Source organism: Callionymus lyra, chromosome 15 (assembly GCF_982586985.1).
Source record: "Callionymus lyra chromosome 15, fCalLyr1.hap1.1, whole genome shotgun sequence".
Lineage (NCBI taxonomy): Eukaryota > Metazoa > Chordata > Actinopteri > Syngnathiformes > Callionymidae > Callionymus > Callionymus lyra.
The window spans coordinates 5,633,982-5,705,496 of NC_141832.1; the positions used below are offsets into that span (position 1 = coordinate 5,633,982).

The window sequence follows — 71,515 nt, forward strand, 5'->3', positions numbered from 1 at the left end:
TAGCATCTTTAGCAATTTGGCTTCACCCAAAGTTAGCCCAAAGTAAAAAAAAAAAAAAATGACCATGTTACAAATTTCAAATCTGCTTTAGTGACTTTATTCAAATGTATTTTGTAACGAAAATGATGTTAAAAAAGTACGACAACTAGTGCGGGTGACTCACCTGTCAGAGCTCTGAACGTCGTCGTAGATGTAGAGCTCGCAGTCCGGACTCAGGATGCACAAACGGCTCGCCTCGCCGCCGCAACCGCTCACCTGCGACACCTCATCGGAGTCCTCCTGATTGGACGACAGTGCCCGCCAATCACAGCGAGGCCAAGGTTACCACGACGGTTGTGTCGCAGCAATATTTGCGAGCGCAACACCACGGAGAACACAAGCAGCAGTTTTGATCTCGAGGCTCGCTGGTGTTTCCTCGCTAGCGTGTTTCGGAGGTCGACCAACCGGAGCCTCACGTCTGAAACTGAAGCCACCGGTGCTTTTGCTCATCAATCATTCAGTCGCACAGTTTCGGTCGCACAACTCCTCCACTTCTAGACAACCATGAGAGTTTGTGTCTTCAGTCTGCACCTCATGCTGTGCAGACGGTTCTAGGTTTGTGTTATTTTGGGGGTTCGTCATTGTGTTTCTTTTTGGGGATGTTTGATGGAAAGTTTCAGTCGATGTTTTGTGTCTCGTGTGAGGTGAGCGAACAGTCAAGAGCCATCTTTAAACAAGTGTTATATTGACGTTGAAAAGAAAATAAAAGATGAGGATGAATGAAAATATTCTGCCTCTTTTTCAGATTACAAACATTCAAACTGACGACAATTTGAAAATTCACTTTACATGGCACATCATTTATGGATTGATTTATTTTAACTTCACTATTTAATTAAGAAAAGTTGCTTTAATTTAAAAAAAAAAGTTGCTTCAATTAAAACAAAGATACTTTTGCTTTAAATAAAAAGTTGCTTAAATCCAGAAAAAGGTGTGGGTTAGAAAAAAGTTTCTTTAATAAAAAAAAAAGGTTTCTTTCATCAATTATAAAAAATCAAAGGTTGCTTTAAAAAAGAATTTAAAAAAAAATTGCTTTAATAAAAAAATGTTGCTTGAATAAAAAAGTTTCTTCAATATAGTCAATAAAAGTCAAACGCATTCAAACACTTTTTGTAATTGAACATTTTCTTTGGTTTAATTCTTCTTGATGGAATAATAAACAGACAGACCTAAAGTTAGGCAGTAATAAAATAAAAGTATAGTTAGTATAGTGTATTTGTATCTAACGTGACTGATTTTAATCTCTCGTTAAAAAAACAATAAATCCAGTTTCTCGCCGCTCACCTTGCTGCCGCCTGCTCCGTCCTCGGCCTGAGACGAGATGGGGGTCAGCAGGACTCCTTTCCCCTGCCGGTCCGAGGGTTCGGTGACAGACTTCTGTGACGCCTCCCCGCCAGAGTGGAGATGCCGCTGACGGAGGCAGTCGTGGCAGCGCGAGGGGTCGAAGATGTTGGGCTGGAACTTTGGGCAGACGAGTTCTTCTCCAGTAGGGGGCATGTTGTGAGCCGAGGGGGCTGCAGCGCATGACAGGAGCCTCGGGAAGATACACCTTAAGTTTATGTCTATTGAAATACTTTGTTATTTAAAATGTGCAGAAGTTCTGATCCGTCTCAGCGCAGACGTCGTTGAGAACCGTGAGCCACAGTGAAGGTGAATCCCAACAAAGTGGATCAGTCTCAGCAACGTTCTCAACTGACCCTGGGTCAGTGGTCGTCAGTGTCACCTGTGAGAGGTTCAAAAAGTTTCTCACCTGATATCTCTTGATTCCAGGTGCAGCCGTTCGCACCTTCTCGTCGACTCCCTCGCTCAGGTCTGGTGCTTCTGCTGGCTGTGGAGCGCCGTGGCAACGAGGCCCTGAGTCAGCGTGGATCCGCCTGTATTAAATATCAGCGGCTTTAGAAAGTGAAACGAAGCGTCACGGCAGCTGCAGCCGCTCAGGTGAGCATTAATAAGTCAACAGGTGAGGGAGGTCTGGTGTAGTGACACTGTAGACCATGAGTGTAGTAACACTGTAGACGATGAGTGTAGTAACACTGTAGACCATGAGTGTAGTAACACTGTAGACGATGAGTGTAGTAACACTGTAGATGATGAGTGTAGTAACACTGTAGATGATGAGTGTAGTAACACTGTAGACGATGAGTGTAGTAACACTGTAGACGATGAGTGTAGTAACACTGTAGACGATGAGTGTAGTAACACTGTAGACGATGAGTGTAGTAACACTGTAGACGATGAGTGTAGTAACACTGTAGACCATGAGTGTAGTGACACTGTAGACGATGAGTGTAGTAACACTGTAGACGATGAGTGTAGTAACACTGTAGATGATGAGTGTAGCAACACTGTAGACCATGAGTGTAGTAACACTGTAGTTGACAAGTGTAGTGACACTGTAGACGACGAGTGTAGTAACACTGTAGATGATGAGTGTAGCAACACTGTAGACCATGAGTGTAGTAACACTGTAGTTGACAAGTGTAGTGACACTGTAGACGACGAGTGTAGTAACACTGTAGATGATGAGTGTAGTAACACTGTAGATGACGAGTGTAGTAACACTGTAGACCATGAGTGTAGTAACACTGTAGACGATGAGTGTAGCAACACTGTAGACCATGAGTGTAGTGACACTGTAGACCATGAGTGTAGTAACACTGTAGACGATGAGTGTAGTAACACTGTAGATGATGAGTGTAGTAACACTGTAGACGATGAGTGTAGTAACACTGTAGACCATGAGTGTAGTGACACTGTAGACGATGAGTGTAGTAACACTGTAGACGATGAGTGTAGTAACACTGTAGATGATGAGTGTAGCAACACTGTAGACCATGAGTGTAGTAACACTGTAGTTGACAAGTGTAGTGACACTGTAGACGACGAGTGTAGTAACACTGTAGATGATGAGTGTAGCAACACTGTAGACCATGAGTGTAGTAACACTGTAGTTGACAAGTGTAGTGACACTGTAGACGACGAGTGTAGTAACACTGTAGATGATGAGTGTAGTAACACTGTAGATGACGAGTGTAGTAACACTGTAGACCATGAGTGTAGTAACACTGTAGACGATGAGTGTAGCAACACTGTAGACCATGAGTGTAGTAACACTGTAGTTGACAAGTGTAGTGACACTGTAGACGACGAGTGTAGTAACACTGTAGATGATGAGTGTAGTAACACTGTAGATGACGAGTGTAGTAACACTGTAGACCATGAGTGTAGTAACACTGTAGACGATGAGTGTAGCAACACTGTAGACCATGAGTGTAGTTACACTGTAGTTGACAAGTGTAGTGACACTGTAGACGACGAGTGTAGTAACACTGTAGATGATGAGTGTAGTAACACTGTAGATGACGAGTGTAGTAACACTGTAGACCATGAGTGTAGTAACACTGTAGATGATGAGTGTAGTGACACCGTAGATGATGAGTGTAGTGACACTGTAGATGATGAGTGTAGTGACACTGTAGACGACGAGTGTAGTGACACTGTAGATGATGAGTGTAGTGACACTGTAGACGATGAATGTAGTAACACTGTAGACGATGAGTGTAGTAACACTGTAGATGATGAGTGTAATGACACTGTGGATGAATAGTGTAGTGACACCGTAGACGATGAGTGTAGTAACACTGTAGACGATGAGTGTAGCAACACTGTAGACAATGAGTGTAGTAACACTGTAGTTGACAAGTGTAGTGACACTGTAGACGACGAGTGTAGTAACACTGTAGATGATGAGTGTAGTAACAATGTAGATGACGAGTGTAGTAACACTGTAGACCATGAGTGTAGTAACACTGTAGACGATGAGTGTAGCAACACTGTAGACCATGAGTGTAGTTACACTGTAGTTGACAAGTGTAGTGACACTGTAGACGTCGAGTGTAGTAACACTGTAGATGATGAGTGTAGTAACACTGTAGATGACGAGTGTAGTAACACTGTAGACCATGAGTGTAGTAACACTGTAGATGATGAGTGCGGTGACACCGTAGATGATGAGTGTAGTGACACTGTAGATGATGAGTGTAGTGACACTGTAGACGACGAGTGTAGTAACACTGTAGATGACGAGTGTAGTGACACCGTAGATGATGAGTGTAGTGACACTGTAGACAATGAGTGTAGTAACACCGTAGATGATGAGTGTAGTAACACTGTAGATGACGAGTCTAGTTACACCGTAGATGATGAGTGTAGTGACACTGTAGACGATGAGTGTAGTAACACTGTAGATGACGAGTGTAGTGACACTGTAGATGATGAGTGTAGTGACACTGTAGATGATGAGTGTAGTGACACTGTAGACGATGAATGTAGTAACACTGTAGACGATGAGTGTAGTAACACTGTAGATGATGAGTGTAATGACACTGTGGATGAATAGTGTAGTGACACCGTAGACGATGAGTGTAGTGACACTGTAGATGATGAGTGTAGTGACACCGTAGATGATGAGTGTAGTGACACCGTAGATGATGAGTGTAGTAACACTGTAGACGATGAGTGTAGTGACACTGTAGATGATGAGTGTAGTGACACTGTAGATGATGAGTGTAGTAACACTGTAGATGATGAGTGTAGTGACACTGTAGACGATGAGTGTAGTGACACTGTGGATGAATAGTGTAGTGACACCGTAGACGATGAGTGTAGTGACACTGTAGATGATGAGTGTAGTGACACTGTAGATGATGAGTGTAGTAACACTGTAGACGATGAGTGTAGTGACACTGTAGACGACGAGTGTAGTAACACTGTAGACGATGAGTGTAGTGACACTGTAGACGATGAGTGTAGTAACACTGTATATGATTAGTGTAGTGACACTGTAGATGATGATAGTAGGAACACTGTAGACGATGAGTGTAGTAACACTGTATATGATTAGTGTAGTGACACTGTAGATGATGAGTGTAGTAACACTGTATATGATTAGTGTAGTGACACTGTAGATGATGAGTGTAGTAACACTGTAGACGTTGAGTGTAGTAACACTGTATATGATTAGTGTAGGAACACTGTAGACGATGAGTGTAGTAACACTGTATATGATTAGTGTAGTGACACTGTAGATGATGAGTGTAGTAACACTGTAGACGATGAGTGTAATGACACTGTGGATGAATAGTGTAGTGACACCGTAGACGATGAGTGTAGTAACACTGTAGACGATGAGTGTAGCAACACTGTAGACCATGAGTGTAGTAACACTGTAGTTGACAAGTGTAGTGACACTGTAGACGACGAGTGTAGTAACACTGTAGATGATGAGTGTAGTAACAATGTAGATGACGAGTGTAGTAACACTGTAGACCATGAGTGTAGTAACACTGTAGACGATGAGTGTAGCAACACTGTAGACCATGAGTGTAGTTACACTGTAGTTGACAAGTGTAGTGACACCGTAGACGATGAGTGTAGTGACACTGTAGATGATGAGTGTAGTGACACCGTAGATGATGAGTGTAGTGACACCGTAGATGATGAGTGTAGTAACACTGTAGACGATGAGTGTAGTGACACTGTAGATGATGAGTGTAGTGACACTGTAGATGATGAGTGTAGTAACACTGTAGATGATGAGTGTAGTGACACTGTAGACGATGAGTGTAGTGACACTGTGGATGAATAGTGTAGTGACACCGTAGACGATGAGTGTAGTGACACTGTAGATGATGAGTGTAGTGACACTGTAGATGATGAGTGTAGTAACACTGTAGACGATGAGTGTAGTGACACTGTAGACGACGAGTGTAGTAACACTGTAGACGATGAGTGTAGTGACACTGTAGACGATGAGTGTAGTAACACTGTATATGATTAGTGTAGTGACACTGTAGATGATGATAGTAGGAACACTGTAGACGATGAGTGTAGTAACACTGTATATGATTAGTGTAGTGACACTGTAGATGATGAGTGTAGTAACACTGTATATGATTAGTGTAGTGACACTGTAGATGATGAGTGTAGTAACACTGTAGACGTTGAGTGTAGTAACACTGTATATGATTAGTGTAGGAACACTGTAGACGATGAGTGTAGTAACACTGTATATGATTAGTGTAGTGACACTGTAGATGATGAGTGTAGTAACACTGTAGACGATGAGTGTAATGACACTGTGGATGAATAGTGTAGTGACACCGTAGACGATGAGTGTAGTAACACTGTAGACGATGAGTGTAGCAACACTGTAGACCATGAGTGTAGTAACACTGTAGTTGACAAGTGTAGTGACACTGTAGACGACGAGTGTAGTAACACTGTAGATGATGAGTGTAGTAACAATGTAGATGACGAGTGTAGTAACACTGTAGACCATGAGTGTAGTAACACTGTAGACGATGAGTGTAGCAACACTGTAGACCATGAGTGTAGTTACACTGTAGTTGACAAGTGTAGTGACACTGTAGACGACGAGTGTAGTAACACTGTAGATGATGAGTGTAGTAACACTGTAGATGACGAATGTAGTAACACTGTAGACCATGAGTGTAGTAACACTGTAGATGATGAGTGCGGTGACACCGTAGATGATGAGTGTAGTGACACTGTAGATGATGAGTGTAGTGACACTGTAGACGACGAGTGTAGTAACACTGTAGATGACGAGTGTAGTGACACCGTAGATGATGAGTGTAGTGACACTGTAGACAATGAGTGTAGTAACACCGTAGATGATGAGTGTAGTAACACTGTAGATGACGAGTGTAGTTACACCGTAGATGATGAGTGTAGTGACACTGTAGACGATGAGTGTAGTAACACTGTAGATGACGAGTGTAGTGACACTGTAGATGATGAGTGTAGTGACACTGTAGATGATGAGTGTAGTGACACTGTAGACGATGAATGTAGTAACACTGTAGACGATGAGTGTAGTAACACTGTAGATGATGAGTGTAATGACACTGTGGATGAATAATGTAGTGACACCGTAGACGATGAGTGTAGTGACACTGTAGATGATGAGTGTAGTGACACCGTAGATGATGAGTGTAGTGACACTGTAGACGATGAGTGTAGTGACACTGTAGACGATGAGTGTAGTAACACTGTATATGATTAGTGTAGTGACACTGTAGATGATGATAGTAGGAACACTGTAGACGATGAGTGTAGTAACACTGTATATGATTAGTGTAGTGACACTGTAGATGATGAGTGTAGTAACACTGTATATGATTAGTGTAGTGACACTGTAGATGATGAGTGTAGTAACACTGTAGACGATGAGTGTAGTAACACTGTATATGATTAGTGTAGGAACACTGTAGACGATGAGTGTAGTAACACTGTATATGATAAGTGTAGTGACACTGTAGATGATGAGTGTAGTAACACTGTAGACGATGAGTGTAGTAACACTGTATATGATTAGTGCAGTGACACTGTAGATGATGAGTGTAGTGACACTGTAAATGATGAGTGTAGTAACACTGTAGACGATGAGTGTAGTAACACTGTATATGATTAGTGCAGTGACACTGTAGACGATGAGTGTAGTAACACTGTATATGATTAGTGTAGGAACACTGTAGACGATGAGTGTAGTAACACTGTATATGATTAGTGTAGTGACACCGTAGATGATGAGTGTAGTAACACTGTAGACGATGAGTGTAGTAACACTGTATATGATGAGTGTAGTAACACTGTTTATGATGAGTGTAGTGACACTGTAGATGATGAGTGTAGTAACACTGTAGACGATGAGTGTAGTAACACTGTATATGATTAGTGCAGTGACACTGTAGATGATGAGTGTAGTAACACTGTAGACGATGAGTGTAGTAACACTGTATATGATGAGTGTAGTAACACTGTTTATGATTAGTGTAGTGACACGGTAGATGATCAGTGTAGTAACACTGTAGACGATGAGTGTAGTAACACTGTATATGATTAGTGCAGTGACACTGTAGATGATGAGGGTAGGAACACTGTAGACGATGAGTGTAGTAACACTGTATATGATTAGTGCAGTGACACTGTAGACGATGAGTGTAGTAACACTGTAGACGATGAGTGTAGTGACACTGTAGACGACGAGTGTAGTAACACTGTAGACGATGAGTGTAGTGACACTGTAGACGATGAGTGTAGTAACACTGTATATGATTAGTGTAGTGACACTGTAGATGATGATAGTAGGAACACTGTAGACGATGAGTGTAGTAACACTGTATATGATTAGTGTAGTGACACTGTAGATGATGAGTGTAGTAACACTGTATATGATTAGTGTAGTGACACTGTAGATGATGAGTGTAGTAACACTGTAGACGATGAGTGTAGTAACACTGTATATGATTAGTGTAGGAACACTGTAGAAGATGAGTGTAGTAACACTGTATATGATTAGTGTAGTAACACTGTAGATGATGAGTGTAGTAACACTGTATATGATTAGTGTAGTGACACTGTAGATGATGAGTGTAGTAACACTGTAGACGATGAGTGTAGTAACACTGTATATGATTAGTGTAGGAACACTGTAGACGATGAGTGTAGTAACACTGTATATGATTAGTGTAGTGACACTGTAGATGATGAGTGTAGTAACACTGTAGACGATGAGTGTAGTAACACTGTATATGATTAGTGCAGTGACACTGTAGATGATGAGTGTAGTGACACTGTAAATGATGAGTGTAGTAACACTGTAGACGATGAGTGTAGTAACACTGTATATGATTAGTGCAGTGACACTGTAGACGATGAGTGTAGTAACACTGTATATGATTAGTGTAGGAACACTGTAGACGATGAGTGTAGTAACACTGTATATGATTAGTGTAGTGACACCGTAGATGATGAGTGTAGTAACACTGTAGACGATGAGTGTAGTAACACTGTATATGATTAGTGCAGTGACACTGTAGATGATGAGTGTAGTGACACTGTAGATGATGAGTGTAGTAACACTGTAGACGATGAGTGTAGTAACACTGTATATGATTAGTGCAGTGACACTGTAGATGATGAGTGTAGTAACACTGTAGACGATGAGTGTAGTAACACTGTATATGATGAGTGTAGTAACACTGTTTATGATTAGTGTAGTGACACGGTAGATGATCAGTGTAGTAACACTGTAGACGATGAGTGTAGTAACACTGTATATGATTAGTGCAGTGACACTGTAGATGATGAGGGTAGGAACACTGTAGACGATGAGTGTAGTAACACTGTATATGATTAGTGCAGTGACACTGTAGACGATGAGTGTAGTAACACTGTTTATGATGAGTGTAGTGACACGGTAGATGATCAGTGTAGTAACACTGTAGACGATGAGTGTAGTAACACTGTATATGATTAGTGCAGTGACACTGTAGATGATGAGGGTAGGAACACTGTAGACGATGAGTGTAGTAACACTGTATATGATTAGTGCAGTGACACTGTAGACGATGAGTGTAGTAACACTGTAGACCATGAGTGTAGTAACACTATAGACGATGAGTGTAGTAACACTGTATGTGATTAGTGTAGTGACACTGTAGATGATGAGGGTAGGAACACTGTAGACGATGAGTGTAGTAACACTGTATATGATTAGTGTAGTGACACTGTAGATGATGAGGGTAGGAACACTGTAGACGATGAGTGTAGTAACACTGTAGACGATGAGTGTAGTAACACTGTATATGATTAGTGTAGTGACACTGTAGATGATGATGGTAGGAACACTGTAGATGATGAGTGTAGTAACACTGTATATGATTAGTGTAGTGACACTGTAGATGATGAGTGTAGTAACACTGTATATGATGAGTGTAGTGACACTATAGATAATGAGTGTAGTAACACTGTAGACGATGAGTGTAGTAACACTGTATATGATTAGTGTAGGAACACTGTAGAAGATGAGTGTAGTAACACTGTATATGATTAGTGTAGTAACACTGTAGATGATGAGTGTAGTGACACTGTAAATGATGAGTGTAGTAACACTGTAGACGATGAGTGTAGTAACACTGTATATGATTAGTGCAGTGACACTGTAGACGATGAGTGTAGTAACACTGTATATGATTAGTGTAGGAACACTGTAGACGATGAGTGTAGTAACACTGTATATGATGAGTGTAGTGACACCGTAGATGATGAGTGTAGTAACACTGTAGACGATGAGTGTAGTAACACTGTATATGATTAGTGCAGTGACACTGTAGATGATGAGTGTAGTGACACTGTAGATGATGAGTGTAGTAACACTGTAGACGATGAGTGTAGTAACACTGTATATGATTAGTGCAGTGACACTGTAGATGATGAGTGTAGTAACACTGTAGACGATGAGTGTAGTAACACTGTATATGATGAGTGTAGTGACACTGTAGATGATGAGGGTAGGAACACTGTAGACGATGAGTGTAGTAACACTGTATATGATTAGTGCAGTGACACTGTAGACGATGAGTGTAGTAACACTGTAGACCATGAGTGTAGTAACACTGTAGACGATGAGTGTAGTAACACTGTATGTAATTAGTGTAGTGACACTGTAGATGATGAGGGTAGGAACACTGTAGACGATGAGTGTAGTAACACTGTATATGATTAGTGTAGTGACACTGTAGATGATGAGGGTAGGAACACTGTAGACGATGAGTGTAGTAACACTGTATATGATGAGTGTAGTAACACTGTATATGATGATGGTAGGAACACTGTAGACGATGAGTGTAGTAACACTGTATATGATTAGTGTAGTGACACTATAGATAATGAGTGTAGTAACACTGTAGACGATGAGTGTAGTAACACTGTATATGATTAGTGTAGTAACACTGTAGAAGATGAGTGTAGTAACACTGTATATGATTAGTGTAGTGACACTGTAGATGATGAGTGTAGTAACACTGTAGACGATGAGTGTAGTAACACTGTATATGATTAGTGTAGGAACACTGTAGACGATGAGTGTAGTAACACTGTATATGATTAGTGTAGTGACACTGTAGATGATGAGTGTAGTAACACTGTAGACGATGAGTGTAGGAACACTGTATATGATTAGTGCAGTGACACTGTAGATGATGAGTGTAGTGACACTGTAAATGATGAGTGTAGTCACACTGTAGACGATGAGTGTAGTAACACTGTATATGATTAGTGCAGTGACACTGTAGATGATAAGTGTAGTAACACTGTAGACGTTGAGTGTAGTAACACTGTATATGATGAGTGTAGTAACACTGTATATGATTAGTGTAGTGACACTGTAGATGATGAGGGTAGGAACACTGTAGACGATGAGTGTAGTAACACTGTATATGATTAGTGTAGTGACACTGTAGATGATGAGTGTAGTAACACTGTAGACGATTAGTGTAGTAACACTGTATATGATTAGTGCAGTGACACTGTAGATGATGAGTGTAGTAACACTGTAGACGATGAGTGTAGTAACACTGTAGACGATGAGTGTAGTAACACTGTATATGATTAGTGCAGTGACACTGTAGATGATGAGTGTAGTAACACTGTAGACGATGAGTGTAGTAACACTGTATATGATTAGTGTAGTGACACTGTAGATGATGAGGGTAGGAACACTGTAGACGATGAGTGTAGTAACACTGTAGACGATGAGTGTAGTAACACTGTATATGATTAGTGCAGTGACACTGTAGATGATAAGTGTAGTAACACTGTAGACGTTGAGTGTAGTAACACTGTATATGATGAGTGTAGTAACACTGTATATGATTAGTATAGTGACACTGTAGATGATGAGGGTAGGAACACTGTAGACAATGAGTGTAGTAACACTGTATATGATTAGTGTAGTGACACTGTAGATGATGAGTGTAGTAACACTGTAGACGATTAGTGTAGTAACACTGTATATGATTAGTGCAGTGACACTGTAGATGATGAGTGTAGTAACACTGTAGACGATGAGTGTAGTAACACTGTAGACGATGAGTGTAGTAACACTGTATATGATTAGTGCAGTGACACTGTAGATGATGAGTGTAGTAACACTGTAGAAGATGAGTGTAGTAACACTGTATATGATTAGTGTAGTGACACTGTAGATGATGAGGGTAGGAACACTGTAGACGATGAGTGTAGTAACACTGTATATGATTAGTGTATTGACACTGTAGATGATGAGTTTAGTAACACTGTAGACGATGAGTGTAGTAACACTGTATATGATTAGTGCAGTGACACTGTAGATGATGAGTGTAGTGACACTGTAAATGATGAGTGTAGTAACACTGTAGACGATAAGTGTAGTAACACTGTTTATGATTAGTGCAGTGACACTGTAGATGATAAGTGTAGTAACACTGTAGACGTTGAGTGTAGTAACACTGTATATGATTAGTGTAGTGACACTGTATATGATGAGTGTAGTAACACTGTAGACGATGAGTGTAGTAACACTGTATATGATGAGTGTAGTAACACTGTATATGATTAGTGTAGTGACACTGTAGATGATGAGTGTAGTAATACTGTAGACGATGAGTGTAGTAACACTGTATATGATTAGTATAGGAACACTTTAGAAGATGAGTGTAGTAACACTGTATATGATTAGTGTAGTAACACTGTAGATGATGAGTGTAGTAACACTGTATATGATTAGTGTAGTGACACTGTAGATGATGAGTGTAGTAACACTGTAGACGATGAGTGTAGTAACACTGTATATGATTAGTGTAGGAACACTGTAGACGATGAGTGTAGTAACACTGTATATGATTAGTATAGTGACACTGTAGATGATGAGTGTAGTAACACTGTAGACGATGAGTGTAGTAACACTGTATATGATGAGTGTAGTAACACTGTATATGATTAGTGTAGTGACACTGTAGATGATGAGGGTAGGAACACTGTAGACGATGAGTGTAGTAACACTGTATATGATTAGTGTAGTGACACTGTAGATGATGAGTGTAGTAACACTGTAGACGATTAGTGTAGTAACACTGTATATGATTAGTGCAGTGACACTGTAGATGATGAGTGTAGTAACACTGTAGACGATGAGTGTAGTAACACTGTAGACGATGAGTGTAGTAACACTGTATATGATTAGTGCAGTGACACTGTAGATGATGAGTGTAGTAACACTGTAGACGATGAGTGTAGTAACACTGTATATGATTAGTGTAGTGACACTGTAGATGATGAGGGTAGGAACACTGTAGACGATGAGTGTAGTAACACTGTAGACGATGAGTGTAGTAACACTGTATATGATTAGTGCAGTGACACTGTAGATGATAAGTGTAGTAACACTGTAGACGTTGAGTGTAGTAACACTGTATATGATGAGTGTAGTAACACTGTATATGATTAGTATAGTGACACTGTAGATGATGAGGGTAGGAACACTGTAGACAATGAGTGTAGTAACACTGTATATGATTAGTGTAGTGACACTGTAGATGATGAGTGTAGTAACACTGTAGACGATTAGTGTAGTAACACTGTATATGATTAGTGCAGTGACACTGTAGATGATGAGTGTAGTAACACTGTAGACGATGAGTGTAGTAACACTGTAGACGATGAGTGTAGTAACACTGTATATGATTAGTGCAGTGACACTGTAGATGATGAGTGTAGTAACACTGTAGAAGATGAGTGTAGTAACACTGTATATGATTAGTGTAGTGACACTGTAGATGATGAGGGTAGGAACACTGTAGACGATGAGTGTAGTAACACTGTATATGATTAGTGTATTGACACTGTAGATGATGAGTTTAGTAACACTGTAGACGATGAGTGTAGTAACACTGTATATGATTAGTGCAGTGACACTGTAGATGATGAGTGTAGTGACACTGTAAATGATGAGTGTAGTAACACTGTAGACGATAAGTGTAGTAACACTGTTTATGATTAGTGCAGTGACACTGTAGATGATAAGTGTAGTAACACTGTAGACGTTGAGTGTAGTAACACTGTATATGATTAGTGTAGTGACACTGTATATGATGAGTGTAGTAACACTGTAGACGATGAGTGTAGTAACACTGTATATGATGAGTGTAGTAACACTGTATATGATTAGTGTAGTGACACTGTAGATGATGAGTGTAGTAATACTGTAGACGATGAGTGTAGTAACACTGTATATGATTAGTATAGGAACACTTTAGAAGATGAGTGTAGTAACACTGTATATGATTAGTGTAGTAACACTGTAGATGATGAGTGTAGTAACACTGTATATGATTAGTGTAGTGACACTGTAGATGATGAGTGTAGTAACACTGTAGACGATGAGTGTAGTAACACTGTATATGATTAGTGTAGGAACACTGTAGACGATGAGTGTAGTAACACTGTATATGATTAGTATAGTGACACTGTAGATGATGAGTGTAGTAACACTGTAGACGATGAGTGTAGTAAAACTGTATATGATTAGTGCAGTGACACTGTAGATGATGAGTGTAGTGACACTGTAAATGATGAGTGTAGTAACACTGTAGACACTGAGTGTAGTAACACTGTATATGATTAGTGCAGTGACACTGTAGATGATAAGTGTAGTAACACTGTAGACGTTGAGTGTAGTAACACTGTATATGATGAGTGTAGTAACACTGTATATGATTAGTGTAGTGACACTGTAGATGATGAGGGTAGGAACACTGTAGACGATGAGTGTAGTAACACTGTATATGATTAGTGTAGTGACACTGTAGATGATGAGTGTAGTAACACTGTAGACGATTAGTGTAGTAACACTGTATATGATCAGTGCAGTGACACTGTAGATGATGAGGGTAGGAACACTGTAGACGATGAGTGTAGTAACACTGTATATGATTAGTGTAGTGACACTGTAGATGATGAGGGTAGGAACACTGTAGACGATGAGTGTAGTAACACTGTACATGATTAGTGTAGTGACACTGTATATGATGAGTGTAGTAACACTGTAGACGATGAGTGTAGTAACACTGTATAAGGTAAGGTAAGGTAAGGTAAAACTTTATTGATATTAGTGTAGGAACACTGTAGAAGATGAGTGTAGTAACACTGTATATGATTAGTGTAGTAACACTGTAGATGATGAGTGTAGAATCACTGTATATGATTAGTGTAGTGACACTGTAGATGATGAGTGTAGTAACACTGTAGACGATGAGTGAAGTAACACTGTATATGATTAGTGTAGTGACACTGTAGATGATGAGTTTAGTAACACTGTAGACGATGAGTGTAGTAACACTGTATATGATTAGTGCAGTGACACTGTAGATGATGAGTGTAGTGACACTGTAAATGATGAGTGTAGTAACACTGTAGACGCTGAGTGTAGTAACACTGTATATGATTAGTGCAGTGACACTGTAGATGATAAGTGTAGTAACACTGTAGACGTTGAGTGTAGTAACACTGTATATGATGAGTGTAGTAACACTGTATATGATTAGTGTAGTGACACTGTAGATGATGAGGGTAGGAACAATGTAGACGATGAGTGTAGTAACACTGTATATGATTAGTGTAGTGACACTGTAGATGATGAGTGTAGTAACACTGTAGACGATTAGTGTAGTAACACTGTATATGATCAGTGCAGTGACACTGTAGATGATGAGGGTAGGAACACTGTAGACGATGAGTGTAGTAACACTGTATATGATTAGTGTAGTGACACTGTAGATGATGAGGGTAGGAACACTGTAGACGATGAGTGTAGTAACACTGTACATGATTAGTGTAGTGACACTGTATATGATGAGTGTAGTAACACTGTAGACGATGAGTGTAGTAACACTGTATAAGGTAAGGTAAGGTAAGGTAAAACTTTATTGATATTAGTGTAGGAACACTGTAGAAGATGAGTGTAGTAACACTGTATATGATTAGTGTAGTAACACTGTAGATGATGAGTGTAGTAACACTGTATATGATTAGTGTAGTGACACTGTAGATGATGAGTGTAGTAACACTGTAGACGATGAGTGAAGTAACACTGTATATGATTAGTGTAGTGACACTGTAGATGATGAGTTTAGTAACACTGTAGACGATGAGTGTAGTAACACTGTATATGATTAGTGCAGTGACACTGTAGATGATGAGTGTAGTGACACTGTAGATGATGAGTGTAGTAACACTGTAGACGATGAGTGTAGTAACACTGTATATGATTAGTGCAGTGACACTGTAGATGATGAGTGTAGTGACACTGTAGATGATGAGTGTAGTAACACTGTAGACGATGAGTGTAGTAACACTGTATATGATTAGTGCAGTGACACTGTAGACGTTGAGTGTAGTAACACTGTATATGATTAGTGTAGTGACACTGTAGATGATGAGGGTAGGAACACTCTAGACGATGAGTGTAGTAACACTGTATATGATTAGTGTAGTGACACTGTAGATGATGAGTGTAGTAACACTGTAGACGATTAGTGTAGTAACACTGTATATGATTGGTGCAGTGACACTGTAGATGATGAGTGTAGTAACACTGTTTATGATTAGTGTAGTAACACTGTAGACGATGATTGTAGTAACACTGTATATGATTAGTGTAGTAACACTGTAGATGATGAGTGTAGTAACACTGTATATGATTAGTGTAGTGACACTGTAGATGATGAGTGTAGTAACACTGTAGACGATGATTGAAGTAACACTGTATATGATTAGTGTAGTGACACTGTAGATGATGAGTTTAGTAACACTGTAGACGATGAGTGTAGTAACACTGTATATGATTAGTGCAGTGACACTGTAGATGATGAGTGTAGTGACACTGTAAATGATGAGTGTAGTAACACTGTAGACGCTGAGTGTAGTAACACTGTATATGATTAGTGCAGTGACACTGTAGATGATAAGTGTAGTAACACTGTAGACGTTGAGTGTAGTAACACTGTATATGATGAGTGTAGTAACACTGTATATGATTAGTGTAGTGACACTGTAGATGATGAGGGTAGGAACACTGTAGACGATGAGTGTAGTAACACTGTATATGATTAGTGTAGTGACACTGTAGATGATGAGTGTAGTAACACTGTAGACGATTAGTGTAGTAACACTGTATATGATCAGTGCAGTGACACTGTAGATGATGAGGGTAGGAACACTGTAGACGATGAGTGTAGTAACACTGTATATGATTAGTGTAGTGACACTGTAGATGATGAGGGTAGGAACACTGTAGACGATGAGTGTAGTAACACTGTACATGATTAGTGTAGTGACACTGTATATGATGAGTGTAGTAACACTGTAGACGATGAGTGTAGTAACACTGTATAAGGTAAGGTAAGGTAAGGTAAAACTTTATTGATATTAGTGTAGGAACACTGTAGAAGATGAGTGTAGTAACACTGTATATGATTAGTGTAGTAACACTGTAGATGATGAGTGTAGTAACACTGTATATGATTAGTGTAGTGACACTGTAGATGATGAGTGTAGTAACACTGTAGACGATGAGTGAAGTAACACTGTATATGATTAGTGTAGTGACACTGTAGATGATGAGTTTAGTAACACTGTAGACGATGAGTGTAGTAACACTGTATATGATTAGTGCAGTGACACTGTAGATGATGAGTGTAGTGACACTGTAGATGATGAGTGTAGTAACACTGTAGACGATGAGTGTAGTAACACTGTATATGATTAGTGCAGTGACACTGTAGATGATGAGTGTAGTGACACTGTAGATGATGAGTGTAGTAACACTGTAGACGATGAGTGTAGTAACACTGTATATGATTAGTGCAGTGACACTGTAGACGTTGAGTGTAGTAACACTGTATATGATTAGTGTAGTGACACTGTAGATGATGAGGGTAGGAACACTCTAGACGATGAGTGTAGTAACACTGTATATGATTAGTGTAGTGACACTGTAGATGATGAGTGTAGTAACACTGTAGACGATTAGTGTAGTAACACTGTATATGATTAGTGCAGTGACACTGTAGATGATGAGTGTAGTGACACTGTAAATGATGAGTGTAGTAACACTGTAGACGATAAGTGTAGTAACACTGTTTATGATTAGTGCAGTGACACTGTAGATGATAAGTGTAGTAACACTGTAGACGTTGAGTGTAGTAACACTGTATATGATTAGTGTAGTGACACTGTATATGATGAGTGTAGTAACACTGTAGACGATGAGTGTAGTAACACTGTATATGATGAGTGTAGTAACACTGTATATGATTAGTGTAGTGACACTGTAGATGATGAGTGTAGTAATACTGTAGACGATGAGTGTAGTAACACTGTATATGATTAGTATAGGAACACTTTAGAAGATGAGTGTAGTAACACTGTATATGATTAGTGTAGTAACACTGTAGATGATGAGTGTAGTAACACTGTATATGATTAGTGTAGTGACACTGTAGATGATGAGTGTAGTAACACTGTAGACGATGAGTGTAGTAACACTGTAGACGATGAGTGTAGTAACACTGTATATGATTAGTATAGTGACACTGTAGATGATGAGTGTAGTAACACTGTAGACGATGAGTGTAGTAAAACTGTATATGATTAGTGCAGTGACACTGTAGATGATGAGTGTAGTGACACTGTAAATGATGAGTGTAGTAACACTGTAGACGCTGAGTGTAGTAACACTGTATATGATTAGTGCAGTGACACTGTAGATGATAAGTGTAGTAACACTGTAGACGTTGAGTGTAGTAACACTGTATATGATGAGTGTAGTAACACTGTATATGATTAGTGTAGTGACACTGTAGATGATGAGGGTAGGAACACTGTAGACGATGAGTGTAGTAACACTGTATATGATTAGTGTAGTGACACTGTAGATGATGAGTGTAGTAACACTGTAGACGATTAGTGTAGTAACACTGTATATGATCAGTGCAGTGACACTGTAGATGATGAGGGTAGGAACACTGTAGACGATGAGTGTAGTAACACTGTATATGATTAGTGTAGTGACACTGTAGATGATGAGGGTAGGAACACTGTAGACGATGAGTGTAGTAACACTGTACATGATTAGTGTAGTGACACTGTATATGATGAGTGTAGTAACACTGTAGACGATGAGTGTAGTAACACTGTATAAGGTAAGGTAAGGTAAGGTAAAACTTTATTGATATTAGTGTAGGAACACTGTAGAAGATGAGTGTAGTAACACTGTATATGATTAGTGTAGTAACACTGTAGATGATGAGTGTAGAATCACTGTATATGATTAGTGTAGTGACACTGTAGATGATGAGTGTAGTAACACTGTAGACGATGAGTGAAGAAACACTGTATATGATTAGTGTAGTGACACTGTAGATGATGAGTTTAGTAACACTGTAGACGATGAGTGTAGTAACACTGTATATGATTAGTGCAGTGACACTGTAGATGATGAGTGTAGTGACACTGTAAATGATGAGTGTAGTAACACTGTAGACGCTGAGTGTAGTAACACTGTATATGATTAGTGCAGTGACACTGTAGATGATAAGTGTAGTAACACTGTAGACGTTGAGTGTAGTAACACTGTATATGATGAGTGTAGTAACACTGTATATGATTAGTGTAGTGACACTGTAGATGATGAGGGTAGGAACAATGTAGACGATGAGTGTAGTAACACTGTATATGATTAGTGTAGTGACACTGTAGATGATGAGTGTAGTAACACTGTAGACGATGAGTGTAGTAACACTGTATAAGGTAAGGTAAGGTAAGGTAAAACTTTATTGATATTAGTGTAGGAACACTGTAGAAGATGAGTGTAGTAACACTGTATATGATTAGTGTAGTAACACTGTAGATGATGAGTGTAGTAACACTGTATATGATTAGTGTAGTGACACTGTAGATGATGAGTGTAGTAACACTGTAGACGATGAGTGAAGTAACACTGTATATGATTAGTGTAGTGACACTGTAGATGATGAGTTTAGTAACACTGTAGACGATGAGTGTAGTAACACTGTATATGATTAGTGCAGTGACACTGTAGATGATGAGTGTAGTGACACTGTAGATGATGAGTGTAGTAACACTGTAGACGATGAGTGTAGTAACACTGTATATGATTAGTGCAGTGACACTGTAGATGATGAGTGTAGTGACACTGTAGATGATGAGTGTAGTAACACTGTAGACGATGAGTGTAGTAACACTGTATATGATTAGTGCAGTGACACTGTAGACGTTGAGTGTAGTAACACTGTATATGATTAGTGTAGTGACACTGTAGATGATGAGGGTAGGAACACTCTAGACGATGAGTGTAGTAACACTGTATATGATTAGTGTAGTGACACTGTAGATGATGAGTGTAGTAACACTGTAGACGATTAGTGTAGTAACACTGTATATGATTAGTGCAGTGACACTGTAGATGATGAGTGTAGTGACACTGTAAATGATGAGTGTAGTAACACTGTAGACGATAAGTGTAGTAACACTGTTTATGATTAGTGCAGTGACACTGTAGATGATAAGTGTAGTAACACTGTAGACGTTGAGTGTAGTAACACTGTATATGATTAGTGTAGTGACACTGTATATGATGAGTGTAGTAACACTGTAGACGATGAGTGTAGTAACACTGTATATGATGAGTGTAGTAACACTGTATATGATTAGTGTAGTGACACTGTAGATGATGAGTGTAGTAATACTGTAGACGATGAGTGTAGTAACACTGTATATGATTAGTATAGGAACACTTTAGAAGATGAGTGTAGTAACACTGTATATGATTAGTGTAGTAACACTGTAGATGATGAGTGTAGTAACACTGTATATGATTAGTGTAGTGACACTGTAGATGATGAGTGTAGTAACACTGTAGACGATGAGTGTAGTAACACTGTAGACGATGAGTGTAGTAACACTGTATATGATTAGTATAGTGACACTGTAGATGATGAGTGTAGTAACACTGTAGACGATGAGTGTAGTAAAACTGTATATGATTAGTGCAGTGACACTGTAGATGATGAGTGTAGTGACACTGTAAATGATGAGTGTAGTAACACTGTAGACGCTGAGTGTAGTAACACTGTATATGATTAGTGCAGTGACACTGTAGATGATAAGTGTAGTAACACTGTAGACGTTGAGTGTAGTAACACTGTATATGATGAGTGTAGTAACACTGTATATGATTAGTGTAGTGACACTGTAGATGATGAGGGTAGGAACACTGTAGACGATGAGTGTAGTAACACTGTATATGATTAGTGTAGTGACACTGTAGATGATGAGTGTAGTAACACTGTAGACGATTAGTGTAGTAACACTGTATATGATCAGTGCAGTGACACTGTAGATGATGAGGGTAGGAACACTGTAGACGATGAGTGTAGTAACACTGTATATGATTAGTGTAGTGACACTGTAGATGATGAGGGTAGGAACACTGTAGACGATGAGTGTAGTAACACTGTACATGATTAGTGTAGTGACACTGTATATGATGAGTGTAGTAACACTGTAGACGATGAGTGTAGTAACACTGTATAAGGTAAGGTAAGGTAAGGTAAAACTTTATTGATATTAGTGTAGGAACACTGTAGAAGATGAGTGTAGTAACACTGTATATGATTAGTGTAGTAACACTGTAGATGATGAGTGTAGAATCACTGTATATGATTAGTGTAGTGACACTGTAGATGATGAGTGTAGTAACACTGTAGACGATGAGTGAAGTAACACTGTATATGATTAGTGTAGTGACACTGTAGATGATGAGTTTAGTAACACTGTAGACGATGAGTGTAGTAACACTGTATATGATTAGTGCAGTGACACTGTAGATGATGAGTGTAGTGACACTGTAAATGATGAGTGTAGTAACACTGTAGACGCTGAGTGTAGTAACACTGTATATGATTAGTGCAGTGACACTGTAGATGATAAGTGTAGTAACACTGTAGACGTTGAGTGTAGTAACACTGTATATGATGAGTGTAGTAACACTGTATATGATTAGTGTAGTGACACTGTAGATGATGAGGGTAGGAACAATGTAGACGATGAGTGTAGTAACACTGTATATGATTAGTGTAGTGACACTGTAGATGATGAGTGTAGTAACACTGTAGACGATTAGTGTAGTAACACTGTATATGATCAGTGCAGTGACACTGTAGATGATGAGGGTAGGAACACTGTAGACGATGAGTGTAGTAACACTGTATATGATTAGTGTAGTGACACTGTAGATGATGAGGGTAGGAACACTGTAGACGATGAGTGTAGTAACACTGTACATGATTAGTGTAGTGACACTGTATATGATGAGTGTAGTAACACTGTAGACGATGAGTGTAGTAACACTGTATAAGGTAAGGTAAGGTAAGGTAAAACTTTATTGATATTAGTGTAGGAACACTGTAGAAGATGAGTGTAGTAACACTGTATATGATTAGTGTAGTAACACTGTAGATGATGAGTGTAGTAACACTGTATATGATTAGTGTAGTGACACTGTAGATGATGAGTGTAGTAACACTGTAGACGATGAGTGAAGTAACACTGTATATGATTAGTGTAGTGACACTGTAGATGATGAGTTTAGTAACACTGTAGACGATGAGTGTAGTAACACTGTATATGATTAGTGCAGTGACACTGTAGATGATGAGTGTAGTGACACTGTAGATGATGAGTGTAGTAACACTGTAGACGATGAGTGTAGTAACACTGTATATGATTAGTGCAGTGACACTGTAGATGATGAGTGTAGTGACACTGTAGATGATGAGTGTAGTAACACTGTAGACGATGAGTGTAGTAACACTGTATATGATTAGTGCAGTGACACTGTAGACGTTGAGTGTAGTAACACTGTATATGATTAGTGTAGTGACACTGTAGATGATGAGGGTAGGAACACTCTAGACGATGAGTGTAGTAACACTGTATATGATTAGTGTAGTGACACTGTAGATGATGAGTGTAGTAACACTGTAGACGATTAGTGTAGTAACACTGTATATGATTGGTGCAGTGACACTGTAGATGATGAGTGTAGTAACACTGTTTATGATTAGTGTAGTAACACTGTAGACGATGATTGTAGTAACACTGTATATGATTAGTGTAGTAACACTGTAGATGATGAGTGTAGTAACACTGTATATGATTAGTGTAGTGACACTGTAGATGATGAGTGTAGTAACACTGTAGACGATGATTGAAGTAACACTGTATATGATTAGTGTAGTGACACTGTAGATGATGAGTTTAGTAACACTGTAGACGATGAGTGTAGTAACACTGTATATGATTAGTGCAGTGACACTGTAGATGATGAGTGTAGTGACACTGTAAATGATGAGTGTAGTAACACTGTAGACGCTGAGTGTAGTAACACTGTATATGATTAGTGCAGTGACACTGTAGATGATAAGTGTAGTAACACTGTAGACGTTGAGTGTAGTAACACTGTATATGATGAGTGTAGTAACACTGTATATGATTAGTGTAGTGACACTGTAGATGATGAGGGTAGGAACACTGTAGACGATGAGTGTAGTAACACTGTATATGATTAGTGTAGTGACACTGTAGATGATGAGTGTAGTAACACTGTAGACGATTAGTGTAGTAACACTGTATATGATCAGTGCAGTGACACTGTAGATGATGAGGGTAGGAACACTGTAGACGATGAGTGTAGTAACACTGTATATGATTAGTGTAGTGACACTGTAGATGATGAGGGTAGGAACACTGTAGACGATGAGTGTAGTAACACTGTACATGATTAGTGTAGTGACACTGTATATGATGAGTGTAGTAACACTGTAGACGATGAGTGTAGTAACACTGTATAAGGTAAGGTAAGGTAAGGTAAAACTTTATTGATATTAGTGTAGGAACACTGTAGAAGATGAGTGTAGTAACACTGTATATGATTAGTGTAGTAACACTGTAGATGATGAGTGTAGTAACACTGTATATGATTAGTGTAGTGACACTGTAGATGATGAGTGTAGTAACACTGTAGACGATGAGTGAAGTAACACTGTATATGATTAGTGTAGTGACACTGTAGATGATGAGTTTAGTAACACTGTAGACGATGAGTGTAGTAACACTGTATATGATTAGTGCAGTGACACTGTAGATGATGAGTGTAGTGACACTGTAGATGATGAGTGTAGTAACACTGTAGACGATGAGTGTAGTAACACTGTATATGATTAGTGCAGTGACACTGTAGATGATGAGTGTAGTGACACTGTAGATGATGAGTGTAGTAACACTGTAGACGATGAGTGTAGTAACACTGTATATGATTAGTGCAGTGACACTGTAGACGTTGAGTGTAGTAACACTGTATATGATTAGTGTAGTGACACTGTAGATGATGAGGGTAGGAACACTCTAGACGATGAGTGTAGTAACACTGTATATGATTAGTGTAGTGACACTGTAGATGATGAGTGTAGTAACACTGTAGACGATTAGTGTAGTAACACTGTATATGATTGGTGCAGTGACACTGTAGATGATGAGTGTAGTAACACTGTTTATGATTAGTGTAGTAACACTGTAGACGATGAGTGTAGTAACACTGTATATGATTAGTGTAGTAACACTGTAGATGATGAGTGTAGTAACACTGTATATGATTAGTGTAGTGACACTGTAGATGATGAGTGTAGTAACACTGTAGACGATGAGTGTAGTAACACTGTATTTGATTAGTGTAGGAACACTGTAGACGATGAGTGTAGTAACACTGTATATGATTAGTGTAGTGACACTGTAGATGATGAGTGTAGTAACACTGTAGACGATGAGTGTAGTAACACTGTATATGATTAGTGCAGTGACACTGTAGATGATGAGTGTAGTGACACTGTAGATGATGAGTGTAGTAACACTGTAGACGATGAGTGTAGTAACACTGTATATGATTAGTGTAGTAACACTGTAGACGATGAGTGTAGTAACACTGTATATGATGAGTGTAGTAACACTGTATATGATTAGTGTAGTGACACTGTAGATGATGAGGGTAGGAACACTATAGACGATGAGTGTAGTAACACTGTATATGATTAGTGCAGTGACACTGTAGATGATAAGTGTAGTAACACTGTAGACGATGAGTGTAGTAACACTGTATATGATGAGTGTAGTAACACTGTATATGATTAGTGTAGTGACACTGTAGATGATGAGGGTAGGAACACTATAGACGATGAGTGTAGTAACACTGTATATGATGAGTGTAGTAACACTGTATATGAGTAGTGCAGTGACACTGTAGACGATGAGTGTAGTAACACTGTAGACGATGAGTGTAGTAACACTGTATATGATTAGTGTAGTGACACTGTAGATAATGAGTGTAGTAACACTGTATATGATTAGTGTAGTGACACTGTAGATGATGAGTGTGGTAACACTGTAGACGATGAGTGTAGTAACACTGTATATGATTAGTGTAGGAACACTGTAGACGATGAGTGTAGTAACACTGTATATGATTAGTGTAGTAACACTGTAGATGATGAGTGTAGTAACACTGTAGACGATGAGTGTAGTAACACTGTATATGATTAGTGTAGTAACACTGTAGACGATGAGTGTAGTAACACTGTATATGATTAGTGTAGGAACACTGTAGACGATGAGTGTAGTAACACTGTATATGATTAGTGTAGTAACACTGTAGATGATGAGTGTAGTAACACTGTATATGATTAGTGTAGTGACACTGTAGATGATGAGTGTAGTAACACTGTAGACGATGAGTGTAGTAACACTGTATATGATTAGTGTAGGAACACTGTAGACGATGAGTGTAGTAACACTGTATATGATTAGTGTAGTAACACTGTAGATGATGAGTGTAGTAACACTGTATATGATTAGTGTAGTGACACTGTAGATGATGAGTGTAGTAACACTGTAGACGATGAGTGTAGTAACACTGTATTTGATTAGTGTAGGAACACTGTAGACGATGAGTGTATTAACACTGTATATGATTAGTGCAGTGACACTGTAGATGATGAGTGTAGTAACACTGTAGACGATGATAGTAGTAACACTGTAAATGATTAGTGCAGTGACACTGTAGATGATGAGTGTAGTGACACTGTAGATGATGAGTGTAGTAACACTGTATATGATTAGTGCAGTGACACTGTAGATGATGAGTGTAGTAACACTGTAGATGATGAGTGTAGTAACACTGTAGATGATGAGTGTAGTAACACTGTATATGATTAGTGCAGTGACACTGTAGATGATGAGTGTAGTAACACTGTAGACGATGAGTGTAGCAACACTGTATATGATTAGTGCAGTGACACTGTAGATGATAAGTGTAGTAACACTGTAGACGATGAGTGTAGTAACACTGTATATGATTAGTGTAGTGACACTGTAGATGATGAGGGTAGGAACACTATAGACGATGAGTGTAGTAACACTGTATATGATTAGTGTAGTGACACTGTAGATGATGAGTGTAGTAACACTGTAGACGATTAGTGTAGTAACACTGTATATGATTAGTGCAGTGACACTGTAGATGATGAGTGTAGTAACACTGTAAATGATGAGTTTAGTAACACTGTAGACGATGAGTGTAGTAACACTGTATATGATTAGTGCAGTGACACTGTAGATGATGAGTGTAGTAACACTGTAGACGATGAGTGTAGTAACACTGTATATGATTAGTGCAGTGACACTGTAGACGATGAGTGTAGTAACACTGTAGACGATGAGTGTAGTAACACTGTATATGATTAGTGTAGTGACACTGTATATGATTACTGTAGTGACACTGTAGATGATGAGTGTAGTAACACTGTAGACGATGAGTGTAGTAACACTGTAGATGATGAGTGTAGTGACACTGTATATGATTAGTGTAGTGACACTGTAGATGATGAGAGTAGGAACACTGAAGATGACAACTTGACAACTAATTTGTATTTATATAGCGCTTTTCCAGACCAGGGTCACAAAGCGCTTAAACAATCAAAACAATATTCAATAAAGTACATATTTTAAAGATCAAGATAAAACTGATAACACAACAGGAGTTCCAGAACATCAAGGAAAAGCCTGAACAAATAGAAACATCTTAAGATGTTTCTTAAAGGAGTCAGTAGATCATCAAGAGCAACGAGAGAGAAGATCGTTCCAAAGCTTAGGAGCAACAGCCTGTAGTGAGTCTTGAGTCAGTGACTGCAATGATCAGCTCATGGCAAGAACAACTGTATGTGACGCTGTAGTTTTGGAGCGAATCACATGCACTGAGCTCATTATTACCTAAATCTGTGCTTCTGTTTTCTCGTGAAGAGAAGTGAAGAAAAAATCAAGGAAGTGAATCAATCGTGATTTCTGATGGGCGAGAGAAGGTTGACATCTCAGTAGTCATGGAGGATCTGAAGTTTTTTCTGAACATCTTGCTGATGCTGTCGGGTAACTTCACCAGCAACTTTATTGACACTTGTCACAGCAACGCTTGTTTATGTGTTCCAGGAAGTTGTCGTGTTTCTCTCAAAAGTTTCCTCTGTCCAGGAGAGGGCGATCAAAAACCAGAACATCACTTCTCCAGAAGTGGAGCCCAGGTTCTTCTTCCAGGGTGCTCAGGGTCACCTTCATCCAGGTGTTCCTGGTTCCACGACAAACGTCATTTATTCGACGGGTTCCCCGGCGAGCAGCATCCTGAGGCGCCGCGAGTCCGTCTGGACTCCAACTGCTCTCTGGTCATCGCCAACGTCTCGGCGCAGGACGCGGGATCTTACTCCTGCATGGCGTCTGGACAACTGACTCGGATGTTCCTCGGCGTGATGACCTGTCAGTCTCAGCTCTGAGTGAGATCCCACCCGCCGCTCACGGTCTCTGTCTCTCAGTGTCTCCTGTGAGGTCCGGGGAGCGCCTGGTTCTGGAGTGTTCCATGAACACCTCTCGGTGTGAGCCCGACAGCCTGCGCTGGTTCCGCGACGCCTCGGTTCTGCAGGGCGACTGGACCGCGAGTCAGAGCGAGTGCGTGTCTCGCCTGAACATGACTCTGCGACAGGAAGACGGCAGGAAGTTCACCTGTCGCTTCTTTGACGGACAGGAAGTGCTGATGGAGGCCGACTACACCTTATATCCCCGAGGTCAGTGAACGCATCAGTTTCCCTCGATCCAGTTCATGACACAAACAACACAATCACATTTACACGAATAGACACACAAAGGTGAAAAAATTAAATGTATTTCGTAAGGTGACAAAATACACACAAAGAAACACACACACGGGTTTAAGGGATAAACAGGCAACAAACACTTATTGATTACAATAATTTCTTTATTGATATGTATTTAAAATGAATTAGGTTGTTTTTTTACCCATTGAGTTTAATATTCTTATTCTAATGGTTCAAAAATAAGCCTTTTAAATTAAAAATTAAATATTAGAATAATTGTGTTGCCATTTACTGTATATATTGGATAAACAATATTGAATGAAATATATTTTTTGACAATTATAATAAAAAAATTAATCCAACTCTGAGTGTAAAAAAAACTTTCTATTTGATTTTTGATTCTCCACATTTTTAAAATCATTTTATTTCCAATTTTTTTCCAATTTTTAATTAATGAAAATTCCATGTGAAAAAAAAATACATTTCAGTTAAAAAGGTTGAAACATTAGGATTAAATTCATGAAACACACACACACACACACACACACACACACACACACTGAGAACTGAACCCGTCACGTTTGTGTCGCAGATCATCACAACAACATGATCATCTTCTTCTGTCGCGTCGCTGTCGTGCTGCTGCTGCCCGTCGTCATGGCGACCGTCCTCATCCTCGGCCGCCGCCGGGTGGCGCTCGTCGAGCAGCACGAACTGAGCCCTCTTGACTGACAGGAGAGCTGCGGGTCACATGACCAGAAGAGAGGACGACGAGGAAGTCAACTTGTAGCTACACTCGTCCTTCCTTGTTAAATGCTTGTGAGGAAACAAGACCTCGCTGGAGTCGAACCTTCAACCTTTGTCCGCGGATAACAAAAAATCCCATTATTTTTTCTCACAATACTTTTCGGTGGCACTGTATAAGTTACTTTTAAAAAACATTTTCTTAAATTTGTTTTTGAATCTCATTCCATTTATGGCTTCTTTTTTTTTAAACTTAATTAAAAATGTTAAATTTACATGTAAATATTTACAGTGTTTGTTTATTCTTGTATTGCAAATAAACTTCCGGCCTCTAGATGGCAGCAGTCATTACGTCCTCCACAGTTAAAGGAACAATTAAATCCTGGACAATACTACACATATATACTTGTTACTACACTATCACAACACCAGAGTCAGGTACTGTACAATACTACACATATATACTTGTTACTACACTATCACAACACCAGAGTCAAGTACTGGACAATACTACACATATATACTTGTTACTACACTATCACAACACCAGAGTCAAGTACTGGACAATACTAGACATATATACTTGTTACTACACTATCACAACACCAGAGTCAAATACTGGACAATACTACACATATATACTTGTTACTACACTATCACAACACCAGAGTCAAGTACTGGACAATACTAGACATATATACTTGTTACTACACTATCACAACACCAGAGTCAAATACTGGACAATACTACACATATATACTTGTTACTACACTATTACAACACCAGAGTCAAGTACTGGACAATACTACACATATATACTTGTTACTACACTATCACAACACCAGAGTCAAGTACTGGACAATACTACACATATATACTTGTTACTACACTATTACAACACCAGAGTCAAGTACTGGACAATACTACACATATATACTTGTTACTACACTATCACAACACCAGAGTCAAGTACTGGACAATACTACACATATATACTTGTTACTACACTATTACAACACCAGAGTCAAGTACTGGACAATACTACACATATATACTTGTTACTACACTATCACAACACCAGAGTCAAGTACTGGACAATACTACACATATATACTTGTTACTACACTATTACAACACCAGAGTCAAGTACTGGACAATACTACACATATATACTTGTTACTACACTATCACAACACCAGAGTCAAGTACTGGACAATACTACACATATATACTTGTTACTACACTATCACAACACCAGAGTCAAGTACTGGACAATACTACACATATATACTTGTTACTACACTATCACAACACCAGAGTCAAGTACTGGACAATACTACACATATATACTTGTTACTACACTATCACAACACCATAGTCAAGTACTGGACAATACTACACATATATACTTGTTACTACACTATCACAACACCATAGTCAAGTACTGGACAATACTACACATATATACTTGTTACTACACTATCACAACACCAGAGTCAAGTACTGGACAATACTACACATATATACTTGTTACTACACTATCACAACACCATAGTCAAGTACTGGACAATACTACACATATATACTTGTTACTACACTATCACAACACCATAGTCAAGTACTGGACAATACTACACATATATACTTGTTACTACACTATCACAACACCATAGTCAAGTACTGGACAATACTACACATATATACTTGTTACTACACTATCACAACACCAGAGTCAAGTACTGGACAATACTACACATATATACTTGTTACTACACTATCACAACACCAGAGTCAAGTACTGGACAATACTACACATATATACTTGTTACTACACTATCACAACACCAGAGTCAAGTACTGGACAATACTACACATATATACTTGTTACTACACTATCACAACACCATAGTCAAGTACTGGACAATACTACACATATATACTTGTTACTACACTATCACAACACCAGAGTCAAGTACTGGACAATACTACACATATATACTTGTTACTACACTATCACAACACCAGAGTCAAGTACTGGACAATACTACACATATATACGTGTTACTACACTATCACAACACCAGAGTCAAGTACTGGACAATACTACACATTTATACTTGTTACTACACTATCACAACACCAGAGTCAAGTACTGGACAATACTACACATATATACTTGTTACTACACTATCACAACACCATAGTCAAGTACTGGACAATACTACACATATATACTTGTTACTACACTATCACAACACCAGAGTCAAGTACTGGACAATACTACACATATATACTTGTTACTACACTATCACAACACCAGAGTCAAGTACTGGACAATACTACACATATATACTTGTTACTACACTATCACAACATCAGAGTCAAGTACTGGACAATACTACACATATATACTTGTTACTACACTATCACAACACCATAGTCAAGTACTGGACAATACTACACATATATACTTGTTACTACACTATCACAACACCAGAGTCACGTACTGGACAATACTACACATATATACTTGTTACTACACTATCACAACACCAGAGTCAAGTACTGGACAATACTACACATATATACTTGTTACTACACCATCACAACACCAGAGTCAAGTACTGGACAATACTACACATATATACTTGTTACTACACTATCACAACACCATAGTCAAGTACTGGACAATACTACACATATATACTTGTTACTACACTATCACAACACCAGTCACGTACTGGACAATACTACACATATATACTTGTTACTACACTATCACAACACCAGAGTCAAGTACTGGACAATACTACACATATATACTTGTTACTACACTATCACAACACCAGAGTCAAGTACTGGACAATACTACACATATAAACTTGTTACTACACTATCACAACACCAGAGTCAAGTACTGGACAATACTACACATACTACACACTATATATCCTTGTATTGTGATACTACACACACCTAAAGTGTAATAAATCCAACACGAGTTGTTGACGTTGATCTTTAATTCACAATATTTCGATATAAAACACAAAAGTTACTCAGAAGGTCGAGCGAAGAAGCTAAACTGAAGTCCAAACTGTCCGTCACTCTTTGAAGTGCTTCCTGTGACCCGTCTGGCGGCGCCGCTGACTCTTGCTGGTCTTCACGGGTCTTTTTTTAAACTCCACGACGCCGGCGTTCCTGTCCGTCCCTCGACCTTCCTGCTTCCCTTTCCTCCTCCTCTTGCACGTGAAGCTGTTCAGCGTCGCCGTCAGAGACTTGATCCTGCAGAAACAATGGACCGGGTCAGCGTGAAGAACCCGTCCTGACACCATCGCGGTGGAATCACACGCCGTACTTCTTGTTCATGATCGGTTTTCCAGCTTTCCTCGGTACCGTCTTCTTCTCCTCCTCCTTCTCCTCCTCACCCTTCGCTTCATCTCCATCATCTGCACCGTCAGTGACCTGCAGGTGGAAGATGTTGTTAGTGTGTCCTGTGCCTTCATGTTGGATCATGTTATTACGTTAGCGTGTCGTGCTACAATTTTGTGGTCAGAGCTTCATGTTAGCATGTCATTTGAGTGTGTCATGTCAACGTATCATGTTAGCGTGTAATGTCAACGTTCCATGTAAGCGAGTCATGTTAACATGTCTTTTTAGCGTGTCCTTTTAGCATGTCGTGTTAACATGTCCTTTTAGTGTGTCGTCATTACGTGTCATGTTAACATGTCATGTTAGCGTATCGTGTTAACATGTCATGTTAACGTACCATGTCAACGTACCGTGTTAACATGTCATGTTAACGTGTCGTGTTAACATGTCATGTTAACGTGTCGTGTTAACATGTCATGTCAACGTACGTGTCGTGTTAACATGTCATGTTAACGTGTCGTGTTAACATGTCATGTCAACGTACGTGTCGTGTTAACATGTCATGTTAACGTGTCGTGTTAACATGTCATGTCAACGTACCGTGTTAACATGTCATGTTAACGTGTCGCGTTAACATGTCATGTTAGCGTATCGTGTTAACATGTCATGTCAACGTACCATGTTAACATGTCATCTTAGCGTGTCATGTTAACATGTCATCTTAGCGTGTCATGTCAATGTTCCATGTAAGCGAGTCATGTTAACATGTCCTTTTAGCGTGTCCTTTTAACATGTCCTTTTAGTGTGTTGTCATTACATGTCATGTTAACATGTCATGTTAGCGTGTTGTGTTAACATGTCATGTTAACGTGTCATGTCAATGTACCTTGTTAACATGTCATGTTAGCGTATTGTGTTAACATGTCATGTCAACATACCATGTTAACATGTCCTTTTAGCGTGTCCTATTAGTGTGTCGTCTTAACATGTCCTTTTAGTATGTCGTCATTACGTGTCATGTTAACATGTTATGTTAGCGTGTTGTGTTAACATGTCATGTCAACGTACCGTGTTAACATGTCATGTTAGCGTGTTGTGTTAACATGTCATGTTAACGTGTCATGTCAATGTACCTTGTTAACATGTCATGTTAGCGTGTCGTGTTAACATGTCATGTGAGCGTATCGTGTTAACATGTCATGTCAACGTACCGTGTTAACATGTCATGTCAACGTACCGTGTTAACATGTCATGTTAGCGTATCGTGTTAACATGTCATGTCAACGTACCGTGTTAACATGTCATGTTAGCGTACCGTGTTAACATGTCATGTCAACGTACCGTGTTAACATGTGATGTTAGCGTGTCGTGTTAACATGTCATGTGAGCGTATCGTGTTAACATGTCATGTCAACATGTCCTCTTAGCGTGTCATGTCAACGTTCCATGTAAGCAAGTCATGTTAACATGTACTTTAAGCATGTCGTGTTAGCATGTCCTTTTAGTGTGTTGTCATTACGTGTCATCTTAACATGTCATGTTAGTGTGTCGTGTTATCATGACATGTTAGCGTGTCACGTTAGCATAAAATGTCTGATGACAGAAGCTCTAGTCTCACCTGAGCAGGACCGAGCAAGTGTCCGCCGCTCAGGTCCAGGTCACTGATGGTTGTCACGGTGACGGTGTGGTTCGGGTGATCAAACTGGACCGACTCTGTTTTGCTGGTGATCATCTCCTCCAGGTCGTCCTCGGCTTCTCCTGCAGGATCATCATCATCATCATCCGTTAGTTCATCAACGATCAACTGTTGCTCGAGGTCAACTCACCGAGAGCTTCTTCACGTTCCTTCAGCATCTTCATGTATTCATTGTGTCTCTGCAGAGAAGTCACGACATCAGCAGATGTTTCTCCTCCATCTCCTCCTCCTCCTCCTCACTCACCTCCTCTCTCACTCTCTTCTGCTCCTCCTTGATCTTCTTCTGAAGTTCTGCCACCGCAGCTTTCCTTCGCTCCACCTTCCTCTTGTGGAAGCCTGTGAGATAATCCCTGAGCAGAAGTTCAGAGTCTTAGCTAATGCTAACACGGACATGCTAACAGCAGCGATGACGTCAAACACTCACAGTCTGTCTTTGTCGTCGAACGTGACGATGCATTTGTTTTCTCGCTTTTTGTTCCCGGGTTTAAACTTTCCCTTCCTGGCCGCGTTGTTTGGTTTTGGTTTCTTATGGTTTTTCATTCTCCACACGTGATTCTCACCGGCGTGCCCGTGTTTACCGGCGGAACGTTCAATAGTGTCCGACTAGAAACACGCGAGACTCGTAACAGTTCCGCTCCTCGAACTGTTACTTTATTTTAGCGCAAGAAAAGTCGAACAAATATAGGAAATAAAAAATAATTGGAAATACAGACATCAAAGGGAAAACAAGTAACACTATATATATATATATATATAAAAGGTTTAAATGTATGTAAATATCCTCACTTTTATGGCTTTAGGAATCGTAAGGAAAAACGTTTATCTCCCTTATTTACGAAAGGCGTTTTACTTAAGTATGGCCCTCCTGGCGTACCATAGTAGTTATATTGTTAAAATTGAAATATCGAAATACTATTAAAATACTACAAATTTAATTCGGCAACTTTAATGGTAGTTTAATTCAGATTGTATATCCATTTATCCTTTCTTTCAATTTTAATAAAATGTTTTTTTTACGTTATATTTATGAAACTATATTTATGTGGTTTTTAGTGTCAGTTTTAATTTAATGAGTAAAATCGCTTCACAGCGCCCTCGTGTGGTGAAAAATAAACTTCCCGTTTGGACTCCATGAGGAATAAAACTACAAATTATATTTATTAATATTATTAAATTAATTATCCATGTGATATATCTATACATGTGGTGTGTTTACAACAATGGATTCTCATCATATGTACATTTATAAAGATATAAAAATATTTGTTGTCTTTACGTCCAAGAATGAGTAAAAACACAAAAAGAGTTTAGAGCAGTTTTATTTAAAAAAAACAAAACAACTTCCAACACAAAGACATTCAAAGACACAAAAGGCAAACGAATGTAACATCAATATAATAATCGCAGGTGTGTCTAAGCCCCTCCCACTTCCCCGTCACCTGCTGCTTCCCAAAAATATTGTTCACTTTTCTCTAAATGAGACAAAACATGTCGAGAGGAAATCCTTCCCTTCGTGACACGGTTAAATAAAACAAACACACACATGGTCCGCTTGGTCCGACAAACATGTTTCCTGCGAACAGAACACATTAAAAACCTCATTTATCTAAAAGGAACAAAGTGCAAGAAAAAAAGGTTGTTTTTTGGGGTAAAAATTTCAGCTGCGATGACTTTTGTTCAGCGAACATTCCGTTTGTCTTTGAAGTCGTTTCTTCACTTCAGCCGTTTAGTTTTTTCTATAAAACACATTTGAAAATAAACGAGTTAAAAAAATAGTCACATGGTTTCTTAAATATTCAAAGTCTGAAACATTATTATTGTCTTTTCTCGAATTATTTGACGTATTTGTACATCATTAATAACTTGAATTTCACATTTATTTGATCAATTTAAATGAAATCAATGTGTAGGTTTTTCTTAATTGGAAAAAAAAGGGAATGTGTTGTTTCTGTGATCCCTGCGTATATTAATGATATTTAATAAGTACTAAAGTATTAAACTATTGACTATATTTTATAAACTTTATTCGTTTCTTTTGCTGCCAAAACATTTTCATGTCGACGTTAAAAGTGAAAAAAGAAAATCTTCCCAGTTTCAGTAAAACTTCTTCGTCCGAGTGAATTTCATCTGAAATGTATTTACAATTATGTACAATTGTACTACGCTCTGCTGCGACCTTAACTCCGACAGCAGGGGGCGCCGCTCCGCTGCCCCGGCTCGTGTTTGAGGTAGTTAGAGTCCGAAGGTTCGAGTCCGAGGCCCGACGCGCTTGTGATTGTTCCGAAGGTCACGACCCCACACGTCCAACTCACGTGTTGACAGCAAGAAATATTTGTGACGTTTTTAATTCTGTAGTTTTTTTAAATTAAGATTCGTTTTCATGTGCAGTACTGCAACGTGGCCACACGGGGGCACAGTTGTGCTACAGTGCGCAGGTAACAAAACGTCATATTTATTTAAACGTGGAATGATGACGTGAAATAAGAGCATAAGTTTGTAGAAAATGAGTTTCTGTAATAAATTATTATAAAATAAACGTCTTGTGTTTTAATGTAAGTGTGTGTGTGTGTGTGTGTTCAGGTGGCAGCGATGGTGGTGCCTCCGCTCAGGCGCAGCAGGATCTGCTGACAGTCCTGAAGAGAGCGTCGGTCGCCCACGCGCTCCAGGGTGCGCTTGGCCTCGGCCAGCAGGCGGGCGCGGTGCCCGGGCGGGGTCAGCAGGGGCATGGGCAGGTGGCGACAGGCCAGCAGGATGGCGTGAGCGCGCTCTCTCTCTCCCAGCACACACTCGCCCTCCGCGGGGTGAGACCCGTGCGTGCGGCGCCGCAGGTTGTGCTCCAGCAGCTGGTGGGTTCTGGTGGGACTGGCTCCGGCCATCAGCCTCACGGTGGTCTCGTGGAGGAACACCTGCAGAGAGGAGGCTCAGGTGAGCAGGACCGACGACGTCATCGTGACGTCATGCTCAAGGGCACCTTGTGCTGAGCTTGTCTGTAACACTGGGTCAGCCTCCTCAGGGCGCTCAGGTCCCTCTGGAACCCGGCTAGCTGGGAGCCTGGTGTGGGACTGGGCTCTCCGTTGCTGCTACCCCCCCGCTGCCACAGACTGGTCCTCAGAGTCAGCAGAAGATCACAGACCAGCAGCTCCACACCCTGAAGACCAGAGTCCACCATCAGAGACGCACACAAGCACACAGAAGATACACAAAGACACGCACCTTGTTGAGCCAGTTGCCGGACTGAGCTACAGGTACTGAGATTCCAGAGCGCAGGAAGTTGCTGGCGCGGTCGCAGTGAGACAGACAGGAAGTTGCTCCCTCTCCCTTCAGCGGATTCAAACTCACCTGCACTGCCTTGCACAGCAGCAGCACGGCTTTGGGCAGAGAGTGACTGCAACACAGGAAGCACCGTGGTTACAGGAAGTTGACGTCCGAACATGCCGCATATGGCGTATAAGGTGTCGCACATGTCGCATGAAGGATGCCACATACATTGCACAAGGCATGCCACATATGTCGCACATGCCGAATATGTCGCACAAGGCACAACACATATATGTCGCACAAGGCATGCCACATATGTCGCACATGCCGAATATGTCGCACAAGGCACGACACATATGTCGCACAAGGCATGCCACATATGTCGCACATGCCGAATATGTCGCACAAGGCATGCCACATATGTCGCACGAAGCATATGTCGCACAAGGCACGACACATACGTATATGTCGCACATGTCGCACAAGGCATGCCACATTTATGTCGCACAAGGCATGCCACATTTATGTCGCACATGTCGCACAAGGCATGCCACATTTATGTCGCACAAGGCATGCCACATTTATGTCGCACATGTCGCACAAGGCATGCCACATTTATGTCGCACATGTCGCACAAGGCATGCCACATTTATGTCACACATGTCGCACAAGGCATGCCACATTTATGTCGCACAAGGCATGCCACATTTATGTCGCACATGTCGCACAAGGCATGCCACATTTATGTCGCACATGTCGCACAAGGCATGCCACATTTATGTCGCACATGTCGCACAAAGCATGCCACATTTATGTCGCACATGTCGCACAAGGCATGCCACATTTATGTCGCACATGTCGCACAAGGCATGCCACATTTATGTCGCACATGTCGCACAAGGCATGCCACATTTATGTCGCACATGTCGCACAAGGCATGCCACATTTATGTCGCACATGTCGCACAAGGCATGCCACATTTATGTCACACATGTCGCACAAGGCATGCCACATTTATGTCGCACAAGGCATGCCACATTTATGTCACACATGTCGCACAAGGCATGCCACATTTATGTCGCACATGTCGCACAAGGCATGCCACATTTATGTCGCACATGTCGCACAAAGCATGCCACATTTATGTCGCACAAGGCATGCCACATTTATGTCGCACATGTCGCACAAGGCATGCCGCAAATGTCGCATAAAGCATGGACAGCGAGGTACTCACTCCAGAGCGTGCAGAGCTCTCGGCATGCGGTCAGCTTCAGCCAACAATGACCTCACGGTGACATCATCACCCTGCAGCCAATAGACGGCGGCCTTCAGGAACAGAGCCCACCAGCGACACACCGGGTCTCCAACTGACGGTGAGAAAAGATGAAACTTCAGTTGAGGACAGACCAGGAAGTCTTTGCTTTTTGTCCACTTTCACTTCCTGCTGCTGTATGACACCATGGTGGACGTCACACACACACACACACACACACACACACAATATCTCACACATACACAAAATATTTAACACAAAACATTAATACACACATAAACACACAATATCTTAAACAAATACATGTGCACATGCAGACTAACAATAATACACACACAAACAAGCCTGTGCTTCACACAAACGGTACAACACACACACTAACACACATGGGTGCAGGGAGGAGGAGTCACTGTACCTGGCGTGATGGTGTGAGAGGGAGAGGAGGAGAAAGGAGGAGGAGGAAGAGGAGAGTCTTCCGTGCAGTTGTTCAGCAGCTGCAGGAACTCCAGGGCGCTGAAGAACTCCCTGCAGACAGACGTCAGCAACACGACACCACAAATATCAACTTCAGGCTCACCCTGGGTCTGCGGGGCGTGTTCCTGCGTCAGAGTCGCTCTGAGGCTGGATGAGTGTGTGGACCGCTCGCTCCAGGAGCTTCCTGCAGAAGCAGCCATGAAGCTGAGCCACCGGGTCGGCTGAGGAGGACACAGAGGTTTACACCCGAGTAGTAGTAGTGATAGTAATAGTAGTTGAAGGGATAGTAATAGTAGTAATAGTGATAGTAATAATAGTAGAAGGGATAGTAATAGTAGTTGAAGGGATAGTAATAGTAGTAGTAGTGATAGTAATAGAAGTAGTAGTGATAGTAATAGTAGTAGTAGTGATAGTAATAGTAGTAGTAGTGATAGTAATAGAAGTAGTAGTGATAGTAATAGTAGTTGAAGGGATAGTAATAGTAGTAATAGTGATAGTAATAATAGTAGAAGGGATAGTAATAGTAGTTGAAGGGATAGTAATAGTAGTAGTAGTGATAGTAATAGAAGTAGTAGTGATAGTAATAGTAGTAGTAGTGATAGTAATAGTAGTAGTAGTGATAGTAATAGAAGTAGTAGTGATAGTAATAGTAGTTGAAGGGATAGTAATAGTAGTAATAGTGATAGTAATAATAGTAGAAGGGATAGTAATAGTAGTAGTAATAGTAGTAGTAGTGATAGTAATAGAAGTAGTAGTGATAGTAATAGTAGTTGAAGGGATAGTAATAGTAGTAATAGTGATAGTAATAATAGTAGAAGGGATAGTAATAGTAGTAGTAATAGTAGTAGTAGTGATAGTAATAGAAGTAGTAGTGATAGTCATAGTAGTTGAAGGGATAGTAATAGTAGTAGTAGTGATAGTAATAGTAGTTGAAGGGATAGTAATAGTAGTAGTAATAGTAGTAGTAGTGATAGTAATAGAAGTAGTAGTGATAGTAATAGTAGTTGAAGGGATAGTAATAGTAGTAGTAGTGATAGTAATAGTAGTTGAAGGGATAGTAATAGTAGTAGTAGTGATAGTAATAGTAGTAGAAGGGATAGTAATAGTAGTTGAAGGGATAGTAATAGTAGTAGTAATAGTAGTAGTAGTGATGGTAATAGAAGAAGTAGTGATAGTAATAGTAGTTGAAGGGATAGTAATAGTAGTAGTAGTGATAGTAATAGTAGTTGAAGGGATAGTAATAGTAGTAGTAGTGATAGTAATAGTAGTTGAAGTGATAGTAATAGTAGTAGTAGTGATAGTAATAGAAGTAGTAGTGATAGTAATAGTAGTTGAAGGGATAGTAATGTAAAAAGTAGTGATAATAATAGTAGTAGTAGTAGTAGTGATAGTAATAGTAGTAGTAGTGATAGTAATACAAGTAGTAGTAATAGCAATAGTAGTAGTTGTGATAGTAATGTAAACAGTAGTGATAATAATAGTAGTAGTAGTAGTGATAGTAATATTAGTAGTAGTAGTAGTGATTGTAATAGTTATAGTAGTAGCAGTGATTGTAATAGTAATAGTAATAGCACTAGTAGTGATATTAATATAAGTAGTGATAGTGATAGTAATATTAGTAATGGTAATAGAAGTAGTAGTAGTAATAGTAGTAGTAAAAGTAATAGTGATAGTAATAGTAATACAAGTAGTGATAGTAATAGTAGTAGTAGTCATAGTAATACAAGTAGTAGTAGTAGTGATAGTAATAGTAGTAATGGTAATAGAATTAGTAATAGTAATAGTAATAGTAGTAATAGTAATACAAGTAGTAGTACTAGTAATAGTCATAGTAGTGGTAGTAATAGTAATAAAAGTAGTGATAGTAATAGTAATACAAGTAGTGATAGTAATAGTAGTGGTAGTAATACAAGTAGTGATAGTAATAGTAGTAGTAGTGATAGTAATAGTAATACAAGTAGTGATAGTAATAGTAGTAGTAGTGATAGTGATAGTAATAGTAGTAGTATTAGTAACAGTAGTAGTAGTAGTAGTGATGGTAATAGTAGTAGTAGTGATAGTGATAGTAATAGTAGTAGTAGTAGTAACAGTAAGGTAAGGTAAGGTAAAACTTTATTGGTAGTAGTAGTAGTGATAGTAGTAGTAATAGTAGTAGTGATAGTAATAGTAAGACAAGTAGTGATCGTAATAGTAGTAGTGATAGTAATACAAGTAGTGATAGTAATAGTAGTAGTAGTATTGGATGTAGCACCTGAGTCTCTCCGAGTGGTGAACACGCCTTCACTGTTCTCAGACTGCACCGACCAATCACAGCTCAGGAAGAACTGTCTTCCCAGCGGCGTGAAGATCCAGTTCAGGCCGTCGTGGTTGTGTTTGTTCTCCGGCGGCGGCGCGGCGCCTTCAGCGCAGCTCAGGAAGTGTCCCTGAGCGAGAAGACGACAGGTTGGTCGCTGCTCCGAAGTGACTGCGAGGCGTCGAACCAGCGACAGGTACCGGCAGACAGGTGAGGTGGTGACCCAGCACCGAGCGCAGCGCCGTGGCCGCCGTCACGTAGATCTGGGCCAGCTGGGCCGGATCCATCTTGCCTTTGGCGCTCTCGCTCAGGTTGACGGCGCTGAGGGACAGAGACAAGGCCCAGCCGCTGCTGCGCTGCTGCAGCTTACCTGCCAGGTGAGAGGGAACCGGACGATGATGTCACTTCCTCCTCAATCTTTGACCGGCGGGGCCTGACCTGTGAGCTGCAGCTGACTCAGCCGATGGTACACGAGCGCCGCGTCCCTGGCGCTGGTGCGAGCCTCGTCGCCCTCGTGCCTCCCCCGCACCTGCTGCACCAGCCAGCCCAGGGGGGTCGGCCGGTGCAGGCAGTAGCGGATCACGTTCCAGGTCACCGAGCAGACCAGGTCCAGTCGGGTCACAGGAAGAACTCGGCTCAGGACCGACAAGCAGGTCTCGAGACTGACCATCGCCTCCGCGTAGTCGCCCTGAGGGGAACATGGAGGTCAAGCTGCAGCACTTAAGTGTTGTCGTCAAAGTGTGTTGATGTCACGATACAAGACTAGATACTGTCAATTAACATGTGTTCAGTGTATCAGTATTATCAACATTATCAAAATTATCAATATTATCAATATTATCAATTTTATCACTATCATCACTATCATCAACATTATTAATATCATCAATATTATCAACATCATCAATATTATCACTATCATCACTATCATCACCATCATCAACAGTATTAATATCATCAATATTACCAATATCATCAATATTATCAATATCATCACTATTATCAATATCATCAATATTATCAACATCATCAATATTATCAACATCATCAATATTATCAACATTATCAATATCATCAACATTATCAATATCATCACTATCATCAATATTATCAACATCATCAATATTATCAACATCATCAATATCATCACTATCATCAATATCATCAACATTATCAATATCATCAATATTATCAACATCATCAATATTATCAACATTATCAATATTATCAACATTATCAACATTATCAATATCATCAACATTATCAATATCATCAATATTATCAACATCATCAATATTATCAACATTATCAATATCATCAACATTATCAATTTTATCAATATCATCAATATTATCAACATCATCAATATTATCAACATTATCAATATCATCAACATTATCAATATCATCAATATTATCAACATTAGCAATATTATCAATATCATCAACATTATCAATTTTATCACTATCATCACTATTATCAACATTATAAATATTATCAATATTATCACCATCATCACATCGTCAATATTATCAATATCATCAATATCATCAACATTATCAATATCATCAATATTATCAATATTATCAATACTATCTTAACGACTAAAAACACACTCACTCTCTTCAGGTGCAGGTCCGCCTGCTTGCGGTGCCTCCAGAAGGACACAGACCTGGGGGAGTGCAGGGGGGTCACAGGCTCCCACAGGTACAGGACCCTCACGAAGCCCCACACCGCCCCCACCCCACTCAGCACCCACACCATCACCCACGGCAACAGGAGGCGGAGCCAGGACGCTGGAGCAGAACCAAGGTTACGGATCCGACCTTTTTCAAGACGCATCGGCTGAAAACCTCACCGAAGTCCTGGGAGGGATCCGGAGACGAGAACAGGGACCTGGTGGGTCCATGTCCGGGAGACACGGGGGAGGCCCCGGAGGACTCGGGGCCCAGGAGCGCCGGCAGCGGGTTGAGGGACAGGCAGAAGAAGGTCAGGACACAGAGGAGCAGCCGCGACCCGTCCATGACTCCGACCGAGGACGGGGAGTCCGGCTCGTCCTTCATCTGGGACAGAGGGGGCGACATCAGGTCCTGGTCGTCGCACGAGGCGGGCCGGGTCTCTACCTGCTCGTGCTCCAGCAGAGGACTCCCCGGCTCAGAGTCCACGCAGTACGGGGAGAACTGGTGCGGCGAGCCGGAGCCAGACTCCGAGGGCGGCGGCGACATCATCACGTGCTCCTGCTTCAGCTCCACGTCGTCGTCGGGCGACACTTGCTCTGAGGAACAGACCGACACCAGCTCATGCTGCTGCTCCTGGACCTGCTGCTCCTGGACCTGCCACTCACTGTTCTTCTGGGTCCCCATCTTCAGAGCCAGGTTCTCCTGCCGCAGCTTCTGGTTCACCTGCTGCAGGTACTTGATGTAGTCGATGGCTTTTCTCAGGACTCCAGACTTGTGCATCTGCAAGGAAGTGAGACACTGAAGCAAGTACGTTAACATCAGTACCATGTACTAGCATCTAGCTAAGCTAATAGGTACAGCATTAAATGAAGTAGTCGTAGCAATACTTGTAATAATAGTAGCAGTACTAGTGGTGGTAGTACAAGTAGAAGAAATACAAGTAGCATTAATGGTAGCGGTAGAAATATTAGGAGTAGTATTAGCTGAAGTAGTAGCAGTAGTATTAGTACAAGTAGCACTAGTAAACGTTGTAGTAGTATACAAGAGGTATAAGTAAAAGTGGTAGCAGTAGTTACAATTGTATAAGTGGTAGTAGTAAGTTGTAGTGGTTATAATAGTAGCAATACAAGAAGTAGTAGTAGTAGAAGTAAGAGGTAATAGTAGTAGTAGAGTAGCAGTAAAAGTAGTAATAGTAGTAGTAATACCATAAGTGGTTGTAGTAGTAGTCTAGTATTTGATTGTAGTAGTAGAAATAGTAGTATTAGTTGTATTAATGGTAGTAGTCGTTGTTGTAGTAATATTAATAATAACAGTAGTAGTAGTAGTGGTAGCAGTAGTAGAATTGGTGGTAGAAGTGGTAGAAGTAGTAGTATAAGCGGAAATGGTAGTAGTAGTATCAGTAGTTGTAATAGTAGTATTAGTATTACCATAAGTGATTGTAGTAGTAGTCTAGTATTTGATTGTAGTCGTAGAAATAGTAGTAGTAGTTTTATTAATGGAAGTAGTAGTAGTAGTTGTATTAATGGTAGTAGTTGTTGTAGTAGTAATATTAGTAATAACAGTAGTAGTAGTAGTAGGAATGTTGTTAGAAGTGGTAGAAGTAGTAGTATTAGCGTAAATGGTAGTAGTAGTATTATAAGTAGTAGTAATAGTTGTAGTACAAGTAGTAGGAATAGCAGTAGCAGGAGTCTTGACAAACCTTGGCGTCGTTGCCCATCACCAGGTCTCTGAGCTCCACGATCTTGTCGTTGATGGACGACCTGTATCTCTTCTCGATGATGTTGTGGGTGGTCCTCCTCTCGCCCTCCTTCACGACCCCGCCCGGGCCCACCAGCATCTGGCTCTGCTCCAGGCAGGGCCGCGGCGAGGAGTGGGCCGAGACGGTCTGCAGCTGCTTGATGGGGATCTTGTCGCCGCCCATCATGACGGGCACGGTGGTGAGGATGTTGCTGCTCATCAGCGTCTGCACACACGCTCCACTTCACATCCGGTTCTTCAACATCGTTCACGGGCCAGAACTCACCGGAACCTGCAGCGCCGTGTTCTGCATGGGTGCGGTCAGGGTGGTGATGCCGGGGCTCTGCATAGTGGACAACACCTGAGTCCCGTCGGGCTTCAGTGTGGTCAGAACCAGGGAATCCGTCTTGAGTATTTGCGGCTGTTGGACCAGAACCTGCCGGAAAGAACCAGGCGGGTGAGCAAGACAGAAGCGGTCCATAAGTGACCACATCCTCACTGACGGGCATCTGCTGCTGCATGGTGTGGACCGTGGCGGGCGACGCCAGGGTCTGGATGGTCTGACCGTTCTGGGTCAGAACACGCTGGTGCTGAATGGTCATGGGCTGCAGCTGCGGTGACGTCATGATGCTCTGCATCTGTGGCTGAAGGACTGAGGCAGGAGAGTTGTCGGGTCAACGCCGGGAGGACACGACGGGCTCAAAAACAGGGGTTACCTTGGAAACTAGGCGCAGGACTCTGGTGGCAGATGACCTGGTTGTGAATGAAGCGCGACTGTCCACTGGAGGTGATCATCACAGTCTGTGGAGCCTGGGTCTGGATGGGGAGGGCCTGGTTGTGGGTCTGGACCAGAGTGTGTACGGGGAAGCTTTGTGTATGCATGGGGATCTGATTGTGCATCTGCAATGAAAGATTTGATCAAACCTTGTATGACGACTAGGAGTGACAGCCTTTGACGTGTTTTCTACAAGAGTAAAGCTTCTAACCGTCATGTAGATATTTATATGACCACTAGAGGTGTCTGTCTCCATTCAAACACCCAATCCCATTACATCAAATCCCTTCCATTAGTTATCAGACAAAAAACTATTCTTGTAGACCCCCTTCGTGAGACTCCCTAGTATTACTCCGTGTGTTTCCCTATTATTACTCGGCCAGTCTCCCTAGTATTACTCCATGAGTCTATGCAGTATTACTTCAAAAGTCTTTGCAGTATTACTCTGAGTCTCCTTTAGCATTACTCCGTGAGTTTCCCTAGTATTACTCTGTGAGTCTCCCTAGTATTACTCCGTGAGTCTCCCTAGTATTACTACGAGATTCTTCCTAGTATTACTCCAGGAGTCAATGCAGTAATACTCCAAAAGTCTTCGGAGTATTACTCCGGGAGTCTTCCTAGTATTACTCCGCGATTCTTCCTAGTATTACTCCGCGAGTCTCCGCAGTATTACTCCCAAGAGTCTCTGCAGTATTACTCAGTGAGTCTCTGCAGTATTACTCCGTGAGTCAATGCAGTATTACTCCGTGAGTCAATGCAGTATTACTCCGTGAGTCAATGCAGTATTACTCAGAGAGTCTCTGCAGTATTACTCCGTGAGTCAATGCAGTATTACTCCGAGAGTCTTTGCAGTATTACTCCGTGAGTCAATGCAGTATTACTCCGAGAGTCTCTGCAGTATTACTCCGAGAGTCTCTGCAGTATTACTCCGTGAGTCAATGCAGTATTACTCCGAGTCTCTGCAGTATTACTCTGTGAGTCAACGCAGTAAGAATGAATATATAAACCGTTGATTCTTCTGTCCCTGTTCACCTCCACAGGTGGAGATGTTGGCACCTCTGACGACAACAATGATTCACGGTGTTCTCACCTGGATGGTGGCCTGAGACGTCTGCTGGGGGTGAGGCTGGATGGCCTGGACCACCTGAGGGCGTGGCTGCAGGAGAGGGGGGATGCGGGTCACCTGTGCGGCCGGCGGGGTGGGCGGGGTCTGGGCGGGGGTGAGTGGAGGGGTGAGGGGCATGGACTGAGGGGAGAGGGTCTGGGCGGCGGGGAAGCTGACGTTCTGGTAAGAAGTGGGCGTCTGCGGTGTGAGGGGGGGCTGAGGGGTCAGGTTGGGGGGTCGTGGCGTGCTGCTGACGCCCGAGTGGTTCATCTGGTCCTCGAACAGGTCCGGCAGATCTCCCACCTGGTTACTGACGAACTGCAGCATCTCTGCGGAACAAAACGAACGGTTGAACATAGACGTTTACATTGAAATGTTTTATGACAATGTTTTTTAGCATCGAATTATATATAATGTGTGTATAATATGTTGAATCTACTCATTTAAAAATATTGAATTTAGAACATTTATTTTTTGAATGATTGTCATTAAAATATCAAACTCTATGCGTTTTGAATTCCATGATTTCAAACGACGTTTCAAATATAAGTCAAGATAGCGATGACAGCGACATGAAGAAACCCATGTTTATCGACGCTTCAAGGTCACAGGTGCTCTTCACCGACACCATCCACGGCGGGTCAGAGATACTGGTGGTAAAACCCGTCCTTTGAAGACCATAAATGTCGCCATGTTTCACAGATAAGGAGACGAAAACAAGAGTGGAACGGCCTTGAAATGTTGCACGAGTCCAGGTCTGATCATAAACGGTCAAGGTCGACACCGAGGTCAAAGGTAAAGGGGAGATTTGTCGGTCTATGGAGGAGAGAAGAGCGAACCTGTCACGACACATCTCTGCCCTCAACGATTACTAGTTACTTCACAACAGTGTCAGTCAGATGTTAGTGTAGTAACAAGTATTTATGTGTAGTATTGTCCAGTACTTGACTCTGGTGTTGTGATAGTGTAGTAACAAGTATATATGTGTAGTATTGTCCAGTACTTGACTCTGGTGTTGTGATAGTGTAGTAACAAGTATATATGTGTAGTATTGTCCAGTACTTGACTCTGGTGTTGTGATAGTGTAGCAACAAGTATATATGTGTAGTATTGTCCAGTACTTGACTCTGGTGTTGTGATAGTGTAGTAACAAGTATATATGTGTAGTATTGTCCGGTACTTGACTCTGGTGTTGTGATAGTGTAGCAACAAGTATATATGTGTAGTATTGTCCAGTACTTGACTCTGGTGTTGTGATGGTGTTGTGATAGTGTAGTAACAAGTATATATGTGTAGTATTGTCCAGTACTTGACTCTGGTGTTGTGATAGTGTAGTAACAAGTATATATGTGTAGTATTGTCCAGTACTTGACTCTGGTGTTGTGATAGTGTATTAACAAGTATATATGTGTAGTATTGTCCAGTACTTGACTCTGGTGTTGTGATAGTGTAGTAACAAGTATATATGTGTATTATTGTCCAGTACTTGACTCTGGTGTTGTGATAGTGTATTAACAAGTATATATGTGTAGTATTGTCCAGTACTTGACTCTGGTGTTGTGATAGTGTAGTAACAAGTTTATATGTGTAGTATTGTCCAGTACTTGACTCTGGTGTTGTAGTATTTACAGACCACATGACTCTTGATGAAGTCGTAACTGCTTAATTTGTTTTCAAACCAAAATATGTCCAAACATCAGCTTTAGGCCAGAAGTTTTATTTCATACACACTTTATTGTAATGTATGTACTTACATTAAAGTCCATTTAATTTGAACCGTTTTGTTCAACACCGGTGAAATCTTGACTTTTACAAAAGTGTATTTTTGTGTTAAAGAACTTAAAGTCTTTGTTTGTTGTTCCTCACACAACTGTCACTTTGTTTGTCCCATGTTGTCACACGGGTCGTCTTCAGGTTATTGACGACGTCTTGGACGTGTGTTTTCTTCGTGACCTCGATAGTCCGGTAAACATTCACGCGCTTCGTTTAAATAAAGACCATCTTTGTGTCTTCGCCCTGACATCGCACGCCTCACTCGGACCCTTCAGTGCAGCCTGAGAACACTCCGGAAAAAACCTGCTCCCGACATCTCCTCGGGAGGATCGTCCAGTCCTGGTGAGGAGACATGAGCCTGGACATGTACGTGGATCGACAGCAGCCTCTGTCAGGATCTGTCAGGATCTGTACATTCCTCTCTTTTCAAAACCCCCCTGTGATTAAGGGGGATTACGTAACCTGGCGCACAAACTGCTCGGACACGGCTGGGAGAATAGAAATCTCGTCAGCAGGAATGATTGTGAGAGACATGCTGTCCTGCAGCGTCAGTTCGACTTGATGATTAGGTTCATGGAAAAACTTATGTTGACTTCAACAACATTCATATCAGCCTTTGACTGATGCTTAGAAATGAGTTGGTTTTGCACGTCTATAAACATACACACATTATGTATATATGTATATATATATATATATATATATACATACATACATACATACATACATACATACGTATAAGGTAAGGTAAGGTAAAACTTTATTGATCCCTCAGGAGGTCTCCTTTGGGAAATTGTTTTTTACCAATAGCCAGCAATTTTTCATAAACAATAAAAAATAATACATAAAAAATAAAATAAGAAGAACATAAAGAGGAAGAACAAGATGACACAATCTAAGTCTAAAGACAAAGACAAAGAACATAGGTCAAGGAAAGAAAAACAACAAAGACAAAGATACAAAGACTAACATGGAACAGAACATCCAGATACTTTCACTCCACTCCTGCCCCCGAACTCAGAATTGTACAATTTAATAGCCCGAGGGATGAATGAGTCCCTGAGTCTATTTGTTTTGCACCTGGTATATATTGTATATATTAGATTATAAAGACTTTATTCATCTCCTTGTGTTTCCAGCTAAAGATAGTTTCATAAAAACAAGAACAAAGTGCAAATAAAAGAACCCCATGCAAGGGATAACAAAGTGCAAATATAAGGAACATTCACACACACACACACACACACACATACATACACACATACACACATACATACATATATATATATATATATATATATGGGTCTCCATTAAAATGTTTTAATTCCCAATTATAAGAATAATTGATGTAATGATGACTTTATTACTAATGTATCTTTTTGTCCGTTACAATCACACTTTAAAGCAAAATAGAACTCTTTCAATTCAAGGTCAAAGGTTGTTTTCGAGCATATTAGCTGCTTTTATCACCTCGAGTGTCATCAGCTCATCTTGGAGTATAGATAGATGGAAAGATGAACTTGATAGACTTGTTAAAATCTGACATAAACTCCTCTTTGTGTCCCACATTTTCCAACCACAACATCATCAAACCTCTTCTTTCACGAGTTGAATTCAAACGTTTAAGGTGAAAAAAACACAAAAGAAACCAAAGTAATGAAGGAAACTGGAGTAATATTAGGTTCTTCTTAAGTTCAGCTTCTGAACTTTGGACCTGTTGATGGTGAGGGTCGATTTTGGGGGATTGTTTCAACAGCAATGGCCAGAAAAAAACACATTTTCCATAAAGGTTGTTCCTGAGACAGAGTTTTAGATATTTATATACAGGTTAACCAGTCGTAAGTATTTGAAAATCCAAACGCGGAGGGACTTTAGGTTCTGATTCTTTGATAAACAATTACCAGATCAATCAATCAATCAATATATTTGTAGAAATGAAAGATTCCACCTCTTCCTGCTGAAGTCAGACATTACATTGAAATGAAAATATAGTTAGGACCTCCTATTATTTACCTTGGTGTGCACTTAGATATATTTATAAATGTATTATTGTTTTATAGATTGAAATCATCTGTTTAAACCTTATTTTATAATCTTTCATGTTATTGTTTTTATTATTGTTGTCATATGACAAGTGATTAATAGATTCTTTAAGCGTCACTCAAGAGCTTGATTTGATTTTGATTTGATTTCCACAAAATAATCTCAACTCACAAGTAAACAAAAGCATCGATCAATGAACCTGCAGGAGCTTTTAATATGTGATGAATTCAAATTAAATATGACTTTAAATCACATGTTTCAATATGTGATGAATTCAAATTAAATATGAGTTTAAATCACATGTTTCAATATGTGATGAATTCAAGTTAAATATGACTTTAAATCACATGTTTCAATATGTGATGAATTCAAGTTAAATATGACTTTAAATCACATGTTTCAATATGTGATGAATTCAAGTTAAATATGACTTTAAATCACATGTTTCAATATGTGATGAATTCAAGTTAAATATGACTTTAAATCACATGTTTCAATATGTGATGAATTCAAGTTAAATATGACTTTAAATCACATGTTTCTTGTTTGACAGCGTCATGATGAGGATGTTTAACGTGTGTCGTTGTCATGGCAGCTGCTCTGAACACACAACAACAACAACAACAACAGGACAACAACAACAAGACAACAAGACAACAAGACAACAGGACAACAGGACGAGACAACAACTCACCGTCGATGTCTCCGAGCGTGAATTCATCTCCTAACTCCGCCAGACTGGTGTCCATGTTGTCCATGGACGAGATGTACTCGGTGCTGTCCATCCTGTCGAACCTCTCGTCGTCCCGTCGCCCACAGCAACACCTCCCGCCGCCAACAGCTTCCTCGCGGCTCTATCGTCGTCCAAACCACGCGCAACTCTCACGGCAGCAGGATATTCGAGCCGAAAAACTCACTCGCGACCATAAAGTCTTCATGTGTCGCCATCTTGTTCTACGTTCATTACGTCATTGACAATCACACGCCGAGCGAGCCAAGGCTGTGCTCTGATTGGTGGAGACGGCGGCGATGAAGTCATGGGACCAGCGGGTCTCAGCCAATGAGAACGCAGGATCCGTCGTGGTCTGATCGCGCGTCTAGCGTCACTCTCGTCATTTGAATAAACCACGCCCCCTATAGGGAAGAGACACGTCACTTCCTGCTTCGGCTTTGTTTTTGTTTACTCTTTTTCTCTCGCTGTCCGATCTGAAGTGTCTTTATTCTTGATAGTTTAGAATTAGAAGTTGACAAATATATCCACAGATGTTGAGACAAAACAAGACAATGCTTGGAAGGATTTCATGACTTTTATTGAACAATTATTCATGGTTTACATATATTTGCGATTAAACATAGAAAAGTGCAGCATGAGAAAGAGACGTGGTGGTTACAAACGTTAACTTTGTTTTTTGTTGATATTCTGTTTTAGTAGTTGATTATTTATGTATTGTTTATTATTTATTTCCTTTTGTTTTTATTATTTATATATTGAAATTGAATGTTTTATTTAATGTCCTTTCATTGTTTACTTCATGTTTTCCATTGTAGGTCTGAGAGACAAGTTCATCTATGCTGTTTGTCTTGATACATGTATATTTGACACTAAAAGAACTTGAATCATGTGGTCCAGGAAGTTGATCTATGAGTGATTTGTTAAGATGACAACCGTTGTTAGAATCCAGCAGTGATTATTCTTAATAACATGGGCATATATTGGAGCCATCAGGCTGATTCTTTGTTGGTGTTCCAGGCGAGCTCAAAGGTGGTGTTTTCAGATGAATTCTCTTCTGTGGGCTTTTCTTTCTTCACATTAAACTTGAGAGACACAGACCCGGGCAGAGACTTTATGCATCTTTTGCTGACCTCAGCCACTGTTGTGAGGAAGGTTTTAGCAGGGGCTGCTTGCAAAACTTGAGCCACTGTGGGGTCAGCAGGGGGGGTTTCAGGAACTGCACCAGTAGAACACTGACTGGCTGTATAGCCAAGTCCAGGTCCCCTGACTGCAGCTACCGTACCCGCCACGCCACCTACAGCTGCACCCGCAACAGCACCCACCACAACTGCAGCGGCTCCAATGGTACTGGCCTGTTTAAAAGCCTCTTTGGTGCCCTCAATGGGACTGGCAGCATCAGCTCCAGCAGTGAACCCCACCAAGACCCCCACAAATGCACCACCTGCAGCCCCCAAGCCAACGGCAGTTTTCCCTGATGTCGCTGCCACCAAAGTTCCCACAGCAGCCTTAGCGCTGGCCCCTGCAACCCAACCAGCAGCAGTCCCTGCGAGATGGGCCCCCCCAGCAACTGCGAGAGGAGTGAGTGCCCCCAGTACTGCCCCGACCACAAGTCCAGTGGCTACTGCAGGGAGCAGCCTCTTGATTTCGTTCAGCACCTTGGCGGAAAGCGCAGCTGCTCTCCTAACCAGGGTCTGTTCCTGGCGAGGAACCCTGTGGTCGTTCTGGGAGATCTTGACTCTGTCCTCTTCATCATTGCAACGGCCTCCATCTCCTCTCTGCAACTGTTCCCTCTTCATCTTTTGTGAAACTCCACCCACGGAGTCATCAGAACTCGACTGTCGCTTCACAGCTGACACTCGTTTTCTGGCCCTGGTGGCTCCTCCATCCTTCTCCTTTTCATCTTGACGCTTCATCCGCTGCTCCTCCTCTCTGATCGCGGCCTCAGCCGCCTCGAACAAATCGTTGGTGTAAAACCCTGTCGGACTCATGTCCACCATGCGATCCACCTTCTCCAGGAGCTTCTTCACCTGCTCAGAACTTCTGTCTTTGTTATTGAAGACATGGAACCTCCCTCCACACCGGTTAACCAGATCTTTAAGGGTGTCAGGCGCCTTTCTGAGGAAGGTTTCTATGCTCTTGTCCTCCAGATCATCACCTCTGGTGAACAGGACCAGTGTGTGATGACGGACAGCTTCCTCTCCAAATATCTCCATCATCTCACTGATGGCCTGGTTCTGGTGATCAGTGTAACGGCCGACAGGCACCACCAGAACAAAGGCGTGTGGACCAGGAGCTGACAGACTCACACTTTTGGCGATCTCCGTCCGAACTTCGTCCTCAGTGAAGGTGGTATCCCCAAGACCAGGCACATCAAGCACTGAAACCTTCCGCACAGAGCTCATCGTCGCCCCCTGGCTACTGCTGTCTTCAGCTTCATCTTCCCAAGTCAGTTCAGCACTCTCCAGCTGGCAACATCTGGTGACAGAAGTGGCGCTGCAGCCTGACTGAAACTTCTTTTGGCCCAGGATGGTGTTCCCAGACGAACTCTTGCCAGATCCAGTCATGCCAAGAAGGACGAGGCGGAGTTCTGCTGCCATTTTGAACACACCTGCAGATCCAACCAAACAAGTTTCAATTCATTGTTACAACATTCTTTGACCGTGACATCATGTCAGTCCTGTGACTAATCACTGACCTGTCTTTACCAAACTTTATCCTACGAGTCAAATCTAAGTGAATGATTTCAACTGATTTTGATTTTCTTTAATATGTTATTTTCATTTTATTAAACCTTTACATTTTTACAGATAACAGTATTTTATGTACTATTTCATATTTCATTTGACAACAGCAGGATGTTAACGTACGTACGTGAACAAACCTATGATTAATTTACCTTTAATGGTGACGTTCAGAACTTTGTTTACGTCTCCAATTTTTAACAGTTTTATTTTGTTGAACGCAGAAATGCAACAAACTTATTAGAATAAAAACAAGTTTTCTCACCAGATCGGTTTCAATCAATCGTCTGTCAGGTCTTTTCTCCAAGTCCTTTTATTTCTCTGGACTCAAATCGACAACGAGGAGTCAAGAAAGGCTGAGTAGAAAAATGGTTTTGCTTTCATTCTGAGCCTCTGTTATTCAAATTTGACGTCACAGGTAACCACGCCTAAAACCTGGACGTTGTAAAGATATGACAACTTTACTGTAATCAATCATCTACACTTAACACACCTTTCACACACTGAGAAAGATTAAACAATCCCAGACTCCCAGCAAGTCTGTGGACACCTGTGTGAGAACTCACACTGGAAGTCACTGGGAACAGACTCTAGAAGACAACAACCTTTGGTAAGTTTCCACGACGGCCACGTGCGGCGGCCATCTTAGAATCAAGTGTTTACAGTTACTGACCAATCCTACATGTACAATTGACTAGAGGCGTTAACCTGAATATATTCATACTATAAAAGACCACCTTTTGTGAGATCTTTGCATTCTGGCTTTTGAAGACGTCTGCGATAAATCTCTCTGCTTGCTAGCGCCGTGTTCACGTAAGTTTGTCTCTGACTTCTGCATAATTCACTAAAAGAGTATTTTTTCTCATGAACTCAATACTGTGTCTGTCTTTCTTATCCACCACCACGTATGAGACTGGGGAGGGTCGGTGTTCCTCGGAACAGAAAACCCCTACAACGACATGATGCATTAATATTTTATTGACAAGGGAAGACAGATTAACTATTTTAAACTGTATGTTATTTAATATAACATCAGTAAATATTCATATACTTCTGAGGTTGAGGGCGTTGATGGGATCCGCCTTTACTTACTGAGGGCCTTGGATGTTGTGGGGTGATCACCCCTCTGTTTAACAAGGGGATCTTCAGCCTCCCTGGCGAGGTCTATTGATGGGTCCTGGAGAGGAGGTCCGTCTGATAGTCGTACCTCGTATTGCGGACAAACAATGTTGTTTTGCGCGTGGAACTGTAAATGACCTCATAACCTCGGCACGGTGCTTTAGGGTGTGTAGATGTTTGCACAACCTGTCTACATGTTTAGTGGATCTGGGAACCAATTTAATCATGTCCCACGGGGAGTCCTGTAGGGTGCTCCAGCAGTGTGGGGTATCAGATACCCTAATAAGTGCTGACTGTTCCCTGCACCAGCAGTTGCAGAGCGTGGTCTGCGTAGCTGACATAGTCAGACTTGCTTCCAGTTATGGTTGAAATCCAGCAGGACTGTCCTTAATCCCAGATTCTATTCATAACTTTCATGGACAACATTTCTAGACGAGCCAGGGCGTACAGGGGGTCAGTATGTCGCTTCTAAGGATGGGGTCACTGATTTTTGCAGATGATGTTGTACTGTTGACTTCATCAGGTCATGACCTTCAGTTCCTGTTTGCGACCTGAAAATCAGAACCTCTTGAATCTGAGTCCATGGTTCTCAGATGAATGAGCTGGGGCCCCTCTCCGAGTTGGGGTATGAGATCCTGCCACAGCACAATGAGTTAAAGTGTCCAGGGGGAGCCCGTTCTGTTGTCCTAAAAAGTGAGCTAAGCCAAAAGACAAAGCTCTCTGTAAACTGGTGGATCTACATCTCTACCCTCACCTAAGGTGACGAGTGGTGGGTATGTGACCCGAAGAGCAAAATGGCAGATACAAGCAGCTCAATTAATTTTCTCTGCAGGGTTTCTCTACTCTCTGTTGGCTATAGAGAGACAAGAACGTCCTCTGGGAAAGAATCGGATCAAAGCTGCCTCTCCTCCATGTTGAGAGGAGTTAGTTCAGGATGTTCTCCTGGACAAGGGTGAGATGTTCAGCTGGTCTAGCAACACCTTGCTGTCCCCCTGAAAGAGCTGGTCCATGTCAAAGGGGAGAGAAAAGTCTGGACCTTCCTGCGGAAGATCCTGACCCCACGACAAGATAAGAAGAAGAAGACGTAGCAAGAGGAAACACTTTTCTAACATTTATTCATGTAGAGAAATATAAAAATGACAATAAAATATTGTTTGAATAGACAAATCCAGACAGTTCTGAGGAGAATTCATGATTTTTATTGGACGATTATTTCTGGTTTACATATGTTTGTGATTCGAGTAAACATAGAAAAGTGCAGCAAGAGAAAGAGACAAATGTGGGATCATGTGGTCCAGGAAGTTCTCAAGGTCACCTGTGGATCTATACGTGACAGTTACATCACAACATTCATGAAGTAGTTTGATTTTTTTTAAATTCATACTTGTGGATATTTCAAGATAATGTATGCTGTGCTCTCAGTCAGACCTTCTCATATTTCTATTTCTTATTATTTTTCTTGTCATGAGACTCTTTTTCTGATCGATTAGGACATTTTTTAACCTCCTTGATAACATCAATTCCAACAGCTAAGACATCTGTGAAAGCCTGTCTGGCGGCCTCCCCCGGACTGTTGGCCCCTATGGCGGCAATGGTCCCCCCAAGCCACCCACAACTGCACCTACTGCTGCCATTGGAATAATTGCAGTGGTTTTTATAGCAGCTCCGACTAGGCCCCCAGTTACAGCCCCAAGCACCAGACCAACTGCTAAAGCAGGTACCATGATTTTGATTTGGTTCAGCACAGACTCTGCTTTCGCTGCTTCCATCCTGAACGTGGTCTGAGGACTTTTCATCTTTTCTCCACTCACCGAGTCACCAGACTTTGACTGTCGCTTCACAGCTGATGCTCGTTTTCTGGCCCTGGTGGCTCCTCCTTCCTTCTCCTCTTCATCTTGACGCTTCATCCGCTGCTCCTCCTCTCTGATCGCGGTCTCAGCCGCCTTGAACATATCGTTGGTGTAAAACCCTGTCGGACTCATGTCCACCATGCGATCCACCTTCTCCAGGAGCTTCTTCACCTGCTCAGAACTTCTGTCTTTGTTATTGAAGACATGGAACCTCCCTCCACACCGGCTAACCAGATCTTTAAGGGTGTCAGGCGCCTTTCTGAGGAAGGTTTCTATGCTCTTGTCCTCCAGACCATCACCTTTGGTGAACAGGACCAGTGTGTGATGACGGACAGCTTCATCTCCAAACATCTCCGTCATCGCACTGATGGCCTGGTTCTGGTGATCAGTGTAACGGCCGACAGGCACCACCAGAACAAAGGCGTGTGGACCAGGAGCTGACAGAGTCACACTTTTGGCGATCTCCGTCCGAACTTCGTCCTCAGTGAAGGTGGTATCCCCAAAACCAGGCACATCAATCACTGAAACTTTCCGCACAGAGCTCATCGTCGCCCCCTGGCTACTGCTGTCTTCAGCTTCCTCTTCCCAAGTCAGTTCAGCACTCTCCAGCTGGCAACATCTGGTGACAGAAGTGTCGCTGCAGCCTGACTGAAACTTCTTTTGGCCCAGGATGGTGTTCCCAGACGAACTCTTGCCAGATCCAGTCATGCCAAAAAGGACGAGGCGGAGTTCTGCTGCCATCTTGAACACACCTGCAGATCCAACCAAACAAGTTTGTTTTCATTGTTACAAAATTCTTTGGTCGTGACATCATGTCAGTCCTGTGACTAATCACTGACCTGTCTTTACCAAACTTTATCCTACGAGTCAAATCTAAATAAACGTAAAAAGTTTCAACTGATTTTGATTTTCTTTAATGTGTAATGTAAGGTAAAACTTTATTGAAATAGTTTTTTTTCCAATATGTTCATTTTATTTAACCTTTACATTTTTACAGATAACAGTATTTCATGTAGTATTTCATATTTCATTTGACAACAGCAGGACATTAACGTACGTACGTGAACAAACCTTTAATGTGACGTTCAGATATTGTTTACGTCTCCGATTTTTATTTTGATGAACACAGAAATGCAACAAACTATATTAGAATAAAAACGACTTTTCTCACCAGATCGGTTTCAATCAATCGTCTGTCAGGTCTTTTCTCCAAGTCCTTTTATTTCTCTGGACTCTAAACGTCAACGAGGAGTTCAGGCGCAAGCAAGGCTGAGTAGAAAAATGGTTTTGCTTTCATTCTAAGCCTCTGTTATTCAAATTTGATGTCACAGGTAAACACACCTAAGACGACATGATGCATTAATATTTGATTGACAAGGGAAGACAGACAAACTTTTTAAAACGGTATGTTTTTTAATATAACATCAGTAAATAGTTAATATACTTCTCAGTGTCGGGGTTGAGGGCGTGGATGAGATCCGCCTTTACTTACTGAGGGCCTTGGATGTTGTGGGGTGATCACCCCTCTGTTTAACAAGGCGTTCTTCAGCCTCCCTGGCGAGGTCTATTGAGGGGTCCTGGAGAGGAGGTCCGTCTGATAGTAGTACCTCGTATTGCGGACGAACAATGTTGTTTTGCGCGTGGAACTGTAAATGACCTCATAACCTCGGCACGGTGCTTTAGGGTGTGTAGATGTTTGCACAACCTGTCTACATGTTTAGTGGATCTGGGAACTAATTGAATCATGTCCCACGGGGAGTCCTGTGGGGTGCTCCGGCAGTGTGGGGTATCAGATACCCTAATAAGTACTGCCTGTTCCCTGCACCAGCAGTTGCAGAGCGTGGTCTGCGTAGCCGACATAGTCAGACTTGCTTCCAGTTATGGTTGAAATCCAGCAGGACTGTCCTTAATCCCAGATTCTATTCATAACTTTCATGGACAACATTTCTAGACGAGCCAGGGCGTACAGGGGGTCAGTATGTTGCTTCTAAGGATGGGGTCACTGATTTTTGCAGATGATGTTGTACTGTTGACTTCATCTGGTCATGACCTTCAGTTCCTGTTTGCGACCTGAAAATCAGAACCTCTTGAATCTGAGTCCATGGTTCTCAGATGAATGAGCTGGGGCCCCTCTCCGAGTTGGGGTATGAGATCCTGCCACAGCACAATGAGTTAAAGTGTCCAGGGGGAGCCCGTTCTGTTGTCCTAAAAAGTGAGCTAAGCCAAAAGACAAAGCCCTCTGTAAACTGGTGGCTCTACGTCTCTACCCTCACCTAAGGTGACGAGTGGTGGGTATGTGACCCGAAGAGCAAAATGGCAGATACAAGCAGCTCAATTAATTTTCTCTGCAGGGTTTCTCTACTCTCTGTTGGCTATAGAGAGACAATAACGTCCTCTGGGAAAGAATCGGATCAAAGCTGCCTCTCCTCCATGTTGAGAGGAGTTAGTTCAGGATGTTCTCCTGGACAAGGGTGAGGTGTTCAGCTGGTCTAGCAACACCTTGCTGTCCCCCTGAAAGAGCTGGTCCATGTTCAAGGGGAGAGAAAAGTCTGGACCTTCCTGCAGAAGATCCTGCCCCCACGACAAGATAAGAGGAAGAAGACGTAGCAAGAGGAAACACTTATCTAACATTTATTCATGTAGAGAAATATAAAAATGACAATAAAATATTGTTTGAATAGACAAATCCAGACAGTTCTGAGGAGAATTCATGATTTTTATTGGACGATTATTTCTGGTTTACATATGTTTGTGATTCGAGTAAACATAGAAAAGTGCAGCAAGAGAAAGAGACAAATGTGGGATCATGTGGTCCAGGAAGTTCTCAGGTCACCTGTGGATCTATACGTGACAGTTACATCACAACATTCATGAAGTAGTTTGATTTTTTTTAAATTCATACTTGTGGATATTTCAAGATAATGTATGCTGTGCTCTCAGTCAGACCTTCTCATATTTCTATTTCTTATTATTTTCCTTGTCATGAGACTCTTTTTCTGATCGATTAGAATTTTTTTTAACCTCCTTGATAACATCAATTCCAACAGCATAGACATCTGTGAAAGCCAGTCTGGCGGCCTCCCCCGGACTGTTGGCCCCTATGGCGGCAATGGTCCCCCCCAAGCCACCCACAACTGCACCTACTGCTGCCATTGGAATAATTGCACCGGTTTTTATAGCAGCTCCGACTAGCCCCCCAGTTACAGCCCCAAGCACCAGACCAACTGGGAAAGCAGGTACCATGATTTTGATTTGGTTCAGCAGAGACTCTGCTTTCGCTGCTTCCTTCCTGAACATGGTCTGAGGACTTTTCATCTTTCCTCCACTCACCGAGTCACCAGACTTTGACTGTCGCTTCACAGCTGATGCTCGTTTTCTGGCCCTGGTGGCTCCTCCTTCCTTCTCCTCTTCATCTTGACGCTTCATCCGCTGCTCCTCCTCTCTAATCGCGGCCTCAGCCGCCTTGAACATATCGTTGGTGTAAAACCCTGTCGGACTCATGTCCACCATGTGATCCACCTTCTCCAGGAGCTTCTTCACCTGCTCAGAACTTCTGTCTTTGTTATTGAAGACATGGAACCTCCCTCCACACCGGTTAACCAGATCTTTAAGGGTGTCAGGCGCCTTTCTGAGGAAGGTTTCTATGCTCTTGTCCTCCAGATCATCACCTCTGGTGAACAGGACCAGTGTGTGATGACGGACAGCTTCCTCTCCAAACATCTCCGTCATCGCACTGATGGCCAGGTTCTGGTGATCAGTGTAACGGCCGACAGGCACCACCAGAACAAAGGCGTGTGGACCAGGAGCTGACAGAGTCACACTTTTGGCGATCTCCGTCCGAACTTCGTCCTCAGTGAAGGTGGTATCCCCAAAACCAGGCACATCAATCACTGAAACTTTCCGCACAGAGCTCATCGTCGCCCCCTGGCTACTGCTGTCTTCAGCTTCCTCTTCCCAAGTCAGTTCAGCACTCTCCAGCTGGCAACATCTGGTGACAGAAGTGTCGCTGCAGCCTGACTGAAACTTCTTTTGGCCCAGGATGGTGTTCCCAGACGAACTCTTGCCAGATCCAGTCATGCCAAAAAGGACCAGGCGGAGTTCTGCTGCCATCTTGAACACACCTGCAGATCCAACCAAACAAGTTTCAATTCATTGTTACAACATTCTTTGACCGTGACATCATGTCAGTCCTGTGACTAATCACTGACCTGTCTTTACCAAACTTTATCCTACGAGTCAAATCTAAGTGAATGATTTCAACTGATTTTGATTTTCTTTAATATGTTATGTTCATTTCATTGAACCTTTACATTTTTACAGATAACAGTATTTCATGTAGTATTTCATGCTACATTACTTTGATGTTCAGAACTTTGTTTACGTCTCCAATTTTTAACAGTTTTATTTTGTTGAACGCAGAAATGCAACAAACTATATTAGAATAAAAACGACTTTTCTCACCAGATCAGTTTCAATCAATCGTCTGTCAGGTCTTTTCTCCAAGTCCTTTTATTTCTCTGGACTCTAAACGTCCACGAGGAGTTCAGGCGCAACCAAGGCTGAGTAGAAAAATGGTTTTGCTTTCATTCTGAGCCTCTGTTATTCAAATTTGACGTCACAGGTAAACACGCCTAAAACCTGGACGTTGTAAAGATATGACAACTTTACTGTAATCAATCATCTACATTTACAGCCACGTGCGGCGCCCATCTTAGAATCAAGTGTTTACAGCCACTGACCAATCCTACATTCACATTTGACTAGAGGCGTTAACCTGAATATTCTACAATAAAGATCCACCATTTTGTGAGATTTTTGCGTTCTGGCTTTTTAAGATGTCTGCGATAGATCTCTCTCTTGCTAGCGTTTGTGATCACATAAGTTCTTGTCTCGGACTTCGGCATAATTCACTAAAAGAGCATTTTTTCTATTGAACTCAATACTGAGTCTGTCTTTCTTATCCACCACCACGTATGAGGCTGGGGAGGGGTCGGTTCCTCGGAACAGAAAACCCCTACAACGACATGATGCATTAATATTTGATTGACAAGGGGAGACAGATTAACTATTTTAAACTGTATGTTATTTAATATAACATCAGTAAATATTCATATACTTCTGAGGTTGAGGGCGTTGATGAGATCCGCACGTACTTACTGAGGGCCTTGGATGTTGTGGGGTGATCACCCCTCTGGTTAACAAGGGGATCTTGCCATCTCCCTGGCGAGGTCTATTGAGGGGTCCTGGAGAGGAGGTCCGTCTGATAGTCGAACCTCGTATTGCGGACGAACAATGTTGTTTTGCGCGTGGAACTGTAAATGACCTCATAACCTCGGCACAGTGCTTTAGGGTGTGTAGATGTTTGCACAACCTGTCTACATGTTTAGTGGATCTGGGAACTATCATGTCCCACGGGGAGTCCTGTGGGGTGCTCCAGCAGTGTGGGGTATCAGATACCCTAATAAGTGCTGACTGTTCCCTGCACCAGCAGTTGCAGAGCGTGGTCTGCGTAGCCGACATAGTCAGACTTGCTTCCAGTTATGGTTGAAATCCAGCAGGACTGTCCTTAATCCCAGATTCTATTCATAACTTTCATGGACAACATTTCTAGACGAGCCAGGGCGTACAGGGGGTCCAGTATGTTGCTTCTAAGGATGGGGTCACTGATTTTTGCAGATGATGTTGTACTGTTGACTTCATCAGGTCATGACCTTCAGTTCCTGTTTGCGACCTGAAAATCAGAACCTCTTGAATCTGAGTCCATGGTTCTCAGATGAATGAGCTGGGGCCCCTCTCCGAGTTGGGGTATGAGATCCTGCCACAGCACAATGAGTTAAAGTGTCCAGGGGGAGCCTGTTCTGTTGTCCTAAAAAGTGAGCTAAGCCAAAAGACAAAGCTCTCTGTAAACTGGTGGATCTACGTCTCTACCCTCACCTAAGGTGACGAGTGGTGGGTATGTGACCCGAAGAGCAAAATGGCAGATACAAGCAGCTCAATTAATTTTCTCTGCAGGGTTTCTCTACTCTCTGTTGGCTATAGAGAGACAAGAACGTCCTCTGGGAAAGAATCAGATCAAAGCTGCCTCTCCTACATGTTGAGAGGAGTTAGTTCAGGATGTTCTCCTGGACAAGGGTGAGATGTTCAGCTGGTCTAGCAACACCTTGCTGTCCCCCTGAAAGAGCTGGTCCATGTTCAAGGGGAGAGAAAAGTCTGGACCTTCCTGCAGAAGATCCTGCCCCCACGACAAGATAAGAGGAAGAAGACGTAGCAAGAGGAAACACTTATCTAACATTTATTCATGTAGAGAAATATAAAAATGACGATAAAATATTGTTTGAATAGACAAATCAAGACAGTTCTGAGGATTCATGATTTTTATTGGACGATTATTTCTGGTTTACATATGTTTGTGATTCGAGTAAACATAGAAAAGTGCAGCAAGAGAAAGAGACAAATGTGGGATCATGTGGTCCAGGAAGTTCTCAGGTCACCTGTGGATCTATACGTGACAGTTACATCACAACATTCATGAAGTAGTTTGATTTTTTTTAAATTCATACTTGTGGATATTTCAAGATAATGTATGCTGTGCTCTCAGTCAGACCTTCTCATATTTCTATTTCTTATTATTTTTCTTGTCATGAGACTCTTTTTCTGATCGATTAGAATTTTTTTTAACCTCCTTGATAACATCAATTCCAACAGCATAGACATCTGTGAAAGCCTGTCTGGCGGCCTCCCTCTGACTGTTGGCCCCTATGGCGGCAATGGTCCCCCGAAGCCACCCACAACTGCACCTACTGCTGCCATTGGAATAATTGCACCGGTTTTTATAGAAGCTCCGACTAGGCCCCCAGTTACAGCCCCAAGCACCAGACCAACTGGGAAAGCAGGTACCATGATTTTGATTTGGTTCAGCAGAGACTCTGCTTTCGCTGCTTCCTTCCTGAACGTGGTCTGAGGACTTTTCATCTTTCCTCCACTCACCGAGTTACCAGACTTTGACTGTCGCTTCACAGCTGAGGCTCTTTTTCTGGCCCTGGTGGCTCCTCCTTCCTTCTCCTCTTCATCTTGACGCTTCATCCGCTGCTCCTCCTCTCTGATCGCGGCCTCAGCCGCCTTGAACGTATCGTTGGTGTAAAACCCTGTCGGACTCATGTCCACCATGTGATCCACCTTCTCCAGGAGCTTCTTCACCTGCTCAGAACTTCTGTCTTTGTTATTGAAGACATGGAACCTCCCTCCACACCGGTTAACCAGATCTTTAAGGGTGTCAGGCGCCTTTCTGAGGAAGGTTTCTATGCTCTTGTCCTCCAGATCATCACCTCTGGTGAACAGGACCAGTGTGTGATGACGGACAGCTTCATCTCCAAACATCTCCGTCATCGCACTGATGGCCCGGTTCTGGTGATCAGTGTAACGGCCGACAGGCACCACCAGAACAAAGGCGTGTGGACCAGGAGCTGACAGAGTCACACTTTTGGCGATCTCCGTCCGAACTTCGTCCTCAGTGAAGGTGGTATCCCCAAAACCAGGCACATCAATCACTGAAACTTTCCGCACAGAGCTCATCGTCGCCCCCTGGCTGTTGCTGTCTTCAGCTTCATCTTCCCAAGTCAGTTCAGCACTCTCCAGCTGGCAACATCTGGTGACAGAAGTGACGCTGCAGCCTGACTGAAACTTCTTTTGGCCCAGGATGGTGTTCCCAGACGAACTCTTGCCAGATCCAGTCATGCCAAGAAGGACGAGGCGGAGTTCTGCTGCCATTTTGAACACACCTGCAGATCCAACCAAACAAGTTTCAATTCATTGTTACAACATTCTTTGACCGTGACATCATGTCAGTCCTGTGACTAATCACTGACCTGTCTTTACCAAACTTTATCCTACGAGTCAAATCTAAGTAAATGATTTCAACTGATTTTGATTTTCTTTAATATGTTATGTTCATTTCATTGAACCTTTACATTTTTACAGATAACAGTATTTCATGTAGTATTTCATGCTACATTACTTTGATGTTCAGAACTTTGTTTACGTCTCCAATTTTTAACAGTTTTATTTTGTTGAACGCAGAAATGCAACAAACTATATTAGAATAAAAACAACTTTTCTCACCAGATCAGTTTCAATCAATCGTCTGTCAGGTCTTTTCTCCAAGTCCTTTTATTTCTCTGGACTCTAAACGTCAACGAGGAGTTCAGGCGCAACCAAGGCTGAGTAGAAAAATGGTTTTGCTTTCATTCTAAGCCTCTGTTATTCAAATTTGACGTCACAGGTAAACACGCCTAAGACGACATGATGAATTAATATTTGATTGACAAGGGAAGACAAACAAACTTTTTAAAACTGTATGTTTTTTAATATAACATCAGTAAATAGTTAATATACTTGTCATTGTCGGGGTTGAGGGCGTCCATGAGATTTGCACGTACTTACTGAGGGCCTTGGATGTTGTGGGGTGATCACCCCTCTTTTTAACAAGGCGTTCTTCAGCCTCCCTGGCGAGGTCTATTGAGGGGTCCTGGAGAGGAGGTCCGTCTGATAGTAGTACCTCGTATTGCGGACGAACAATGTTGTTTTGCGCGTGGAACTGTAAATGACCTCATAACCTCGGCACGGTGCTTTAGGGTGTGTAGATGTTTGCACAACCTGTCTACATGTTTAATGGATCTGGGAACTAATTGAATCATGTCCCACGGGGAGTCCTGTGGGGTGCTCCGGCAGTGTGGGGTATCAGATACCCTAATAAGTACTGCCTGTTCCCTGCACCAGCAGTTGCAGAGCGTGGTCTGCGTAGCTGACATAGTCAGACTTGCTTCCAGTTATGGTTGAAATCCAGCAGGACTGTCCTTAATCCCAGATTCTATTCATAACTTTCATGGACAACATTTCTAGACCAGCCAGGGCGTACAGGGGGTCCAGTTTGTTGCTTATTATAATGGGGTCACTGATTTTTGCAGATGATGTTGTACTGTTGACTTCATTGGGTCATGACTTTCAGTTCCTGTTTGCGACCTGAAAATCAGAACCTCTTGAATCTGAGTCCATGGTTCTCAGATGAATGAGCTGGGGCCCCTCTCCGAGTTGGGGTATGAGATCCTGCCAAAGCACAATCAGTTAAAGTGTCCAGGGGGAGCCCGTTCTGTTGTCCTAAAAAGTGAGCTAAGCCAAAAGACAAAGCTCTCTGTATACTGTTGGATCTACGTCTCTACCCTCACCTAAGGTGACGAGTGGTGGGTATGTGACCCGAAGAGCAAAATGGCAGATACAAGCAGCTCAATTAATTTTCTCTGCAGGGTTTCTCTACTCTCTGTTGGCTATAGAGAGACAAGAACGTCCTCTGGGAAAGAATCGGATCAAAGCTGCCTCTCCTCCATGTTGAGAGGAGTTAGTTCAGGATGTTCTCCTGGACAAGGGTGAGATGTTCAGCTGGTCTAGCAACACCTTGCTGTCCCCCTGAAAGAGCTGGTCCATGTCAAAGGGGAGAGAAAAGTCTGGACCTTCCTGCAGAAGATCCTGACCCCACGACAAGATAAGAGGAAGAAGACGTAGCAAGAGGAAACACTTATCTAACATTTATTCATGTAGAGAAATATAAAAATGACAATAAAATATTGTTTGAATAGACAAATCCAGACAGTTCTGAGGAGAATTCATGATTTTTATTGGACGATTATTTCTGATTTACATATGTTTGTGATTCGAGTAAACATAGAAAAGTGCAGCAAGAGAAAGAGACAAATGTGGGATCATGTGGTCCAGGAAGTTCTCAGGTCACCTGTGGATCTATACGTGACAGTTACATCACAACATTCATGAAGTAGTTTGATTTTTTTAAAATTCATACTTGTGGATATTTCAAGATAATGTATGCTGTGCTCTCAGTCAGACCTTCTCATATTTCTATTTCTTATTATTTTTCTTGTCATGAGACTCTTTTTCTGATCGATTAGTACATTTTTTAACCTCCTTGATAACATCAATTCCAACAGCTAAGACATCTGTGAAAGCCTGTCTGGCGGCCTCCCCCGGACTGTTGGCCCCTTCGGCGGCAATGGTCCCCCCAAGCCACCCACAACTGCACCTACTGCTGCCATTGGAATAATTGCACTGGTTATTATAGCAGATCCGACTAGGCCCCCAGTTACAGCCCCAAGCACCAGACCAACTGCTAAAGCAGTTACCATGATTTTGATTTGGTTCAGCACAGGCTCTGCTTTCGCTGCTTCCATCCTGAACGTGGTCTGAGGACTTTTCATCTTTCCTCCACTCACCGAGTCACCAGACTTTGACTGTCGCTTCACAGCTGAGGCTCGTTTTCTGGCCCTGGTGGCTCCTCCTTCCTTCTCCTCTTCATCTTGACGCTTCATCCGCTGCTCCTCCTCTCTGATCGCGGCCTCAGCCGCCTTGAACGTATCGTTGGTGTAAAACCCTGTCGGACTCATGTCCACCATGCGATCCACCTTCTCCAGGAGCTTCTTCACCTGCTCAGAACTTCTGTCTTTGTTATTGAAGACATGGAACCTCCCTCCGCACCGGTTAACCAGATCTTTAAGGGGTGCAGGTGCCTCTCTGAGGAAGGTTTCTATGCTCTTGTCCTCCAGATCATCACCTCTGGTGAACAGGACCAGTGTGTGATGACGGACAGCTTCCTCTCCAAATATCTCCGTCATCGCACTGATGGCCAGGTTCTGGTGATCAGTGTAACGGCCGACAGGCACCATCAGAACAAAGGCGTGTGGACCAGGAGCTGACAGAGTCACACTTTTGGCGATCTCTGTCCGAACTTGCTCCTCAGTGAAGGTGGTATCCCCAAAACCAGGCACATCAATCACTGAAACTTTCCGCACAGAGCTCATCGTCGCCCCCTGGCTGTTGCTGTCTTCAGCTTCATCGTCCCAAGTCAGTTCAGCACTCTCCAGCTGGCAACATCTGGTGACAGAAGTGGCGCTGCAGCCTGACTGAAACTTCTTTTGGCCCAGGATGGTGTTCCCAGACGAACTCTTGCCAGATCCAGTCATGCCAAGAAGGACCAGACGGAGTTCTGCTGCCATCTTGAACACACCTGCAGATCCAACCAAACAAGTTTCAATTCATTGTTACAACATTCTTTGACCGTGACATCATGTCAGTCCTGTGACTAATCACTGACCTGTCTTTACCAAACTTTATCCTACGAGTCAAATCTAAGTAAACGATTTCAACTGATTTTGATTTTCTTTAATATGTTATGTTCATTTCATTGAACCTTTACATTTTTACAGATAACAGTATTTCATGCTACATTACTTTGATGTTCAGAACTTTGTTTACGTCTCCAATTTTTAACAGTTTTATTTTGTTGAACACAGAAATGCAACAAACTATATTAGAATAAAAACGACTTTTCTCACCAGATCAGTTTCAATCAATCGTCTGTCAGGTCTTTTCTCCAAGTCCTTTTATTTCTCTGGACTCTAAACGTCCACGAGGAGTTCAGGCGCAACCAAGGCTGAGTAGAAAAATGGTTTTGCTTTCATTCTAAGCCTCTGTTATTCAAATTTGATGTCACAGGTAAACACGCCTAAGACGACATGATGCATTAATATTTGATTGACAAGGGAAGACAGACAAACTTTTTAAAACGGTATGTTTTTTAATATAACATCAGTAAATAGTTAATATACTTCTCAGTGTCGGGGTTGAGGGCGTGGATGAGATCCGCCTTTACTTACTGAGGGCCTTGGATGTTGTGGGGTGATCACCCCTCTGTTTAACAAGGCGTTCTTCAGCCTCCCTGGCGAGGTCTATTGAGGGGTCCTGGAGAGGAGGTCCGTCTGATAGTAGTACCTCGTATTGCGGAAGAAAAATGTTGTTTTGCGCGTGGAACTGTAAATGACCTCATAACCTCGGCACGGTGCTTTAGGGTGTGTAGATGTTTGCACAACCTGTCTACATGTTTAGTGGATCTGGGAACTAATTGAATCATGTCCCACGGGGAGTCCTGTGGGGTGCTCCGGCAGTGTGGGGTATCAGATACCCTAATAAGTACTGCCTGTTCCCTGCACCAGCAGTTGCAGAGCGTGGTCTGCGTAGCTGACATAGTCAGACTTGCTTCCAGTTATGGTTGAAATCCAGCAGGACTGTCCTTAATCCCAGATTCTATTCATAACTTTCATGGACAACATTTCTAGACGAGCCAGGGCGTACAGGGGGTCCAGTATGTTGCTTCTAAGGATGGGGTCACTGATTTTTGCAGATGATGTTGTACTGTTGACTTCATTGGGTCATGACTTTCAGTTCCTGTTTGCGACCTGAAAATCAGAACCTCTTGAATCTGAGTCCATGGTTCTCAGATGAATGAGCTGGGGCCCCTCTCCGAGTTGGGGTATGAGATCCTGCCACAGCACAATGAGTTAAAGTGTCCAGGGGGAGCCTGTTCTGTTGTCCTAAAAAGTGAGCTAAGCCAAAAGACAAAGCCCTCTGTATACTGTTGGATCTACGTCTCTACCCTCACCTAAGGTGACGAGTGGTGGGTATGTGACCCGAAGAGCAAAATGGCAGATACAAGCAGCTCAATTAATTTTCTCTGCAGGGTTTCTCTACTCTCTGTTGGCTATAGAGAGACAAGAACGTCCTCTGGGAAAGAATCGGATCAAAGCTGCCTCTCCTACATGTTGAGAGGAGTTAGTTCAGGATGATCTCCTGGACAAGGGTGAGATGTTCCGCTGGTCTAGCAACACCTTGCTGTCCCCCTGAAAGAGCTGGTCCATGTTCAAGGGGAGAGAAAAGTCTGGACCTTCCTGCGGAAGATCCTGCCCCCACGACAAGATAAGAAGAAGAAGACGTAGCAAGAGGAAACACTTTTCTAACATTTATTCATGTAGAGAAATATAAAAATGACAATAAAATATTGTTTGAATAGACAAATCCAGACAGTTCTGAGGAGAATTCATGATTTTTATTGGACGATTATTTCTGGTTTACATATGTTTGTGATTCGAGTAAACATAGAAAAGTGCAGCAAGAGAAAGAGACAAATGTGGGATCATGTGGTCCAGGAAGTTCTCAAGGTCACCTGTGGATCTATACGTGACAGTTACATCACAACATTCATGAAGTAGTTTGATTTTTTTTAAATTCATACTTGTGGATATTTCAAGATAATGTATGCTGTGCTCTCAGTCAGACCTTCTCATATTTCTATTTCTTATTATTTTTCTTGTCATGAGACTCTTTTTCTGATCGATTAGTACATTTTTTAACCTCCTTGATAACATCAATTCAAACAGCTAAGACATCTGTAAAAGCCAGTCTGGCGGCCTCCCCCGGACTGTTGGCCCCTTCGGCGGCAATGGCCCCCCCCAAGCCACCCACAACTGCACCTACTGCTGCCATTGGAATAATTGCACTGGTTTTTATAGCAGATCCGACTAGGCCCCCAGTTACAGCCCCAAGCACCAGACCAACTGCTAAAGCAGGTACCATGATTTTGATTTGGTTCAGCACAGACTCTGCTTTCGCTGCTTCCATCCTGAACGTGGTCTGAGGACTTTTCATCTTTCCTCCACTCACCGAGTCACCAGACTTTGACTGTCGCTTCACAGCTGACGCTCGTTTTCTGGCCCTGGTGGCTCCTCCTTCCTTCTCCTCTTCATCTTGACGCTTCATCCGCTGCTCCTCCTCTCTGATCGCGGCCTCAGACGCCTTGAACGTATCGTTGGTGTAAAACCCTGTCAGACTCATGTCCACCATGCGATCCACCTTCTCCAGGAGCTTCTTCACCTGCTCAGAACTTCTGTCTTTGTTATTGAAGACATGGAACCTCCCTCCACACCGGTTAACCAGATCTTTAAGGGTGTCAGGCGTCTCTCTGAGGAAGGTTTCTATGCTCTTGTCCTCCAGATCATCACCTCTGGTGAACAGGACCAGTGTGTGATGACGGACAGCTTCCTCTCCAAACATCTCCGTCATCGCACTGATGGCCTGGTTCTGGTGATCAGTGTAACGGCCGACATGCACCACCAGAACAAAGGCGTGTGGACCAGGAGCTGACAGAGTCACACTTTTGGCGATCTCCATCCGAACTTCGTCCTCAGTGAAGGTGGTATCCCCAAAACCAGGCACATCAATCACTGAAACTTTCCGCACAGGGCTCATCGTCGCCCCCTGGCTGTTGCTGTCTTCAGCTTCATCTTCCCAAGTCAGTTCAGCACTCTCCAGCTGGCAACATCTGGTGACAGAAGTGACGCTGCAGCCTGACTGAAACTTCTTTTGGCCCAGGATGGTGTTCCCAGACGAACTCTTGCCAGATCCAGTCATGCCAAGAAGGACCAGGCGGAGTTCTGCTGCCATCTTGAACACACCTGCAGATCCAACAAAACAAGTTTGTTTTCATTGTTACAACATTCTTTGGTCGTGACATCATGTCAGTCCTGTGACTAATCACTGACCTGTCTTTACCAAACTTTATCCTACGAGTCAAATCTAAGTAAACGTAAAAAGTTTCAACTGATTTTGATTTTCTTTAATGTGTAATGTAAGGTAAAACTTTATTGAAATAGTTTTTTTCCAATATGTTCATTTTATTTAACCTTTACATTTTTACAGATAAAAGTATTTCATGTAGTATTTCATATTTCATTTGACAACAGCAGGACATTAAC

The 71,515-nt window shown here is 41.7% G+C and overlaps 7 protein-coding genes across 9 annotated transcripts in view; 1 reads left to right on the plus strand and 6 right to left on the minus strand.

Annotated features, from left to right (window-relative positions):
• Window positions 1–27,418: 27,418 nt before the first annotated feature.
• LOC148064628 (papilin-like) lies at window positions 27,419–29,308 on the plus strand. Its single transcript, XM_087809597.1, has 4 exons — window positions 27,419–27,492; window positions 27,592–27,870; window positions 27,927–28,175; window positions 28,798–29,308. Exons 1-4 carry the CDS (start codon window positions 27,447–27,449, stop codon window positions 28,935–28,937), a joined length of 714 nt encoding a protein of 237 aa, XP_087665723.1. The 5' UTR covers window positions 27,419–27,446; the 3' UTR covers window positions 28,938–29,308.
• A 2,643-nt stretch (window positions 29,309–31,951) lies between these two features.
• Window positions 31,952–34,592, minus strand: nol12 (nucleolar protein 12). The gene is made up of 6 exons (XM_087809289.1): window positions 34,439–34,592; window positions 34,259–34,364; window positions 34,145–34,193; window positions 33,937–34,076; window positions 32,305–32,411; window positions 31,952–32,231 (listed from the first exon to the last, which is right to left on the minus strand). The coding sequence occupies exons 1-6, from the start codon at window positions 34,552–34,554 to the stop codon at window positions 32,051–32,053; spliced, it is 699 nt and encodes a 232-aa protein (XP_087665415.1). The 5' UTR covers window positions 34,555–34,592; the 3' UTR covers window positions 31,952–32,050.
• A 723-nt stretch (window positions 34,593–35,315) lies between these two features.
• Window positions 35,316–51,372, minus strand: srebf2 (sterol regulatory element binding transcription factor 2). Of its 3 annotated transcripts, none has more exons than XM_087810037.1 (19): window positions 51,119–51,372; window positions 46,594–46,937; window positions 45,445–45,628; window positions 45,232–45,380; window positions 45,015–45,164; window positions 44,691–44,954; window positions 43,657–43,771; window positions 43,436–43,587; window positions 43,171–43,375; window positions 42,933–43,108; window positions 41,751–42,000; window positions 41,513–41,682; window positions 41,271–41,442; window positions 39,123–39,240; window positions 38,961–39,070; window positions 38,507–38,639; window positions 37,228–37,399; window positions 36,986–37,162; window positions 35,316–36,920 (listed from the first exon to the last, which is right to left on the minus strand). In XM_087810037.1, exons 1-19 carry the CDS (start codon window positions 51,207–51,209, stop codon window positions 36,591–36,593), a joined length of 3,462 nt encoding a protein of 1,153 aa, XP_087666163.1. In that variant the 5' UTR covers window positions 51,210–51,372; the 3' UTR covers window positions 35,316–36,590. The 3 variants fall into 3 exon arrangements, with proteins under 3 accessions (XP_087666163.1, XP_087666162.1, XP_087666161.1); XM_087810036.1 differs by having other exon boundaries at window positions 43,657–43,789; XM_087810035.1 differs by having other exon boundaries at window positions 43,436–43,771.
• Window positions 51,373–51,718: 346 nt separating this feature from the next.
• Window positions 51,719–54,292, minus strand: LOC148064631 (uncharacterized). Its single transcript, XM_087810039.1, has 2 exons — window positions 54,164–54,292; window positions 51,719–53,765 (listed from the first exon to the last, which is right to left on the minus strand). The coding sequence occupies exon 2, from the start codon at window positions 53,752–53,754 to the stop codon at window positions 52,147–52,149; it is 1,608 nt and encodes a 535-aa protein (XP_087666165.1). The 5' UTR covers window positions 53,755–53,765; window positions 54,164–54,292; the 3' UTR covers window positions 51,719–52,146.
• A 1,654-nt stretch (window positions 54,293–55,946) lies between these two features.
• LOC148064632 (GTPase IMAP family member 4-like) lies at window positions 55,947–58,137 on the minus strand. The gene is made up of 3 exons (XM_087809735.1): window positions 58,039–58,137; window positions 56,688–57,619; window positions 55,947–56,069 (listed from the first exon to the last, which is right to left on the minus strand). Exons 2-3 carry the CDS (start codon window positions 57,606–57,608, stop codon window positions 55,947–55,949), a joined length of 1,044 nt encoding a protein of 347 aa, XP_087665861.1. The 5' UTR covers window positions 57,609–57,619; window positions 58,039–58,137.
• A 1,425-nt stretch (window positions 58,138–59,562) lies between these two features.
• Window positions 59,563–61,441, minus strand: LOC148064633 (GTPase IMAP family member 4-like). The gene is made up of 2 exons (XM_087810040.1): window positions 61,329–61,441; window positions 59,563–60,988 (listed from the first exon to the last, which is right to left on the minus strand). Exon 2 carries the CDS (start codon window positions 60,975–60,977, stop codon window positions 59,826–59,828), a length of 1,152 nt encoding a protein of 383 aa, XP_087666166.1. The 5' UTR covers window positions 60,978–60,988; window positions 61,329–61,441; the 3' UTR covers window positions 59,563–59,825.
• Window positions 61,442–63,257: 1,816 nt separating this feature from the next.
• Window positions 63,258–71,515, minus strand: part of LOC148064634 (GTPase IMAP family member 8-like) — an 8,468-nt gene continuing 210 nt past the window's right edge. The window contains exons 2-7 of the mRNA XM_087809736.1: window positions 70,140–71,215; window positions 69,178–69,247; window positions 66,947–67,935; window positions 66,315–66,386; window positions 65,900–65,969; window positions 63,258–64,645 (exon numbers count right to left, since the gene is read on the minus strand). Of these exons, the coding sequence (XP_087665862.1) occupies window positions 63,624–64,645; window positions 65,900–65,969; window positions 66,315–66,386; window positions 66,947–67,935; window positions 69,178–69,247; window positions 70,140–71,204 (3,288 nt within the window). The 5' untranslated portion in view covers window positions 71,205–71,215 and the 3' untranslated portion in view covers window positions 63,258–63,623. The remainder of the gene's footprint in view (window positions 64,646–65,899; window positions 65,970–66,314; window positions 66,387–66,946; window positions 67,936–69,177; window positions 69,248–70,139; window positions 71,216–71,515) is intronic.

Excerpts from the sequence above, each read along its gene's own strand:
- LOC148064633 (XM_087810040.1), bottom strand. The coding sequence starts at position 60,977 with ATGGCAGCAGAACTCCGCCTGGTCCTTTTTGGCATGACTGGATCTGGC.
- srebf2 (XM_087810035.1), bottom strand. The coding sequence starts at position 51,209 with ATGGACAGCACCGAGTACATCTCGTCCATGGACAACATGGACACCAGT. Across the intron at positions 41,443-41,512 it reads ACCACCTCACCTGTCTGCCG|GGACACTTCCTGAGCTGCGC; the intron begins GTACCTGTCGCT and ends CTTCTCGCTCAG. Across the intron at positions 36,921-36,985 it reads ACAGACAAGCTCAGCACAAG|GTGTTCCTCCACGAGACCAC; the intron begins GTGCCCTTGAGC and ends TCCTCTCTGCAG.
- nol12 (XM_087809289.1), bottom strand. The coding sequence starts at position 34,554 with ATGAAAAACCATAAGAAACCAAAACCAAACAACGCGGCCAGGAAGGGA. Across the intron at positions 34,194-34,258 it reads AGAAGAGAGTGAGAGAGGAG|AGACACAATGAATACATGAA; the intron begins GTGAGTGAGGAG and ends ACTTCTCTGCAG. Across the intron at positions 34,077-34,144 it reads GGAACGTGAAGAAGCTCTCG|GAGAAGCCGAGGACGACCTG; the intron begins GTGAGTTGACCT and ends ATGATCCTGCAG.
- LOC148064632 (XM_087809735.1), bottom strand. The coding sequence starts at position 57,608 with ATGGCAGCAGAACTCCGCCTCGTCCTTTTTGGCATGACTGGATCTGGC. Across the intron at positions 56,070-56,687 it reads GGGCTGTAACTGGGGGCCTA|GATCTTCCGCAGGAAGGTCC; the intron begins GTCGGAGCTGCT and ends TCGTGGGGTCAG.
- LOC148064631 (XM_087810039.1), bottom strand. The coding sequence starts at position 53,754 with ATGGCAGCAGAACTCCGCCTCGTCCTTCTTGGCATGACTGGATCTGGC.
- LOC148064628 (XM_087809597.1), top strand. The coding sequence starts at position 27,447 with ATGGAGGATCTGAAGTTTTTTCTGAACATCTTGCTGATGCTGTCGG. Across the intron at positions 27,493-27,591 it reads CATCTTGCTGATGCTGTCGG|GAGAGGGCGATCAAAAACCA; the intron begins GTAACTTCACCA and ends TCCTCTGTCCAG. Across the intron at positions 28,176-28,797 it reads CTACACCTTATATCCCCGAG|ATCATCACAACAACATGATC; the intron begins GTCAGTGAACGC and ends TTTGTGTCGCAG.